General features: G+C 32.3%; 1 protein-coding gene and 1 long non-coding RNA gene across 2 annotated transcripts in view; one reads left to right on the plus strand and one right to left on the minus strand.

Moving 5' to 3' along the window:
* The window catches only part of LOC143242683 (uncharacterized), a 3,456-nt gene extending 1,088 nt beyond the window's left edge, over nucleotides 1-2,368 (plus strand). The window contains exons 2-3 of the long non-coding RNA XR_013023140.1: nucleotides 292-445; nucleotides 1,666-2,368. This is a non-coding gene — a long non-coding RNA (uncharacterized LOC143242683). The remainder of the gene's footprint in view (nucleotides 1-291; nucleotides 446-1,665) is intronic.
* Nucleotides 2,369-41,177: 38,809 nt separating this feature from the next.
* Nucleotides 41,178-60,542, minus strand: LOC143242682 (uncharacterized). The gene is made up of 4 exons (XM_076486155.1): nucleotides 60,474-60,542; nucleotides 60,083-60,150; nucleotides 57,841-57,937; nucleotides 41,178-46,156 (listed from the first exon to the last, which is right to left on the minus strand). The coding sequence occupies exons 1-4, from the start codon at nucleotides 60,522-60,524 to the stop codon at nucleotides 44,924-44,926; spliced, it is 1,449 nt and encodes a 482-aa protein (XP_076342270.1). The 5' UTR covers nucleotides 60,525-60,542; the 3' UTR covers nucleotides 41,178-44,923.
* Nucleotides 60,543-62,462: the final 1,920 nt, after the last annotated feature.

A 62,462-nucleotide genomic window follows, 5' to 3' on the forward strand; every position in this document is an offset into this window, starting at 1 on the left:
TAATCACTGTTTAGCTAATTAATTATTTTCACACAAGCCATTTGTAGCTGGAATAATTGTAAAGAATAATAATTGGAACCATTAATTTTTATTGGTTATGTGTTTTGAACCATTAAAATATTTTAATAATTTTTGTGATAAATTGATTTAAACATAATTTCAGTTAATCAGTTATTTTATGTATGTGGCATTATCATTGAAATTGGTAGTTGTATATTATGATTGATTTAAATGTACAGCTGTACTGTGTTTATTCTATAAACTTAAAACAAAACTGCATTTTTTTTACAGTAAGGACATTTGTGAAGACTACAAGGACACCATTTTATGTCCTCGGTGTGATGTAGATATGGAATATTAGGCCAGGCATGCACTTTTGTCAGAATAACTCATCTTTTTGACAATGGTGCTGCTGTATTTTTTGCTGTTTGTATGTCACTCTGGGGTAAGAATAATATAGATTTACATGTTAAAGTTGAATAAATAATATTCTCTACTTCAGACTCTGTTAGAACTTTCATACACAAAATATCAAATTGTTATTTAGTTTTAATACTTTTTTTAAGTAATGCTTTTCTTGTAACTATTTTCTTTTTGCATGTTGACTATCCAACATGCATAGTAATTTTGATTTTAAGATTAAAATTACTGGTATGCATTAGAAAATGTTCAAATTTCACATACAAAATTTTTATAACCTCCAGATAATTATCAAACATTTTTGTACAGAAAAAAACTTAATATTTTGTCTGTTATTTTTACTAATGAAACTCTATATGGGCTTGATAGATTTGACCACTATAAACAATTACGAAATTAATATAAATAATGCTTTTTTTTAATTCTGAAATAACTACAAACTATAACTCATATAAAATAGCTTAAATTTGATAACATTATACATTTATGTACAAGGGGAGGACAGAAAAGTGCCCCTCCCTTGAAAATATTGTTAATGTATTTGATATCATATTTGAACAGATCTCATGAAGTGCATTTTACACATTTTTCTGGTATCTAATAAAATATATAACAAATTAACAGCATTTTCATGGGGGCCACTTTTCTTGTCCACTCTCTGTTTATATATTTATTATTTTTATTATATTGATCTTTCAACTGTGCCCGGATAACAGTATAGAAGTTACAATGACATGGTGCATGTGTGCTCATGCTACTAAATACAGTAATATAAAACTGACCTTCACAAAGGACCTGAATTTGGGGAAAGTAACTCACTAAGAAAATCCTCATGAAATGTGTAGTAATGGACACCCATAGCAAAAGGGTTACTTCAACATAAAAACGTCCAACATTGTATACTTACACTACTTGAAATGGCCTTAATTTCAAACCAACATAAAACACATCAAATTTGCTTCAGATCCAAGACTTCAAACTTCTATAACTGAAATCTCCCATCAAACACTTCAAAATAATTCCAAAAACATGTTATTACTTTGAGATTTCTTTATCTGTAATTTGGGACTTTTCAAGGAAAAAAGAAAGCACTTTACAAAGTTTTTAATTACTAACACTTTGGTGAACAAAAATAGTTGAATTAATTGTCACAAGTCACATCAGTTTAAAGAGTGATTTATATTCTGTTGCAATTTCTGACTTTACTGATGATAAACCTTTCACTTTGTTTTTATTTACTTTCAGCTGTAATATTTCTTGAATTGTGGAAAAAGTATTTGGAAATAATTACCCACCACTGGGATATGACTAGTTTTGATACTTTAGAGGTAATGTGTACCTTAGTAACTAACTTTATGACAATGGGCTTGTGTATTTAACATCAACTTTTAACCATGGCAGTATACTTACTGTGATTCTGAAGGTACTAGTTGTGTCATCACAAACTTTGACAGTAATCAGAAAAATATTTTAATTATATGTTGTCATAGTGTTGACTGTTCTGATTACAAAGTGATTTTTTATGTTAAAATTAGAAATACTTCATTTAAAAATTTTCAAATTTCACTTATGTAGTTCTTTAAACCTCCTTCATAAATATCAGATGTTTGCTGTCAGTAAAAAATTTATTTTATCTGTTATTTTACAAACTATAACTCTCTAAATGATCAGTCAATTTAAACACCCTCAAAACCATCATAAAAAATTATGAAATAATTATAAATTACATTTTTTATTGCGCTAGAATGACAGCAAATTGTGGCCCTAAACTGTGATAGTTTATCCTAAATAACTTAAAAACTTGTGACATCTGTTTATTCTTAATCTTATAGTTTTATCGACTTTTGAACCACATGTAACTGTTAATACTTCATCACAAGTTTTAAATCACTTGGTGAACATTCAACTTATGTTACCCTATTGAATTACATTAAACAATATGAAGAATAATTAATTGTTATTCTTTATTTTAGCTAATCCAACAACTTTTTGCTTTTTCATTTTAGTTACTTTTATAGTAATAAATAAAGAATACTTATGAAAAACAAAAAAATGTACTTTTACCAGCATCTGTTTTTGTTCTTTTGTGGCACTACCACACTAAATGCCTCCTGTTAGTACAGCAGTAAGTCTATGGATATACAACATCTGAGATAACTATTGGTAGCTTGTAAAAGAGAGGCTGTGATAGGTGTGCATGCTAAATGACTCTAATTTCCTAGTGTATGACATCGTGAACGAATAAGATAGAAAGCCGTAAAATAACTACTTTATAATAACTAATTTACATAAAATTATTCAATTCTTGTAGAGGTGATAAGTAAATTATACACAAAGGAAGAATCTAAGAACTTAAATACTATTAAAATTTGATTCAGTAATTACATTGTGATATAAAGTTTACTTATATACATTGATAATAACTAGCTTAATTAAATTTTGAATTTAACTCTGTAAAAGATTGTGACATATGCAGTTTGACCTACTTGATGTGAAAGTGTTAATGACCTTGTTTTCCTGCCTTGATTGGGTGCTCAGGACAAGTTTGTTTGTTTCCATTATTATATTTACAGCTATTCTCTAGTATTTCCCTTTGAACATCATTTCAAACTTTGATTTATAAAAATAATGTTTGAATGTTCCCTAAAGTTATTCTTTTGAGAAAGTTTCTCAAAAATACATGTTTAAAAATGTAAATTTCTTAACACACAGATATGATGTTTTACCTGAACTCTTGATCATAATGTGGTTTGTTTTTGTATCATCAGGAACATCCAAGGCCAGAATATTTAGCTAAGTTATCAACAGTAAATAAAAGGAAAGTAAACTTTATTACAGGGTAAGAACATCACTATTATCAATTTATAATAAACATCAAAACAAAAATCTGACTTTTGTCCAGTTTTTCCATTTGTTTTGTTTTTATACAAGATCTATCTGTTGATGATGATAGTGTTGTAGTTGATTATCAAATTGTAAGTTTTATGACGACAGTAAAAGTGTCTGGTATTGGTTTTACAACAAAATTGTAACTAAATATACTCTATCAAACAAAATTAACAAGCTGTGTATCTTTTGTATCAATTCTTTTTAAAAGTATTGAAAATTATTAAACTTAAAAAAATGCCTTATTCTTCTTGAAAGATAGTTATTTTGGGTAAATGGTCTTCAAAGGTATAATTTAAAGAGGGTGGTAAAACACTTTTTTTAAGTAATTCAGTATAAATGCACCACATATAGTTTAAAAGATAACAAAGTATAAAAAATTAATGTTAATAATAAAAGTTTAAAGATCTTGATAGAACATTGTTTGAGATTGAAAGTTTAAAATGTCAACTTTTATGCTTGTTTGAAATATTCTCATTTAAAGTTCCCAGTCTGGCTGCCAGGTGATTAAGGCGCTTGACGCATAATTATAATGTGATGGTCAATTCCATTATTTGTTTGTAAAAGAGTGTCCCAAGAGTTGGCAGTGGGTGGTGATGACTAGTTGCCTTACTTTTGGTCTTATACTGCTAAATTAGGGACAACTAGCACAGATAGCCCTCGTGTAGCTTTGTGTGAAATTCAAAACAAAGCAAATCATTTAAAGCTCGTTAAATTTTATCCCTTTTTTTAAACAAAACAAACAAACAAGTTAGATGTTCCAATACCTAAGTTGTAGTTTTATTATCTCCTTCAAAAATAATGTAAATTGAACTTCAGAAGGAATATTACAGCAGTTTTTATCAGTTCTGGTTCTTTTTCTAAGTCCATGTGTTTGAACTTTATTTCTTACAAGTTATGAAAATTCAGTACTTAGTTTTACACTGATGTGTTTTTCTAAATGCTTCTGTGATGTACACTGTAACATGTAAATGAATCATGTGTTTCCTTTTGAAAGAGACAAGTACCACACACCATATTTTCCTGGTCTGTGATGTTACTACTTGAGAGTATTTATTTATGAATTAATTTGAAGTATATAGGTGTGTACACTAAAGTTATGTAAACGTTTAAGATTTCAGATTTAAAGAAGAACCAATTATGAGAACAATGAAGTTTAGAAACAGGTTCAATAGGTAATGAAGACTTTATTTAACACAGTAACAGTGTTTGGTCTTCAGTGGGAATGAGAAACTTATCTATATACAGTAATACGTATGTATGTGTATGTGTACATTATTATAAAAAATTATTAATTTGCGAAGCGATGTAGGGATTGTCAGAAAAGTTGAATCAAAATATAAAAATTGTATTTTCAAGCTGACAACTCGGAACTCTTAAAAAATAAACAAACTATTTTGATAAGTACTGTAGCCATAGAGTTAAAAGAGGGGTTTATAGCTTAAGAAAATAATACAGACATTACTTCCAGCTGTATTTATTTACTTTTTTAGAGTCTTTAGCTGTAGGCTTGACAATACAGTCTCTGTATTTTGATTCATGTTGTGCTTTTTTTTTTTTCTGACAGTCTAGAATGAGTTTTAATTATATTGTTACTTAAGTTGATTTTTATATTCATTTATACAGAATGCATTCTAAACTTCACAAGTGCATGTGAATTCAGTTGAATGTTACATATTTTTTAACAGTTTACTGTTACTTCTGCTTTATGTTCCACTCATCCACCACATATTAAAAATAAATAACAAATGTGTAAGAGAGAATAAACATATTTACTGGTATACACCTGTAACAAACAAACTGTAAAGTTGTTCTCAAAGGACCATTGTGAAGGTAAAGATTGTATGATAACAAATTTAATGAGTAGCTTCCATCAGCTTGTACTATTATATAACAAAAGATGAACAGTAACAAAGGAATCTCATCAGAATGGAATAATGTTTCTTTTAAAAAATTACGACAAAGTTTAGTGCAACATAAACATACACAGTCACATGCTTACTTTGATAGGTTTACATAAGAAATATGTTTGTTCTTCAACAGCCTGCTGTATACAAGTGTTTGTTAGAATAAGGCAACACAAATAATTCATTCAGTGGCACACTTTGCTAAATTGTTAATTATCAATAACATTTACTGACACTACCTATTTAAAACTGCAATAGCTATATGAAAGAGTGATATATGCAGTGGTAATAAATACTGAATATGTACTTGTGACTTCTGCTGAGTACAAAAAACAGTAGAAAGAATCGCCAATAAGATGCTGAATAGTGACATCTGTTATGATAATCATCCAGTGTCAAATATCTGTTGAAATATTACCAAGGAAAAAACTTGAGTAATGATGAATAACAGTGGCTTCAATAATAATATGCAACATCAGAATCCCCTAATTTTGTTGTGGCTGTTTCCAATAAAAACACTGGAAAATGCACAAGCCGTTGTTTCCAACTGATGTACATACTAGTAAAACACTGGATTTTTTGATGGCTAAAAATGAAGAACTTAGAAAATTTCATACTGTGACATAATTAAGGATGGGGAAGTAAGTTTAAAAGTACTGTCAGTTTCTTGCAGAAATCTCAGTGGAGTCCTGTAACACAATAAATATCATTTTAAATAATTTTTTAATTTTATAGTGGAATCAAAATGGTGATTTGTTGCTTGTGTTAACTGTCAGCAATAGATCTACAGTTTTATTTGCTTACATTTTTTTATTTTCTCTATTTGTGGATTTTAAATACGTAGTTTTTAATTATCTCCTATGTTGACATTTTTAATGCACAGCAATGAGAAAATATGCGTTTAGAGTGAGACATGACCCCCACTAGGCACGTATAAAATTATTCCAGTAGGAAAACAGCTCTTTCAAATAAAACAAGTGTTTAAAACATCTCTTTAAATAAAGAGTTGTGTCTTTTGAAGTAATTATTTCTCAAGGTTTTGTGTAAACTTGTTTAACATGAGTCCACTCAGAACAATTTTGCATCTGTTATGTACTTACAACCACATAAAGCATCTTTTACTGAAAAATAATTAATTTTTAAGTAAGTCATGGACATTCACAGTATTCCATATAGCATATCTGTCTATGTTGTGGTTCAAAATGCTCAGTCGATTTTGTTGTAGTTTTGTGTAACAATAACATGAATATAAATAATACAATTAAGTAAGGAAATTTTAATTTTGTCTCAACAATCATGAAATCATGTATTTTGCTTATTATCAATCTTTTGGTGGTCCAATCTATTTACAAAAAGGTTTTCAGTGGTGTTTCAGAAATAAGTCTACTTTTAAAGGTTTTTTTACGCAAATGATTAGAGATCACTAAAAGGCTTAATAGAGATAAATTAGTACCACAGGTGATACTGTTTTAGAGTGAGGCTGCATTCTTAAATTCAGATGATTTTTATAACTTCATGATCATTGATTTTTGGTTCTATGCTTAAAGTAAAATTGTTTTTAAAAGATGCACTTTGCAAGTTTGGGAGGATTTTTTATTATTTTCAGTGAATCCAGTTTCCAATTTTCTGTAGTATAGCATTCGAGACAGTTATTTCTCATAATTATGTCTTCACAGAGAGGTGTACTGTATTTCAAGATGGCTGGTATGAGTATTACAATAAATTAGAGAACAATGTTTCAACCTTCTTAGGTCTCTTAGGCCTTCAGGATAACAAAAAGAGTTTTAATGCCAATACCAGCCATCTTGAGATAGATTTTTACTTCACGTGGGTTCCTCATCATCATGAGAGAGATATAGTTTTTCTGTTGTTTCATCTTCTTCCAAACCCTTTTCAATCGACTGCTATACCTACATATCTTGGCAGATTATCTTGAAACTTGATAGGGTCATACTTTGGTCCAATATGTCCAGTCAGTATTTTCATTTTTTTTATTTAGTCTTTTTTAAGGGGTCAGATGTCAAACAACCCAAAAATATATATTTTGGGCTCTTGTGTGGTTATATTTATAGCAGTCTAGAAGACAACTGGCACACATGTGAATATTCATGAGTTTAATTAATACAATGACAAACAAAAATAGCTAGATTTGCCCATTTAGAATCTTTTTTTTGGGGGGGGCAACAGTAAGAGATTAAAAAAAAGCATAATTTAGAAATATTTGTTGATCATTTACTCAACCATATTTTGACCAATTTACATGGTATCTGGTACAAAGATATTTTTGTACAGGTTCCAAACATTGACAAACAAAAAATTGTGAAATTGCCCATTTTTAGTAATTATAAAATGAGTTAAGATGCCACAAGAAAGCATAACTTTAGAGTTGTTTGATCAGTTGCAGGTTTCATGGGTTTTGTTTTATCATATCCCACAGAAAAATTTGCTGCTTAAAAAATCCAGGTAAAGACTTAGTGAGCCACTCTGTAAAAGTGCAAACAATCTCCAAATGTGTGAAGAAATCTGGACTTTAACTGCCAGACTTCAGTTATAGTTTGCTATAGCAAAATGTTTTTTTTTAACTTCTTTAAAACAATTTTAAATTTACGAATATATTCTCTGTTACAGTAGCTCTTGATGCAGTGATTCTTTATAGACTTAAGAGGATTATATTTTTATTCTTCAGGTTACAGTAGCTCTTTCTTCACAGACCTAACATATGTTTTTATTCAGTGATGTCGAGAAAACCCACTTGTAGAGAAATACATATGCAAAAACGGCTCGTTTGGGTTGAGAAAATATTTTACATAGAAGAGCAAACAACGTTTCAACCTTCTTTGGTCATCGTCGGGTTCACAAAGAAAGAGGTAACTGACCGGAAGCTGACCACATGTAAGGAAGGGGTTGTGTAACTGAGTGTCGGAATGTAGAGGGCGGTGTTAGATGTTTCAATATATAATTTATTTATTTTATTATATTAATATAAGTATAAAGGCGTTCCTTTATATTGGTTTATTTTGGGTTTAAGTTGTTGTACAAGTAAGGCTTCTTTAATTTTGCATTTGTTTATGTTTGTTTCTTTATTTAGTATTTGAGTGTTTTCTACGGTTATGTTGTGTTTATTTGACTTGCAGTGTTCGAAAACGTGTGAAGGTGACTTTTTATGTTCTTTGAATCTGGTTTCCATTTTTCTACTTGTTTCTCCAATATAGAAGTCGTGGCAGTTATAAATAATGTTGGTGTGGTGTTTGTCAATGCAGTTTTTACATAGTATAGACTTCAGTTTTGTGCCTGGTTTTTGAATAAATTTTGGTATTAACTGGAATGTCATATTTTGTTACTAGTTTTTGCCAAATGATGGTTATTTTTCTGCTGATGTCAGGAATATATGGTTTGCAGCAGTATATGGTTTTGTGATTTTTTGATTCGTGAGATGTGTTTACTTTTGTTGGTTGATTTTGCTTTCTGTCTCGGTGTTTGCGTATAATGTTTTCTAAGGTTTGTCAATAACACTATTCGTTGGTAAAACGTAAGCCCATGATTTGGCGGTCGATGGTGATCACTAGTTGCTTTGCACTGCTAAAGTAGGGGCGACGAGCGCATAGCCCTCGAGTAGCTTAGCGAGAAATTCAAAACAAAGAAACTCTTTATTATTACTACATTTTTATCACATTGTTTCAACTTCCTTCGCGCTTTATTACTAATAACTTACAATATGTACATTTACAACTTAAAATTATAATTAAATCTAAGCCTGGTTACAAGAGGCCAACATGTACATGACAAGTTGGTGTGTCACTTCAGTTTTCAGATAGCTAAATTTGGCTCGAAGTCGAATAAGACATCCAATTTCATTCAGTTTGAATTGGATTCTGAGTCATAATCTATCTTTTCTTCAAAGTTTAAGTATCAAATATGTCCGCATGATGAAGATATTCTGGTAATAGCAGATTAATAAGATATTATTGTGGTGATTCATAAAAAAATTAATTAACAAGAATCAAATGGTTAACGCTAATTACAAATTTTAATGACCACACTTACAAATTATATCCTAACTCACGTACGCTGCGTGATCTTCACAACTTTCACCTTTGAATCAGTTTGGCCAATGACAGTCAAGTAGCTTTTGTGACGACTCCACATTGACTACATTTTAAAGAAGCATCAAAAACAAATTAATAAATGTGTTTCTTTTGAATAAACCTATTTGTAAAAACTATGTGATTTGAAAACAATTAATAGTTATAGATTTTATTTTCAAACTGTGATACATGCACGTACACACACAAAATTTAAAGTTTCGTTTGTTTCAGAAGGTTTCACGTAAAGTTATTGTTGTTTTGAATTAAGCACAACGCTATCCGTGCTCTACCTCACCAGAAACCCGGTTTTTGGCGTGGTTGGTCAGTAGACATACCGCTGAGCCACTGTGGGGCAAAATCTACATTCCCCAGTTGAGGTTCGAACTCACAACCCCGGCATACCTCACAAGTACTGTCTTATAAGTACCGTGCGTTAACTGGGGATTTACACACGTACTTCTAATTAAATAAGTTTCTACGCATAGCCGTGATGAGAATTCGAACCTGCGACCTTCACATTACTTCAGTGATGACGAGAAACCCACTTGTTGAGAAATTTATATGCAAAAACGGCTCGTTTGGGCTGAGAAAACACTTTACATAGAAGAGCGAACAACGTTTCGACCTTCTATGTAAAGTGTTTTCTCAGCCCAAACGAGCCGTTTTTGCATATAAACTTCACATTACTTGTCAAGCGCCTTAACCACCTGGCCATATCGAGCCGAGAAACTTTATTTACCACTTAAATGTTCTCAATAACACAAACATGTAATTGTTTCGTGTATCCTGGAGCGTTCCTTAGGTTGTTACGGTGGGGACACACGACTCCTATAGTTAGTTATTGTTTATAAAAGAACTTATTACATAATTATGTGTTGTTTGTCAAGTCCAGATTTATATACATCTCTTGAAAATCGAACCTTGTTTACGTTCATTTATAATAGTGTTGGTTTTCAGTGATTTACAGCTACATTATGGCAGGTTACATGATCTGATTCTGTGTAGAATGGGGCATTTCCTAGTGGTGATAATATTTCTTTCTGTAATATGTTCTCACTATGCACAGAAAGTTGGCATTTTTACATACGTAGATATGCAATATGAAAAAAAATGACAGATTTTATTGTACAAGAACTCTAAAGTTAGAAAGCGTGTGTGAATACAGCTAAGAAGGAATTGAACATAGGTTTCGTTTTCTACATGATAAACTATGTTCATAATTGCTTACTAGACAACAATACTTTTTATGAGAAATGGATTTTGCACCGACTTTCTTCACTTGAAGCGTTTTGAATTTATATTACATCTAAAAATACGAGTTTATTATATTCAAAGTGACTGCACAGTATCTTGTGTGCTGATGAAGTTGTGTAGGCTCATACATGGCCTGGCATGGCCTAGCGCGTTAAGGCGTGCGCATCGTAATTTGAGGGTCGCGGGTTCGCGCTCGAGTCGCGCCAAACATGCTCGCCCTCCCAGCCGTGGGGGCATTATAATGTGACGTTCAATCCCACTATTCGTTGGTAAAAGAGTAGCCCACGAGTTGGCGGTTGGTGGTGATGACTAGCTGCCTTCCCTCTAGTCTTACACTGCTAAATTAGGGACGGCTAGTACAGATAGCCCTCGAGTAGCTTTGTGCGGAATTCAAAAACAAACAAAGGCTCATACATCAGAAAATAATTTTAGTTTTTAGTTTCTCTTTTTAATGTACTCAGCTAAGAAAATTTGTAATTCAATAACGTAACTTTATCTTTACGATATAATATTTATTTTGCATGTAAAGTATATCTATTATAAAGAGCAACACAAGCTACAAAATATATAAAACCGAAACTCATGCTTCAGATAATACAGATCATAATGTTATGAAACCAAATATACATAAAATATTACTGTACATTTCTCTGCAGATCACAAATAAACATGAGGCTCAGGAATCTGACTGTGTTATTTATTAGTAGCAGTTATTTTTATTGTTACTAGTTTGATATTTCCGTGAGTGTTATGATAGGCTTGTTCCCATTCCAAAATATTAGTTCACTTGTTATAAGATACTATATTTGGCTTGTATGCATTCCTAAATATTAGCTTGACCAATTGTTGGAAGAATTAGTTACATGCATGCCACGTGAGATCTTATCAATGCAATAGAGATAGTACTGTACATAGGCTCCACCTGTAAACTGGATTATCCGACTGATCGCAATATAACATATTCATGCTTTAATGTCATCTATTGGTGTGAATTAGTAATAGTTGTCTCTGAAAGAAAACTTTAAGGGAAAATATGAATTTTAGTTTGCTTTATGATTTTAAAGATTCAATTAAGCTATACCTATGGATAATTTCTTTAAAGTTTGTCTTGATTTCATTTCTTATATTGTTATTGTTAGTGTATTTCTATTCGTTATGCTCGTCCAAGTTGTTTTCAGAAGACACCAATGAAAGTGACTTAGGCGTATTGTCAATCATCACCATTCAACTTATAATTCACAATAGAAAATGTAAATAGATTGTATTTTAGAAAGTTGCAGACACCTACAAAACTAGGTTATCAACACTCTCTCTGTCCACTTCAGAATATTTAAAATTATTACCACTAACTTATCATTACAGCAAGAACTACAAAAATATATATTTTAAATCTTAACACAAAAGCTACAAAAATAGAATAATTAATCACATTAGTTAGTTGAATGTTACTATTAAAAACTGTTTCATTCTTTCACATATTATACTTTAAAGCATTCTTCAAAATTAGAACTGTTAGTTTGTTGTTCAGGTCAACTGAGTAGGAATGAGGTCAAAGCAGCTGTCCGATTATAAATACTTGACACTGATGCTCTGACAAATAAATCAGGGTAGTTCTATGACACTTTTGTTAATTCAGAAGGTGGAACAGTAAATAGAGAAAATATATATATTTTTTAAAATTTTATATACATAATATGTAAAGCGATATGATATTTCGGTGAGAATACGAGTTATCATTTCCATATTAAATGATAGACATTTAGAAAGGTAGTTACTGTTTGACAGACTTGTAATAATCATGTGTCAGAAATATGACCTTCAATGTTGTTCAATAGTTTGTGTATTTCAATCCATTTCAATCAGAAATGTCACTTTCCCTCGTTGGGACAGCGGTAAATTTTCGGATTTAGAAAACTAAAATCAAGGTTTCAGTTCTCCTCGGTGGACACAGCAGATAGCCCGAGGTGTTTTTGCTATAAAACACACACAGAGAAATGTTATTTACATTTAATAAGGTTAAAATACTGTTATGCACTATTTTTCTCCTTCAAACCCCCAAAGACCGAATAAAAATGTAGTGTTACAAAATACAATAGATCTAATACTAACGTCTTATAACAAGTGTAATTAATTATAATTGTGCTTTGCCAGCTTGAAAACGAAGTTCACATAATAGCAATTGTTAGTGTAAAGAGTTTTGTTCTTAGTAAGTTAAAACAAGATAAAGTAAACACTAAATAAAGTTTTAAGTATCAACAGGCTGCTTGGTTTAACACATGTTCTTAAACTTGTATGAAAACTAACTTGGCACTTAAATAATATATATATATATATACACACATATATTAAGTTATAATATTGCTACTTCATAATCAAATTTTTGTTAACTGTACATTATTAAAATTGTCCATTTTTACTAACCCTTTTTTTCTCAAAAACAATTTTTATTTACAAAGTTTATATTCATTGTTAAAAAATAAGTTAACTTTGTTCATTAATACAATAAGTTATTATTTTTTGTCACCTTCGGTTTGTGTTTACAACGCATCTTTTAAGAAAGCCGAAATTTTATAGAAGTGAGTCGGACTTAGACCCTTCTGTTCGCGTCGAGAAAGAGACAATAAAGTTGAATCATGGAGCACAGAAGGTATAAAATAATTATAATAACCTAATTTTATAAGGTTACTATTAAAAGTTTCTGTATTAACTTTGTTTAAAAATACGTTTCAAAATATTCATGTGACTTTGTTTATCAATGCTGAAGTTATGTCTATCGAAACAGCATGTGTATTGAGGGATGTTAAACCTAAAATATTTTATATTATCAGTACTTATTTTGTTTATCTATATGCATATGATGTTTTCTATTATAAGTTGCATATCAAATGAAACTATGATCACACCGAAAGTGCCACACGTAAATTAATTCTCTGATTTTTGTTTATAAAATGATAAATTGTTACACCAGATAAAACTTTTAATATAATGTTCAGATCGAAATTACAGATACTTTTAGACCACTATTAATCTTTTAGCTCTAAATATCTGAATATTCACATGTTACTCGTACAGTCGTACTTACTGCTGCATAAGGTGGAGCCGAGAGCGACCTGGAGATCAGCTTGTGCATTGGAAGATCCAAGATTCATGTCACGATATACTACTGATTGCTGAAAACTCCGATTGTGATACGTTTTGATAGAAACATACAATCCCAATATTCGGTTAAGAGTAACTGAATTTTATTATTATTATTATGCCTCTCGATTCCATGAAGGAACATAGGGCCGCAATCTCTTGCAAGTTCATTAACAGGCTGGTTTTTTAAGTGAGTAAATTGCTAGCACACTGCACAACCCCCAACCAGGTAGAGAACCCTTAACCGTCCCTAATTTTGCAGTGTAAGACTAGAGGGAAGGCAGCTAGTCATCACCACCCATGGGCTACTCTTTTACCAACGAATAGTGGGATTGACCGTCACATTATAACGCCCCCACGGCTGAAAGGACGAGCATGTTTAGCGCGACTGGGATGCGAACCCGCGACCCTCGAATTACGAGTCGCACGCCTAACGCGCTCGGCCATGCCGGGCACGTAACTGAATAGAGAGCGGTTACTACTGTCTGGCTATCCTTCATCTAGTAATCATTTACAAGCCAGTGATAGCTATGGCTAAAGTTTTGGGGATCTGTTCTAGTTCTTTCACCCATGTATTGCAAAAGATGTCATCAAAATTGAAAATACCAAATACTTACATAAGTACTTTTATTACCACTTCTTAACTTAACCATAAATTGATGTTTAACTCTACAAAAGTACACATGTATTTACTTATTAATTACATACTAAGACATAACCTTACAACAAAAGTACTTTAATACTTTTCTTTCAAACTTCATATGTGGACTTGATTTTTATATAAACATGATAACGTTCTTTGTAACATATCACATTGAATCATCGTCCCATTTAAATTCTGAAAATTGATTAACCAACTTAATAAGATATGGTTTAATCACACAGTTTCTCGTTGAACAGATGATGGTTGTCTTCTCTACTCCGAATGACAACATGTACAGATATGTACACAGCTTGTTTCAATATTCTGATCATATATGACGCCACAGTCCTTCAGATCAACCTTTACTTTATCAATTTCTTGTTGAACAGTTGATGGTTGTCTTCTTTACTCCGAATGACAACATCTACATGTATGAACACAGCTTGTTTCAATATTCTGATCATGTATGGTTCTACAGTCCTTCAGATCAACCTTTACTTTATCAATTTCTTGTTGAACAGTTGATGGTTGTCTTCTTTACTCCGAATGACAATATCTACATGTATGTACACAGCTTGTTTCAATATTCTGATCAAGTATGGTGCTACAGTCCTTCGGATCAACCTTTACTTTATCAATTTCTTGTTGAACAGTTGATGGTTGTCTTCTTTACTCCGAATGACAACATGTACATATATGTACACAGCTTGTTCCAATATTCTGATCATGTATGGTGCTACAGTCCTTCGGATCAACCTTTACTTTATCAATTTCTTGTTGAACAGTTGATGGTTGTCTTCTTTACTCCGAATGACAACATCTACATGTATGTACACAGCTTGTTTCAATATTCTGATCAAGTATGGTGCTACAGTCCTTCGGATCAACCTTTACTTTATCAATTTCTTGTTGAACAGTTGATGGTTGTCTTCTTTACTCCGAATGACAACATGTACATATATGTACACAGCTTGTTCCAATATTCTGATCATGTATGGTGCTACAGTCCTTCGGATCAACCTTTACTTTATCAATTTCTTGTTGAACAGTTGATGGTTGTCTTCTTTACTCCGAATGACAACATCTACATGTATGTACACAGCTTGTTTCAATATTCTGATCATGTATGGTGCTACAGTCCTTCGGATCAACCTTTACTTTACTGCCTCACGTGTTAACATTTAATTACACCTGTTATTTAGCTGAGTTACAGCAGCCAATAAGGGTTTGTAAATGTGACAATATCTGAAATACATTTGATCTAAATCCAGAGAACTTGCTTCTTTGTTCTATTTACTTGGTTATGTGGTTGAATTCTGTTTTCCTAGTATAGGGGCATTACCAGGATCAGTTAGAACCTGGTAGATTGAGATATGTAGTACAGGATGAACAACAACTAAGGATTAGTTATAACCTGAAAAATTGAGATATGTAGTACAGGATGAACAACAGGTAAGGATCAGTTAGAACCTGGTAGATTGAGATATGTAGTACAGGATAAACAACAGGTAAGGATCAGTTAGAACCTGGTAGATTGAGATATGTAGTACAGGATAAACAACAGGTAAGGATCAGTTAGAACCTGGTAGATTGAGATATGTAGTACAGGATAAACAACAGGTAAGGATCAGTTAGAACCTGGTAGATTGAGATATGTAGTACAGGATGAACAACAGGTAAGGATCAGTTAGAACCTGGTAGATTGAGATATGTAGTACAGGATGAACAACAGGTAAGGATCAGTTAGAACCTGGTAGATTGAGATATGTAGTACAGGATGAACAACAGGTAAGGATCAGTTAGAACCTGGTAGATTGAGATATGTAGTACAGGATGAACAACAGGTAAGGATCAGTTAGAACCTGGTAGATTGAGATATGTAGTACAGGATGAACAACAACTAAGGATTAGTTATAATCTGAAAAATTGAGATATGTAGTACAGGATGAACAGCAAGTAAGGATCAGTTAGAACTTGGTAGATTGAGATGTGTAGTACAGGATGAACAACAGCTAAAGAGCAGTTAGAACCTGACACATTGAGATGTGTAGTACAGGATGAACAACAGCTAAAGAGCAGTTAGAACCTGACACATTGAGATGTGTAGTACAGGATGAACAACAGCTAAAGAGCAGTTAGAACCTGACACATTGAGATGTGTAGTACAGGATGAACAACAGCTAAAGAGCAGTTAGAACCTGACACATTGAGATATGTAGTTCAGAATGAACAACAAGTAAGGATCACTATGATCCTGACACAATGAGATATGACCTTCAGAATGAACAACAACTGATCTGTCGTACATTATTTCCGTAGTCATTATTACGTGCGATGGTAACCAGAAAACAATACTAAACTGTTCAAACTATTGAATTCAGATTGTATATAAAGTACAGGATGAACAACAACTGATCTGTCGTACATTATTTCCGTAGTCATTATTACGTGCGATGGTAACCAGAAAACATTACTAAACTGTTCAAACTACTGAATCCAGATTATACATAAAGTATTACGAGTGCCTTAACCATTTGGCCATGCTGAGCTGTCATAGAAGGGAAACTGCTTCACCTGAAGAATATTGTTATATTCTATTTGTCAGACAGTGAAGATGGAGTAAACATTTTTTCAAATAATAAAATAATTTTCCATATCTTCAACCAAGTCTCCTCATAGTATTCGTTTTTCTATTCTGACTGTTTTGACACTAATACCATAACAGCGCATTTTCAGCGACAATGGTCAATATACAGTTTCTTTTTTTACCATTTTCTACTCCCTAACTTCGCTCTCAATTCTTCTTTTACTTCTCAGTATTTTCCCTTTTTCATTTTATCTGTCTTACAAGTTTTCCAAATTTCTAAAGTATAAAAATTATTTCCATACCTTTTGCACACTTATTAGGAAGAATACTGCTCACTGATTGTGAACCTAAAGGATTTTGTTACATATTGTAAATTGTCTTTATTCTCTGTGCCTTTGTGGTGTTAATACATTTCTAGTTCAGTATGTAATTTACCTATTTTGTATTCATGTGAATTAAAACGTTTCAAGTCAACCATTGACACAGCAGTATGCCTGCAGAATTAATACTCAAGAAACCTGGTTTCGAAGCGTATAGTGGGCATTTACAGCTAGATGGGTAGTTATGTGCTTAACAACAAACAAACAAAAGTTTGAGTTTTGTTGCCATGTTGTTCGTGCGTAAGCCAAGAGTAGTGTTAACCTATCTTTCCTTACTTCTAATCCATCTATACTTACTCTATTTTTTAACGCTTTGAGAAGCCCTTAATGGATTAAACAGTGCCACTTTTTCCTTCCCCCAAAGCATTCCATGGTTTACTTTCAACGTTTAATGCTTTCTTCTAGGTGTAAATTATGGTATTATTTTAAACACTCACTACACTTTCCTTACACCTTTGATTGATTAAGGTTGTTTTGGTAATGATAAAGACTGACACTTTTTAAGGTATTTTGTTGTTCTTGTTTCCTTCAAATTTTGAACTTTTTTCTATTGAATATTATCTTCATTCACATAGAAAACTCACCCAAACTTGTGAATTCTATATTTCATCACGTAAAATTGGTAAGATAATACTGTGGTCCAATACGCCCAGACACTTTTTTCAATATTTGTTAGGCCTTTTAAGGATTTTAAGGAATTACATAGTTTACACATTTATTTAGGGTGACAGTATGAGGTTTACTAAGTTGAAAGTTCACAAATTGGTTTATATTATTCTTTACAGTTTCTGGACCTTTTTTTTTTTTACTGACAGCAAAGATTTTCTAGCCCTCTGCCTAGCCTCCAATTGATAGTTAAGCCTTTATAGTTGGCGCTTTTTTTTGTATTGACGAAAGTTGTAATCTTCAGAGGCAGTTAAACCTGTATGTTTACTGCGAGGATTCAGTTCATTTATAGTTTGTTTTAAACATTGTATTTGGGGTTTTTCTATGATATATTTGATTTTTTGATTGGGCTGAAGGTTTACCTTTAATTTTAAGAAGGATGGTGTCATTGTTTCTCATTTGCAAGTTTTTTAGAAACATTATACTTTATATAATATTTTTATATTCCACGACCATTAACTTTCCATTCAATTCCCTCTGTCTTCAATGTCTGTATACTTTTCCCTCTCATTCTACACTATTTATCTTCATTACTTAATCGTCTGTGTGCTATATTCTAGACATCAAGAAATTTCACGCGACAATCGATAATCTCAACATCAGTGAAATACGAACACAACGTACGACTATTATAGAGCTACGTAATTAAACTTGTTATAACATTTACTTTAAATTAATTGCTTGCAAATATCATGTTACGAACAAAACTAAACAAACATAAGATATTGACTTTCGAAATAAATTAACAACATATGCATTTATTTTGGGCTTGAGTTGTTTTTTTAGTAAGGCTTCTTTAATTTTGCGTTTGTTTATGCTTGTTTCTTTATTTAGTATTTAAGTGTTTTTTATGGTTATGATGTGTTTATTTGACTTGCAGTGTTCGAAAACGTGTGAAGGTGACTTTTTATGTTTTTTGAATCTGGTTTCCATTTTTCTACTTGTTTCTCCAATATAGAAGTCGTGACAGTTGTCTAATTGTATTTTATAAATAATGTTGGTGTGGTGTTTGTCAATGTCGTTTTTACATAGTGTAGACCTTAGTTTTGTGCCTGGTTTTTGAATAAATTTGTTATTAACTGTAATGTCATATTTTGTTACCAGTTTTTGCCAAATGTTGGTTATTTTTCTGCTGATGTCGGGAATATATGGTGTGCAGCAGTATATGGTTTCGTGATTATTTAATTCGTGGGATATATTTAATTTTGTTAGTTGATTTTACTTTTTCTCTATGTGTGTACGTATAATGTTTTATATGGTTTGTGGAGGAAACTTATTAATGTTGATGAAGTATTGTTTTGTCTAATTCGTCGTTAATTTTATCTGGTGAACATAGTTTTATGGCTGTGTTTATTTGGTTTCTTAGTATGTTGAGTTTTTGTTTTGTTTCAATAATTTAACTGATCTCCATTTATAAGAACTCTCTGATTAATTCCATTTTGTCTACTGAAAAGACCACATGTCTACAGCTTTTCTTTTGTCAGTACTTGTGATCCAATGGTTGTTTCGTCCTTTTGGTGTAGTGTTCTCTTCCAAGTTCACTGAGATTGGTTACTTCGTAGTAATGTGTATCTTATAAGAACAATTAAACCTTACATTTATCAAAAGTTACGACAAGATATTTACTCCGCTATTGAATCTATGTAAAGAATATAGCCTAAGTAACTTAAGATGTCTTTTGTACATCAACTACTTCTGTTGTTAACAGTGTCAGTTTTACTTACATCATAAGTGTCAACCATACGACCCTATTGGATCATAAAAGACTGGACTAGCCTATCACATTGAATAACCTTCAATGACCACAACTTTGATTTTTTGCACGTTTGGTATTTGTCTTTTCTCTTCTGGGAGCCACACTACTGCTGGAAATAGTAAGCAGACAAATAACCAACATTTGGCAAAATCTAGTAACAAAATATGACATTCCAGTTAATACCAAATTTATTCAAAAACCAGGCACAAAACTGAGGTCTATACTATGCAAAAACTACACTGAAAAACACCACACCAACATTATTTATAAAATACAATGTGATAACTGCCACGACTTCTATATTGGAGAAACAAGTAGAAAAATGGAAACCAGATTCAAAAAACATAAAAAAGTCACCTTCACACGTTTTCGAACACTGCAAGTCAAATAAACACAACACAACCATAAAAAACACTCAAATACTAAATAAAGAAACAAACGCAAAATTGAAGAAGCCTTACTTATACACCAACTTAAACCCAAAATAAACCAATATAAAGGAACGCCTTCATACCTATATTAATAAAATACATAAAATTATATATTCAAACATCTAACACCGCCCTCTACATTCCTACACTCAGTTACACAACCCCTTTCAAACATGTGGTCAGCTTCCGGTCACTTACCTCTTTCTTTGTGAACCTGACGATGACCGAAGAAGGTCGAAACGTTGTTCGCTCTTCTATGTAAAATATTTTCTCAACCCAAACGAGCCGTTTTTGCATATTATATATATATTTCTCAACAAGTGGATTTTTTCGACATCACTGATGTTTCAAAAATGGGTTTCGAGCCAATGATTTTTAGATTACGAAACAAGCACCTTAATCCCTAGGTCATGTCAGGCATCGCTAACAACAAAACATTTCCAGTAGAAAACATGGAGTTCGAATACAAGAAATCCGTTTAGCTGAGCATTTTATGTCTTGAAATTTGATTGATAAATAAAGGGAGACAAACAGAGACTAGTATAAATACATTAGATATTACACTTTATTACAATCAAACCATACAATTAGACTGATTAGTCAGAGAAACAAGTACAATGTAACGTATTTCGATTAATTTATCACTGTGTTCAAATGTTTAGAAACGTATTATTATTTATTAGCCAGATCTAGAACTTCTGAAAAGAAATATGGTAAACAATCATCTCAACTGGTATATAAATCTGTCAGTTTATAACCAAATAAACATGTTTACAGTTCTTCCTCTTTGTTATAAAATTATCAAATCACTTTATCTTGTTAACAGCGATGACCAACTCAGAGTTAACTGTACGTCTTGGATTCTCGCGTCTTTTATCTAGAATCCTATTATGAAAAAAGACTTGATGTTATTTTGTGTTATCTGTCTTTAACATGTCTAAAGCATCTAGAAGAAGGTGTATTCATGTCAGTCTCATGTTGATTGTTTACTAATGTGAATGTTTTCACATACCATATCAAGCTGTGTTTACGGACAACCTTACTATTTCCATATATGCAAAAAACGGCTCGTTTGGGTTGAGAAAATATTTTACATAGAAGAGCGAACAACGTTTCGACCTTCTTCGGTCATCGCCAGGTTCACAAAGAAAGAGGTAACTGACCGGAGCCGTTTTTGTATTTACATTTTGAAACATGTTTACCATTTCTACTGTGAAGGCGTTAAAAATGTGACGGCCAACCCACTTTAGTCTGTCGCTTCAAGAATTAGGGACGACGCAAGGAGGCATCTGTGGAAGAAAATCAGTAAACAAACCACCTGTTAATAACCCATGATGTATTCATGGTAGAAAATTTGAAAGTTCCTAGTTACACTTTGCTTTGTTTGATGGATTTAAAGCAAAACAAAAACAAATGTTCAAAAATGATTCATTGGTAAAAGGTTGTTTCGGAATCAATAAGCATGTGTTTAATATTATTTTTAACGTAACCACTTCGAGATTAATAAAACTATAACAGCAGCTCCATCTGCTGTTTAGTGTTTAAATTAGAGCCGATGTGACTGTTGTGACACCACGATGAGCATCAGTGCAACTAGGGTTGATTACATTATTTATGTCAGTATAACTGGTGTGAGACGATTTAGGTGTCAGAATGACATTTGAGAAACGATTATAGGAGTCAGTGTGACTAACACTGTTATATTCCTCAGTGTTATTGATTTGACTATTTTTATGGGTGACAGTGGCTTGTGTGAGACCGTTATGAATGTCAACATTACTGAGACTGTTATAGATGTCACTGTGACTGGCTTGAGTCTATATGTAGGTGTCAGAATAACGTGTATGAGATCATTATAAAGGTTATGCACGTGACTTCATGCACCTGGTCGGCTTTGTTTATTCCGCTATATTGGACCTAATAACAAAATAATAAAAAAACAGAAACCCTATTTTCAGTTAAATACTTAGAAATGAATCGTGTAATAATACTAGTTGGTTGAAAAAATACAGAGTTGACCTTTGGTTATCTTTGTTGGTGTCTCCATGCAGAATAATGTGGCTGCTGCGTGTGGCACGTGCTGCACGTGAGTAACACCATCATATTCCTGTTATGCACGTGCTACTTACAGTCAAGTCCTGACCCTCTAGTTGAACTACAACCCATACAAACGACTGTAGGGCAGTGGTTGTGACTGACGTAGTTACAAACATATTCGTAACGTATTAAAATGTTTTCTTTCGGAGAATGAAATTATCATGAATATTGGGCTATCTCCTGCGTCTACCGAGAGAATCGAACCACTGATTTTAGAGATGTACATCTGAATAAGCACCACTGTTTTATCGGAGTACATCACGAATATTAATATTATAATCACAAATGCTTCAAAAACAGACATTTTGTGATACAGACCCAACCAAGCCCAACTAAAACAATACTCTATCCCAACCATAAGTTATGATTACATATATAGGGTAGCATGTGAAATACACCCTTAATATATAAACTTTTGTTCATATGTGAACTACTGCTAAGTTAATCACCGTGTTGGTCCTAATGTTTTTACTATTTTATTGTCAAACAGGATTAGCAGTTCACCAACATGAAGATAGAACTTTTGAGTCATTTTAACAAATTACTTACACATATATCATGAACACATTATATTATCTCAGAAACTGTAAGTATATTTAGCAGCCTGAAGGTGGTGCTTGTTTTACGCGAAATGTGAATATTTGGATCAAATCACACATTAAAAACTTTACTAGTATATGGTCTGTAAATTAAAAATGTACATGTAGCGTATCGTTACAATACAAGCGTTGTGTAGATAAACAATTAGATCTAGATTCCAGGTCTAACGTCCCGGTATAGCCAGGTGGTTAGGGTACTCGACTTGTAATCTGAAGAAAACGGCTCGAATCCCTGTCACAACAAGCATGCTCGCGTTTTCAATCGAGGTGGCGTTATAAAATGATTCAATCCCAGTACAAGTTGATAAAATAGTAGCCCAAGAGTTGGCGGTAGGTGATGATGACCAGCTGCCTTCCTCGTTTCTTAAACTACAAAATTAGGGACGGCTAGCTCAGATAGTCTTTGTGTAGCTTTGCGAGAAATTTCAAAAGCAAACAATATAGGTCTAACACAAAAAAATGTGGTAAACGTTATCGAACAAGCTGATTCTCTTTAGGAAAAGAAAGATATCACCCATCACCACACATGAAATACTGCTAAGTAAGTACAGGTGATTATATAGAACACATCTGGGTCCAGTTTAACAATTTTTATACCACTTCTTTACTTTCGACTACATTACCAAAATGAACGAGTCTGATGCTGCACACCCAGCCTATTACAAGACATCTAAACTTTTTATACCTTCAATATGAGGCAATGAACCCTAAGTAACTGAAAACATCTAGGTATTCTGTGTCTGGAATGTCCATAACTGTGTCTCTGTGAACGGCAGCTAAGTCTGTGGTTATTGTTTTAAGGTTGAAATAGGAGTTCGTCATAGACATTCCAAATTACTAACATTTTACCTTATGTAAATCATCAGTCAAAACTGTAAACAGAAGGTTTTCCTGTATGTAATAAACGTTACAGAAACTCGTCATATTTGCACACAAAATGTCAGATAGTAAAACTAGCTCCGCTTTCAGTTACCTCTACAAGTGTCACTGTGACTTCTGAGACATCAACATGGGTGTCACTGTGACTGAAGCGAAGCTGTTATTGGTGTTAATATCGTAAAAATGGTATTAATAAAGTAGCTTATATTAAACACCCACTTCAACGAAACTATATCAAAATAAAAGTCGAATATATCCCTTACATAATAAAATATACCAGTCATATTGTGTTAATTGGTTTGGTGTAGCTTGAACTTTGTTTAAAGTCACATGAGAGTTATATCCGCTAGCCGTTCCTAATTTAGCAGTGAAAGGCCGCCAACTCTTCACCTGGTCTTTTAGTCATGAAGACTGAGATTGATCGTCACTTGGTTGAAAGGACAAGCATGTTTGGTGGGACAGGGATTCGAACCCGTCACCCTCACATTGGGACTACTCATCTGGTCATACAGGACTAATATAGTGTTAATGAAGATATACCAATAATATAGTGTTAGTGAAAGTTGTTGAAATGTTGATGTATGTTGCCTTGTTTCTTAATTCAAGTTTAAGGATTATCTCCATCTTGAAAAGTCCTTCATCTGAACACATCTTCACAATCCATATACATTATTATTTTTCATGATAATCACATACATTCCCAAACGTGACAAAGTATTAGTGACATCCAACTACATACTAAATTACAAATAATGTTGTTACTGTACCACTGGAACCTTATATTCAAGATGTTGATTTGGTTATTCAACATTATTTTAATATAACATTCTGAACCCTGTGCATCCTACTAAAAATATAAAATGTATTAAATCATCATACATGAACAATTTTAATATTTCAGTAAATATAGAAATGTTTTCTTGATCAGTTTCTGTTAAATAATAATTTAGTATTGAATGAATCAGGTAGGATCGGACATGTTATGAAGATTTAAAAACTTGTTTGTTAGAATCTTTTAAACAAGCCTATCTAATAATAGTAGAACTATACAAAGATTCGATAAAATGTAAATTAGTTTGTACTTTGTATTTTCAGTACGTAGTTGTATTGAAATTAACAAATGTAAAGAAATTCCTCATATTGGTTAAGAACCATTGTAATGAAAATATATCAGACAAACTGTCTGTTCACTGTTTAAATAATTCAGTCTTTAATTGTTGTTTTTTTATAATTATATTTATAGAGCACACCCACAGTTTTGATCAAATCTTATTGCAAAACATATACATGATTTCAATTATTCGTATCAATAAATAATCTGAACATGTGGATATAGTCTCTTTGAATCTCTTCTCAATAACATGTTTCAACAATATCCTTACCATAATTGATGTTTTGGACTACATTGAATCAGATATTACTGTTATTTCATTTAAATGTGTCATTACATCTGCGATCTGCCTTTACAGGTTAAACGGATTTCTTGTATTCGAACTCCATGTTTTGTACTGGAAATGTTTGGTTGTTAGCGATGCCTGACATGACCTAGGGATTAAGATGCTTGTTTCGTAATTTAAAATCACTGGATCGAAACCCATTTTGAAACATGTTTACCATTTCTACTTTGAAGACGTTAAAAATGTGACAGCCAATCCCACTTTAGTCTGTCGCTTCAAGAATTAGGGACGACTAAAGGAGGCATCTGTGGAAGAAAATCAGTAAACAAACCACCTGTTAATAACCCATGATGTATTCATGGTAGAAAATTTGAAAGTTCCTAGTTACACTTTGCTTTGTTTGATGGATTTAAAGCAAAACAAAAAACAAATGTTCAAAAATGATTCATTGGTAAAAGATTATTTCGGAATTAATAAGCGTGTGTTTAATATTATTTTTAGCGTAACCACTTCGAGATTAATAAAACTATAACAGCAGCTCCATCTGCTGTTTAGTGTTTAAATTAGAGCCGATGTGACTGTTGTGACACCACGATGAGCATCAGTGCAACTAGGGTTGATTACATTATTTATGTCAGTATAACTGGTGTGAGACGATTTAGGTGTCAGAATGACATTTGAGAAACGATTATAGGAGTCAGTGTGACTAACACCGTTATATTCTTCAGTGTTATTGATTTGACTATTTTTATAGGTGACAGTGGCTTGTGTGAGACCGTTATGAATGTCAACATTACTGAAACTGTTATAGATGTCACTGTGACTGGCTTGAGTCTATATGTAGGTGTCAGAGTAACGTGTACGAGACTGTTATAAAGGTTATACATGTGACTTCATGCACCTGGTCGGCTTTGTTTATTCCGCTATATTGGACCTAATAACAAAATAATAAAAAAATATAAACCCTATTTTCAGTTAAATTCTTAGAATTGAATCGTGTAATAATTCTAGTTGGTTGTGATGCTGTTGCTTGAACAAAATACAGGGTTGACCTTTGGTTATCTTTGTTGGTGTCTCCATGTAGAATAATGTTGCTTCTGCACGCGAGTAACACCATCATATTCCTGTTATGCACGTGCTACGTATAGTCAAGTCCTAACCCTCTAGTTGAACTACAACCCACACAAACAACTGTAGGACAGCGGTTGTGACTGACGTAGTTACAAACATATTCCTTTAAAGTGTTTTCTTTCGGAGAATGAAATTATCATGAATATTGGGCTATATGTTGTTTCTACCGAGAGGAATCGAACCACTGATTTTAGAGATGTACATATGAAGATGCACCACTGTTTTATAAACTTTTGTTAATATGTGAACTACTGCTAAGTTAATCACCGTGTTGGTCCTAATGTTTTTACTATTTTATTGTCAAACAGGATTAGTAGTTCACCAATATGAAGATATAACATTTGTTATAACTTGTAAGTGTTGAGACATTTTAACAAATTAATTACACATATATCATCAACACATTATATTATCTCAGAAACTGTAAGTATATATAGCAGTCTGTAGGTGGTGCTTCTTTCAGGCGAAATGTGAATATTTGAATCGAATCACACATTAAAAACATTACTAGTGTATGGTCTGTAAATTAAAAATGTACATGTAGCGTATCGTTAGAATACAAGCGTTGTGTAGATAAACAATTAGATCTAGATTCCAGGTCTAACGTCCCGGCATAGCCAGGTGGTTAGGGTATTATTAAAGTAGCTTATTGTAAACACCCACCGAAACTATATCAAAATAAATGTCGAATGTATTCCTTACAGAATAAAATATACCAGTGATATTGTGTTAATTGGTTTGGCTTGAACTTTGCTTAAAGTTACACGAGAGTTATCTCCGCTCGCCGTTCCTAATTTAGCAGTGAAAGGCCGCCAACTCTTCACCTGGTCTTTTAGTCATGAAGACTGAGATTGATCGTCACTTGGCTCAAAGAGCAAGCATGTTTGGTGGGACAGGGATTCGAACCCGTCACCCTCAAATTGAGAGTAAAGCGACTACTCATCTGGCCATACAGGACTAATATAGTGTTAATGAAGGTATACCAATAATATGGTGTTAGTGAAAGTTGTTGAAAATGTTGATGTATGTTGCCTTGTTTCTTAATTCAAGTTTAAGGATTATCTCCATCTTGAAAAGTCCTTCATTTGAACACATCTTCACAATCCATGTACATGATTATTTTTCATGACCATCACATAATTTCTTAAATGTGACAACCAACTACATACTAAATTACAAATAATCTTGCTACTGTACCACTGGAACCTTATATTCAAGATGTTGATTTGGTTATTATAACATTCTGAACGCTGTGCATACTACTAAAAATATAAAATGTGATCGTGTTAAATCATCATACATGAACAATTTTAATATTTCAGTAAATATAGAAATCATTTCTTGATCAGTTTCTATTAAATAATAATTTAGTATTGAATGAATCAGGTAGGATCGAACATGTTATGAAGATTTAAAAACTTGTTTGTTAGAATCTTTTAAACAAGCCTATCTAATAATAGTAGAACTATACAAAGATACTATAAAATGTAAATTAGTTAGTACTTTGTATTTTCAATACCTACTTGTATTGAAATTAACAAATGTAAAGACATTCCTCATGTTGGTCAAGAACCAATGTAATAAAAATATATCAAACTGTCTGTTCACTGTTTAAAGAATTCAGACTTTAGTTGTTGTTTTATGATTTTTTTATACAGCATACCTATAGTTTTGATAAAATCTTGTTGCAAAACATATACATGATTTCATTTATTCGTATCAATAAAAAATCTGAACATGTGAATATAATATCTTTGAATCTCTTCTGAGTAAAATGTTTCAACAATATCCTTTCCACATTATGGAAAGGATGTTTTGGACTACATGGAATCAGATATTACTGTTATATCATTTAAATGTGTCATTATATCTGTGATCTGCCTTTACAGGTTAAACATACTGATAAGTTATGACGGTAAGTATTTTGCATGAAGAAAACCAAATAATTCTACTTTTGAACTTACAAAGTGAAGGACCAATAAATACGTTTATTTATAGTTATTTATATATACACTAGAATACGCACATAAAATTTGAATACAGTTTTGGTAATGTCGATTTTCAGCTTTGCTTTACATCTGTAGTGTCTATATTTTTTAAAGAAAAAGTTATTGTACGTTGATTGTGAATTTATGAAAACTTAATATTTCTCATACACCGTAAATTTCCGATAGATACCACTTCTCATAAGATGGCTTTACTGTTCAGTTTCTGTCGACACTAGTTCCACCTACCCAAGGTTTCAACAGGAACGTGGCTACTTCTACTGTCGCAGCCGCTTCCAAGAAAAGAAGTACCAGAAGTGTGAGTCGATATCACGACATCTTACCTAAACCCACACTGACTTGGTTGAGGAAACAGTGATGAGCACCCTTCGGAAAGTGTCCAAATGCATCTCTATTGGAGTGCAACATCTCAACCTAGAGGAAAACACATGTGGGACAACGCTCATAACCAGATACAGTCTTCGCCCATCTTGACAGTACGTTTCACTAAACTGGGTGTCAAAGAGGATGACATCCTTAATTGTAAATATGATGGTTGGTCCACCTTTCCTATGGTAATGTGTGATATCCTAGCCAACACAGTGCATCTAGACTAGTCTATCTCCTTTCTATACCAGACCACCTGGGAATCAACCTTTTGAAAAAGACATGACAGGGGTTTCTTAACCAACTAATACTATTTGGTTGGTCCAGTACTTTTCTAAAACCAGTTTTACCACAAACTAACCAGCAGGAGATTGTACAGTTATAACATTCTCTAGTGTAGTATAGTATAGGAAAAATGATATATAGAAATGAAAAGTAAGTAAGCTACATGTACAGTTAATCCAAAAGCCACGTTTGATGTTTGAAGAGTTTTGATAGTAGGATGATAATTCGACACCGAGTCTGATGAATAAGTGATATTTAAGGGGAAGTACTAATAAGGGGTATTTTATGAAGAAGGAAGTTACTTAATAACTGTAGAAAATAAAAAGTCATAAACAGCATGAAAAACGTTAAAGTAAAAGCAGGAAGGAAAAATTTTAACACATCATAAAACTATTGTATCAAATGTAAAGGTGAAGATTGGAACCCCCATTTTATTATCTCCTACTGGTTAGTTCAGAAGACATCTGGTTTTGGAAGAAGTTAACATTTCCTTACATGAAAATGTGTTTCCATTAGATACTCATCAGTTCACACAATGATTATATCTTCTGTGATCATCTGCCTTGAGTATCTGTATGACTCTAGTTTTTAGGCAACTTCAACCTAAACTCACGTGATTCTTATTATACTATCGTGAACTGATAGTAAGGGAGAAAAGAACTGGAGAGAAAGCTCATGTGTAAAAATGGTTGTAATCCATCCGTTTTTTGACATGTTGGACCGGAGGAGGAAAACTTGTATAAAACAAGTCACAGCAGAAAATGGGATGGAACAAGAATCATTCCAAAGAAAGCAGCATCTCTGTGAAGTACTTCTGACATGAAATGAAGACGTAAAGTGCGAAGAGGCAAACAAAGAAGGTTCAGGAAAAGGCAGGGTAATTGTGTACTGGATAGGTGAACTGAACTAAATGGGTCAGCAGCCCAAAATTCAAAATTTATACCACAGTTTGTGAATCTAGATAGTACATGTAAAAATACCCATAATTCTTAATGTAAGAATCAGTAAGACTACGAGGACCAGACATGTGGTCCTTAAAATGTAGTTGGTCTAAAAAAGAAATCAGTATGTATTAAAATGTAAGTAAATGATGAAAAACAAGTAATACATCAGGATTAGATTAATACAAACGGGATTGTGAAAGAGGGAAAAAGACCTGGAATGGAATATACATGAGAAATTAAGCCCACATAAGGAGAAGATGGTCCAATACTGTCCTCAGTTGGAAGTTCACAAAGCTTTAGAAGTAGATGAACGTAAACAAACAAGCTGACCTCCTGCTAAATTTCATATTGAAATCGAAGGGATGAAAGAGAGTCAAATAGATGTGAATGAACTTGCAGGCTACATAGTGGTATTCACTAATATATGAAAAGTGGCTGTCATGTCAAATAGATGTGAATAAAGTTGCAGGTTACATAATGGTATTCACTAATATATGAAAAGTGGCTGTCACGTCAAATAGATGTGAAGTTACAGACAACATAATGGTGTTCACTAATATATGAAAAGTGGCTGTCACGTCAAATAGATGTGAATGAAGTTACAGACTACATGATGGTGCTCACTATTATATGAAAAGTGGCTGTCATGTCATCAACACGTAACTTTCCTTTCCTGTTGAAATTTCACTTATGTGAAGAAATTCTTCTCTCACAAGGAATAGAGAAATAGTAATATGGTCTTCTAAGTTACCAAATGAAAAAAAAAATGTAATTAGAAAAACAAAGCAAATCTCTGTTATTAAAAGCTAGTAAATTCACAAAACAATTTTTTAAATACAATAGAGAGAACTAGAAAATAGGAAGTTGGTGTTTCTAAGATTGTTGGAAGACATATGCTGAATTATGAGAAATCTCATGACCAAAACTCTAAGGCAAACGAACAGAAAAGATATCTTAACTGTGTTAAAAGGTTTATCTTGTTTCAGAAGGAGTTGTAACAGGCAAAGAACATACCAGTCGGCTGAGAAACTCCTTTCATACCATCTCCTGCAGGCTGGTTCTTTGGAGATCTGGTATGGAAAGGAGGTGGACCAGATTAGATGTACTGTGTTGGCTAGGATGCCCCCACCCGATCATGGGAAAGAGGGTGGACCACTTTAGATGTAATGTTTTAGCTCGGATGCTCCCCACCCAATCATGGGAAAGAGAGTGGGCCCGTTTAGATGTATTGTATTGGGAAGGATGCTCCCCACCCTATCCTGGGAAAGTATGTGGGCCCTTGTAGATGTATTGTGTTGGGAATTATGCTCCTCACCCTATCATAGGAAAGAAGGTGGACAACTTTATATGTACTGTGTTTACTAAGATGTCCCTCCTCCCAACATGGGAAAGAAGGTGAACCAGCCAGGATATCTACAGTTAAAATTACATTTTACACCCAACGTAGTGACCCGTACTTTCAAGATGGGAAAAAGAGTGTACCTAGTTATTTACACGTTATCCCACAAGTGCGTTCCTCCAAGAAAAGAAGTCACACTCCAGGGGCATCTTGTGGACACTTTCCAAGGACTGCTCATCTAGGTTCCTCCACCAAGTCAATATGAGCTTCTCAATGTGATTCCTGTTATTTTTAGGTAAGATATCGTGTCAAAGTTGATGTTTTCTTACACTGAATATATATTTCCCATTGATACTTTACTCTCCTCACACTTCTGGTACTTCTTTTCTGTCAACTTTGAAGACTGTGTTTTACAGTAAATAGGAAGCCAGCTTCCAGCTTTGATAGTAGAGTATGTTTCAGTGAAGCGTTGTGCTTGTTTATTTACATGCTACAACGCAGATGAACCAAGTTGAAACGTGCGGTAGATGAGAATTTCAAGGCTAGTGGAACCAAAAATGGAAGGCTGCACTGAACAATAATAGCTGTTATGTGAGAACAAAAAGATATTCTATCGAAAATAGTATGAAACTAGATAATTTAGACTATGTACAATAATCTGGTATAATCTTCTATGAGTATATAGTTTTAAATATTTTTCAAAACGATACCTAACAAATCATTTTGCGAATCTTATTACATTGTCCTTCCAAAATAAAGTTTGTGTCTGCCAATCAAACATTTCTAATACTCTGAATTCAACCAATTAATGTGGCAGACAAACAGAAATATCTTTTCTCCTTAGTTTCTTCTTATAGTTTCCATCAACACTTGAACCACTAATTTCAAGTTATCTCAGATAATTATGCTGCAGTATATTTGATAGAATTCTGTAAATCAAAACAAATCATTAACCATGAATATAACTGTAAACAAAACTCAACAACTGACATGACAAATAATAATGTAATAATATCTAAAATCAATATTTAAATAAAATCAGGACTAGTAACTTTATATCAAGTACAAAATATCTGAATTAAAATATTAACAAATAATTTGTTGAAAAATATATTGTGAAATAAACATTTTTCCAAGTATAACATCAAATAAAATTAAATTATATTATGTGTGTGTTATTTCTGTAGTGAAGCCATATCTGGCTATCTGTTAACTGAGAATAATTTTAACCTTGATTTTAATGTTGTAACTCTGTACAATAAGTGCTGTACCATATGGGGAATGAATTATATTAAAATATATAAATAGTGTTACTTGTTATATGACGGTAACCAAATGCTAGGATTAAATATGTTCAAATTATTTGTATGTAACTGGAACCTAAAGTTGGTAAACATCCCAGATAGAATACCAAACAGAATTTTTCAAACAATCCCTTTTAGAGTTCTCTTTATCTCTTTGCTTATGAATTTCGCACAAAGCTACTCGAGGGCTATCTGTGCTAGCCGTCCCTAATTTAACAGTGTAAGACTAGAAGGAAGGCAGCTAGTCATCACCACCCACCGCCAACTCTTGGGCTACTCTTTTACCAACAAAAAGTGGGATTGACCGTCAAATTATAACGCCCCCACGGGTGAATGGGCGTGCAAGTTTGGCGCGACAGGGATGCGAACCCGCGACCCTCGGATTATGAGTCGCACGCCTTAACGCGCTTGGCCATATCGGACCCTTATCTCTTTGTGTGTAGTGTTTCAACAAATGACTTTAATGTTCTTAAACATAAAATTAATTGTTCATTAGAGAAAATTCTATATTAATTTGAATGATTGGTATATTTTGGTGTTATTAATTAAACGTTCTGAACCTATATTCCTTGAACAACTACGAGAAGTAATGATTGAGTATTTCAGTCATGTTAAGAACCACTCAACAATAACATACCGTTACGTCACATGTTGATGTGTAAATGACAGTGTTATTAATTCATAACAAGTTAGTGTAGAATATCCTGTTTGTTGTCAACATTATTCATACCTGTTCTACTGTTAAGTAAATAGTTAATGTTGAACTTTACCTTCATTCGTAGCTTTTCACTCTCAACCCAGGAAGTGGCCGTCATAAACATGAGACAGATGAACTGATGGACAGACACCACGGTTGACAGTATGTATAAAACAATTAGAAGGATCATGTTCTCTGTCCAACCTGGATTGGATTTCCTTTTTTCTTTGTGACTTAGCACTGAATGGATGTCACAAAATTAGGGAGAAAGGAGAGAGTGAAAGGAGGAGGAAATACATTTTGAGTACAGGAAAAACCATACCAGAGGGTTCCACATTACTTCTGGAACATCTATTCTCTTTGCTCTGGCTATATGAAATCTAATTTATGAGAGGTAAAGGCCGACTAGCCACAGATACAAAATTATAAAATCTTTAGAGGAACATGAATTCTTCCAGGTCATAACCAGGCAGACAAAGTCCCACATCTCATTATTGGAATTATAGGGGCTGTGAACCCAAACACAAATCTAAGATATAGTGGTTAGAGCATGAGGACTGCTTTGCTTTTGGTCTTGTTTGGTAATGTGGAATTACTAGAACCAAACCTGAAAGTTAGAGAACCTGTCACACCCTAAAAAACACAGATTACCTGATTTGTGATTACAAACCAAAATCCTAGCCCCCCAACTTGAGAGGCAAGGAAACATCCTCTGTCCCTAGAATTATGAGGATATGGAACAAATTAAGTTATTCCAATAGCACTGGAAGTGACTCGTTGCATGGTGAATTATGAGGACTCATGGATCTTCTTCCATGTTCTATGAAATAAAGAAAATTGTCAAAAAGTAGGGCCATACACAGCTCAAGAACTATGAAGCTTAGACTGGTCTTGCTCCTATCATATATGTCAAAAAGTAGGGCCATACACAGCTCAAGAACTATGAAGCTTAGACTGGTCTTGCTCCTATCATACATGTGGGAAAATCATCCAGGGTTATTGGTAGGAGGGCACCCAGCTTTGCCTTATTCTTCTTGAATGGAATGAGTATAAGCTCACTTGGGATGAATAAGTTTTATTAGTTACTTGTTTCTATATCCCAAAATATAACACAATAATTTTCTTTGTTCACTTCAATTTCAATTACATAGGTTCAACTCACACCGTTTTAATTGAAAATACTGTCTAAAACATGGATCCTATGGAAACAACAAAATTAATTCATACATATTGCTACTTCCAGGCTCATGATATACCTATTTATGTGAACAAAACTTTACAACTGAAACCTATATTATTATCACTTATAACATAACTTTCTTTTAATTGCTATTTCATTTGTATATGTTCCATTCAACCAGAGCAATAATTATTATTCATGAAAATTACTCTGGAAGCAGAACTTGCATGTTTTAAAATGTTAAATGTGGCAGTTACTCTGCTTCTTGGAATTCATTTGAAAAAATTATATCATATTGAAAAGAAAGAGAACAAAAATAATGGTGGACACTGTAATTAATATTATTAATAGAAGGAAAACAAGCAAAATAAAATAAGAACCAAAAGTGTTAGAAGAACTTAACAGCAACTTATATATGTAAAAACAGCTGGTATGGGTAAAGAAAGCTCTATATTGAGGAGCGAATAACGTTTTAACCTTCTTCGGTCATCATTAGGCTCACAAAAAAAGAAAGAGGTAACTGATTGATACCTTACCACATTTAAAAACAGTTGTGTAATTGAGTGTAGGAATGTAGAGGGCGTGCTTAGATGTTTGATTATATTTATTAATGTAGGTATAAAGATGTTCCTTTGTATTGATTTATTTTGAGCTTGAGTTGTTGTATAAGTAAGGCTTCTTCAATTTTGCATTTGGGTGTTTTCTATGGTTATGTTGTGTTTGAAAACGTGTGAAGGTGACTTTTTGTGTTCTTTGAATCTGGTTTCCATTATCTGTCAGTTACCTCTTTCTTTCTTTGTGAACCTGACGATGACCGAAGAAGGTCGAAACGTTGTTCGCTCCTCTACATAGAGCTTTCTCTACCCATACCAGATGTTTTTACATATTTTTTCTCTGTGAGTGGGTTTTCTTGTCATCACAGATTAACAGCAACTTCTTCATAAAAAAAGACAATCCTACATTAGTTTGTGTCATGTGAATTTTTGTTTGTTTTTCCATGAGCTTTTCCCACAGTCTTAGAGCCTGCAGGACCAAACCTGGTGTGGAGGATTTGGGTTGACTTGGGAGGGTTCTTTATTTACATAGGGTAACCCTCCTCATTTGTGAAAAGGTTAAAACATGCCTTGCTTAGAAGATCACTCAGGCATGACAGGAGTCTAGAAGGAGGTTCTTATCGTCACTTAGTCTGATTCTGGCATCTGATTTTCAAAATTCACATTGTTTGGGCAAAGACATGGAATTGTATGTGTACTAAAAATGTCTACATAGAAGTCATCTGAATATACTATACATTCAATCTAGTGAAAGTATGAGGCATATTCTGCCCCACAACCTAAAGAAAATTATCCAAAGGTCCCAGGTTGCTGCAGCAAGAAATACAGAAGGTGAGAAACATCTGCAGCTATTAATAAACAGAAAGAAAGAAGCCACTGCCTATTTGTATAACACTAACTCAGGCATGAACTGAAGAAGATAAGATAAGCAAGATAACAATTCATTGTACAAACAACAGAACAATTTTCATCTTAAAGTTAACTTGAAAACAGAAACTACCTTTCTCTTCCATACAAACTAAGTTTTAAAAAAATATCTTAATATAAAAATAAAAATTGCTGTAAGTACAGGGTGTGATAATGGTCAGTATAAAGCCTACAGTCATCCACAGTTAAACAAATGCCAAAAAGCTGTCTGAGAAAGAAACTTAAAATCATAGAAGTCCAAAGGTTAGAATAGGAACCAACATTAAGTGAAGAATAACAAGTACAATATCAACATCCCAATCCATCAGATATGTGATTCAAACAATGAAACACAAAATAGAATAATTCATGTAAAGTCAAGAATTTTTTAGCACATGCAAAATTAAAGAAAAAAGGGTATATACCGCTAAAAGAAATTTGATACATCTGTTTCAACTAAAAGAACTACTAATTTCACCCTTCCATAACTATATCATCAAATATTTCTTTATTAATTAACTGTCAGACAATTTTCTATATTGTTCATCACATCCTGGTGGACCAGATGTAAGGACCATCAACACTAATCATCAACTTTAAGTAAAGGTTATAATGGCTACTCCACAGCAGATTGTACTAGCTTGGTCCTGTTTCTTTCTCTCAGGGTGGGATGAAGCTCATTTTAAAGGACAGAGACTTGTCCAAGTCAGTAATGAGTTGGGGTTCTCACCTTTGGCTATGATCATTTGGAATCATATTTGACATAAATAATATGCTGATTGTAGAACTTTACACTAGTACAGTAAATCATTATTCTTGATTTAGTACAAACCTTATACTGTGTAAATATGTTTGAAAATCTAACTATTTAAGGCAATCTGTCTGACTTGTAAGAAATACAGAGACCACCCAGTCTTGGACACATTATTCTCACAAAATATAGTGTTTTGGGTTATTAACTTTTCCAACTTGTTTTTCCTTTCCTGTTTCTTATTATTATACTCTGCATAACACTTCTGGAGTCTGCACATCGTGAGTACTTGATTTTGTCTGTCAGATATCAAGTCTGCCTGGATACAACAAGCTAGTTATCAAATCATATTTTTTTGTTAACTGGAACAGGTTCATGCTAATGATTAGAATACTGTTTTCTAAAAACTTTACTCAAATGATGATGAGGACCAGATTGGTATTAAATGCCCATTGTTGGTTTAATTTCTGTTACTAGCATAAGGTGTTTGCTATAACAGAGATAACGGTGAAAGAACTCACATAAACTCTTTATTTAATATTTTTGGTATTTTTCAGAATTACAAGTGTGTGTAATAACAGTACTTCAACTACACAAAGTTTGCCATATTATTGTCAACGATCTACTTTACTCAATCTAGAATTCACTACATGATGTCAATAACTAGATTTTTATGTCAAGTCAGCCATAATATGGTACATAACTGGATTTTTATGTCAAGTCAGCCACAATACGGTACATAACTAGATTTTTATGTCAAGTCAGCCACAATACGGTACATAACTAGATTTTTATGTCAAGTCAGCCACAATAAGGTACATAACTAGATTTTTATGTCAAGTCAGCCACAATAAGGTACATAACTAGATTTTTATGTCAAGTCAGCCACAATACGGTACATAACTAGATTCTGAGTTATGCTCTTGCTGTTCATTTAATTCTTTGAAGTACATCTCTCAACCTATGTGATATTTCTTACAAACTTAATAATCACCTGGAATAAATAAAACACAACATCAACAATTGATATGGCAAACAGTGTGGTTCAAATACTGTTATTATACACTTACCTAATTTTCAAAATCCCTAAAAGACTAGATAAAAAAATGTAATCCAATATACAGTAAAACCTGTCTAAGCCTGAGACTGCAGAGAGGTGAAACCTATACAAACTGGAAATATCCACATTTTGCAGCATTATCTTAAGATTTCTCTTATAGAAGGTCCTCTATATGGAAGAACCTGTGTAGTGCAGATGGAAAACTATCTTTCACCTATCTCATTTATCAACAAGTATGATTATAACCTGAGTAAGGTGAAAGAATGTTTTTGATTAAATATTAATAAATTCTCAGACATTTTGTTACAGTAAGTATTGGTTAAATATATTCTGTTCTTTTTTCTGCCATCATTATTCTGGAGATCTCTATTTGAAAGAACAATTGACTGTACGTTTGGTCCCATTTGCTGATGGAAAACTGGAGAAACCATGGGTAATAGGTAAAAGTGAAAATCCGCACTGTTTCAAAAATTTAAGGAAGTATCAACTTCCTGTGGAATGGAAAGCGAATAATAAAGCGTGGATGACAAGTGCTATATTCGAGGAATTTTTGAACAAATTAAATAAAGAATGGAACAAGAAAATAGGAATATCTGCTATTTCTAGATAATGCAACTTGCCACCCAAACGTTCAACTTTCAAATGTTTGTTTAGTCTTTCAACCTCCATGTACAATGTCAGTTCTACAGCCACTAGATAATGGAATTATACAGCGTATAAAACTGAAATACAGAAAAATTGATGCTTCAGCATATTATTGCAAACATGAATGACTGTAAGAGAGCATCTGAAATGACCATGAAAATTTTAAGTCATTCAGCCAAATGCTCAAAAGATGAATGCATAATAAAATGTTTTCGAAACTGGAATTATTCTTGATAATGACTGAGATTGTGCAGAAGTTGTTTGTTATGATGATTATAGTGAAATACAAACTCTGATTGAGAAGAATGATGCAGATGATTCTGTGAAGGTAGAAAGTTTTGTGAATGTTGACAAGAATGTTTTAACAGAAACTGATGAAATTGATTTAAAATATATAATAGAATCTCAAGATGGTAACAGTGTGAGAGATTCAGAAGATGAACAAAATGGAAAAGATAAGTGAGGAAATACAAATTCCTACTTCATTGCAAGTGTTAAGTTATGCTTATGCTATCAAATTGTATGGAAAAATGAAGTGGAAAAATGAATTTCGTGAAAAAGGTCGTACAATTGGCATTCTCTTTTAACCACATGAGAAAGCTCATTAAAAAAAGGAAACAATTGATATTGAACACTTTCTTCAAATAAATTTAAAATTTTGTGTACTTGTGTATATTTTGAATGTCTATTTTTGTTCTTATTGTAATAACTATAGCATAAACAGTATAATAGCTTTATTCACAAATGTCTTATTTCCCTCAAGTGAAGCAAGCATAACATTCTGCTTAAAATATATATATAATTAAGGAAATGCATGTTCACTGTCTTAAGCCAGAAAGTTTAACTGATCCCATGCTATTCCACCTTAGACAGGTTTCACTGTATAATGACACATGCAATCAATTATAATTAAGCTTTGTCCCCTTTGGAAAATGCAATCACACCATAATAACAGACTAAGTCTTTGCTTGTACCATCTTCTTTCTGTGAATATTCATGAGTGTTAGGTAAGCTAAATTCAAAGGGTAAGACAGATACTCTTTCAAGTTAGAATGAATTTTGAGGTTCTCTCCTTTAAATATATTTATTTAGAGTACTTGTTGGCATGGTGAGATAATACGCTAGAATCTTTATCAAACTCAAAGAGTAGGTTAGTTCCATGGTTTTAGGTCTCTTCTCCTTTGATCCTGTCTTTGGTCAATCTAGACAATTTTACTCTGTTTTCTAACCACAGCAGCCAGTAGCAGTATTACAGTGGAATTTATAAGTTGGTCATTTTGTTTCAAGATTTTTAAAAATAAAAACTTATTTTATGTCTTTATTTGCTCTTTGTGCTCATTTTAAAACTCTGATGATAGTGCATTAAAAAAAGCAACCAATAAATACATAAGTATGTTCTTTAAAAACACTGACTAAAGTACAAATCTTCTAAAAGTCATAAATTTATATGAATTAAGCTAAGTTTTATGTTAAATACAATTACTACCCTTAAATAAAATTGTGATCATCACAGAAAGTAGGTTTAAAAAATTCCACCCAAGTAGTTTTCTACTGATTTCAGTTCACTCTATTATTCAAAACTGATGACAATATGCTTATGTTGCAATTTTTCATTTGATCTTTAATTAACAATTTATATGATAGCAAAATAGCTAAAATATTTGTTTGTCTCCCAATGGGATGTGCTCAGTATGAAACTAATAATAAGCAAAATGTCCGATAGTTAAAAATTTACTACAATGTTTCTACCATGTGTTTTTCTCTGCAAAATATTATAGAAAGTAAATTAATATCTACTTTACACAATGATGGAGACCTCACTACAACTGTCCACAAAATTATTACAAGTAGCATTTGTCTATTAATGTTCCAGCTGTCTACTATCTCAATTAAAAATAGGTTTAAAATTGCTATGATGCTGTAATATCAGATTAACACATTTTTGTTTGAACCAACAATGACGTGTGCTTAACAAATGCAACACCTTATATATATGCAGTGACAACTGAGTTAGAAACTAACCACACAAAAGCTATTAACACATTAGTAAATAATGAAAGTCAAAAACATATTGTTAGCAGTAGGGACTCATGGATTATGCATAATGATAATCAAGTGTACAATACATTGCTTTTTGGATCAATGGTGACACATTTTGAGAATAGTTAGAACTGATGCAAGACCACTAATAATTAAGGCACCAAAAAGTATATAAAGAACCAAAATTTATCTCATCATAAAATGGAAGTAGGGTTACAATAGGTGTTGTTTCACTAGATTGTAAACAAAATAATAATAATGACTCAAGTGCATAAGTTAGCTGCACATTCAAGTGAGTCAGACCCAAACAAATAAAATAACAGACTCAACAAACTGTGTGACTGATTACATTACAAAATATAAGAGCCTAAGGCAGTGGAATTTAAAAATTAGTGATATGAAGTACAAAAGAATTAAATTCATTTCATCACATGGGAATACAAAATCTAACAGTTTCTGTTTCCTTGTTAACACACAAGGCAAAACAGTCCCACAATAAAATAACATTAATAGCATCGTCTGACATCAGGGATGGTAAAGTGTTCATATGTTGCAAAAGACAGCAGCAAAGTACGTTATCTGAGACAAGCCTCCAGAAAGTACAGTGTAAATACACCACTTTAGTGTACATAATAGTGATTCCTTAAATGGTCCTATTTACATCATTCAAAATATGTACAGAACTTTTCAGAATTTGCTTTACAGTTCTAGGTTATAAGAATACTCAACGACTTGCATTTGTTTCAAAATTAAACTACAAGTTAGTATAAATATAAGTCTTATGTAATGCAAAAGTTATTACTAAACTCTTCAATAATAAGTATAAAACAAAAGCAATGTATGGTTTAAGTCTAGTTCTACAAATAAAAACTAAATACCAATTGTTAAACTTTACAATCATACTTACTATTTTTCTTTGCATTATGAATATAGTCTGGTTCTACTGTAGCCTTCATTTTACTCAGTTTATCATTTCCTTGAAACTGAACCGATGTTAAACAATCAAAACAATTTTATTTTGAGCATGAAGTAAATTAGATGCTGATTGGTTGATGAGTTCAATCCTGAAAAAACAACAACCAACAAAACACACACACTACTCAAATTTTGCTAAGGATCACACCATAATTTTGTAATATTTCATGGAATATACACTCATTATGTCAGGAAAACATGTAGTTTCAAGAACTCTCGATACAAAGTGACAAAATCCTATAACCCAAGCCAGTTTGCCACTGAAGAAGAAAGACCCCCTTTCGTCAGCACTCAGGTTAAGGGTTTTTATCCCTTTGTATCAAGGAATATTCAAATATAAACAAAACCTTATGTAGCAATTTACAAGATTTTAATTGACATAACAAAATTAATGTCCAAAATCTGGATTAATATTGAAAATGTCAGAGTATCCACATAGTCATCAAACAGGATTTTGTTCTCACTTTAACACCAGGTAAGTCCTCCTGTCACATTAATAATAGTCTGATGATATCTTCCCAATTCCTAGATCAGTCTGTTGGGGTATATTATTTCATTCTTGGGCTAAGATGATTCCAAGATCCAACAGGATGAGCTGATACAGCTGCCTTGCAATATGTCCCAAGCATGCTCACTAGAATTTTGATCAAATAAACAAGCTGGCCAGTCCATTATCTCAATATTCTCATTATGGTACTAGTTCATCAGCCTGGTACTGTGTGATCTTGCAATATCATCCATTAAAATGAAATCTGGAACTATAACTCCTGTGTATGGACTCACAAAGATATCCAAAATTCAATCCCTGTACCTTTTTCTATTTAAAACACTATTTTAGATGATGTACAAGTCTATATGACCCATAAGATTGATGCTACCCAAAACCATCTTTAACCCAATCAGTGATGAGAAAACCCACTTGTAGAGAAAATTATATATTTAGAAAAGCAAAATCAACTAATAAAAGTAAACATACCCCATGATTTAAAAAATCAAGAAACCATATACGGCTGCATACTATAAATTCCAGACATCAGCAGAAAAATAACCAACATTTGGCAAAAACTAGCAACAAAATATGACATTCCAGTTAATACCAAATTTATTCAAAAACCAGGCACAAAACTAAGGTCTACACTATGTAAAAACTACACTGACAAACACAACACCATTATTTATATAATACAATGTGATAACTGCCACAACTTCTATGTTGGAAAAACAAGTAGAAAAATGGAAACCAGATTCAAAGAACACAAAGTCACCTTCAAATGTTTTTGAACACTGCAAATCAAATAAACACAACATAACCATAGAAAACACCCAAATACTAAATAAAGAAACAAACATAAACAAATACAAAATTAAAGAAGTCTTACTCATACAACAACTCAAGCCCAAATTAAACCAATAGAAAGGAACACCTTAGTACCTATATATATAAAATATATCCAACATCTAAGGACGCCTTCTACATTCCTACACTGAATTACACAACTGCCTTCAAACATGTGGTCAGCTACCGGTCAGTAACCCTTTCTTTGTGAACCCGACAATGACTGAAGAAGGTCAAAACGTTGTTTGCTCCTCTACTAGTGCTTTCTCTACCCATACCAGCTGTGTTTAAATATAAAATTATCTTTCACCCACCTTTGTATCAGTCATGTCCTATTATAAACATAACTCTCATTAAGTCATTCTACACTCAAGTGCATCCATCATGATAGCCCAGGAAGTAGCTGGACTCATCTGTGAAGAGAACATCTGATCAATACCTGTGATCAGTCCAGATATTCATTACTGATGTCTGGATCTTATTGTTGGTGTTCTTGCTCTTAGTCTGGCTGTTTTTAATATTTATGAGGTTTTTCTAAAGACATTCAACTGGCTGAATAAATAGTTTAGAAAAACATTTCAAAACTGAGGGAACCAATAGTCATGGATCCACAAGCAATTTGGTACATAAATAGTTTAGAAAAACATTTCAAAACTGAGGGAACCAATAGTCATGGATCCACAAGCAATTTGGTACATAAATAGTTTAGAAAGACATTTCAAAACTGAGGGAACCAATAGTCTTTAGATCTTGTGAATAATTTTAGGTTTTAAAGATACGGTATGTTCTCTGTAGCAGATGGCAGAAACAGAAAAGAATCCATAAACAGACAAAATTTTGTTCACATATTTAAAAAAACAGCTGGATTACCACAGATTAGAATTTTGTTTAACTGTTCACATCTATTATTACACAGAATACTAAGTATATGTAATATATACATATTACATAGTATATATATGTAATATATACATATACTCTCAATATATCGTGTGCATATTTCAACTTCAGGAGGTTTTTCTTATTTACCCCCAAATGGTAGTACCTTAATATTATTTTATTTTTCTTTACTTTCGAGATCAGTCACCTTCCCACAACTGTCTAGAAGCAGTAAAGAGTGATACAGATGTGGGACGTTGGGAGTTTGAGCACCCACATCTCGCTCTCTTCATTTCTATTTCTTTTGATTATTCATGAATTTTATTAATGTAAGAATGGAGGTTAACACTGATAGATGATGTATCCCCACCATAATGTGGGTCCTACTTTCACAGTCACATCCAAAATCTATGGTACATTTTATATCCCACATTATAGCCTGTACTATGGAAATCCTTTTGATTGGTGCAGAGTTTTTAATTTTTGTTTGGGCTTATTTTTGTTTATTGCAAATTATTATTAGTCATAAGTTGGGATCTGATGTTTGTAATGCAGTCCTTCACATTAATTTTGTTTTACTTTACTTGATTGTCGACTATCAATATTCTGTACACACATGCTTTTTGCATTATTGTAATTTCTTCCAATGAGTCTGAACTTGCACTATTCTCAGAGTGTGTTTGGTACTATCCTACCAAGATTTTCTCAAACCATTTACAAGTCACAATATATTAGTATTTATGTTGAGCCGTGGGGTGCTATTTGACTATCTGGTGGCATGTAAAGGGACAATCACTGCAGCACAATTCTCAAAAGTCTTCCTACCTACCCATGTCAGTGACCAACTTGCCAGATAAGATAGTATTTTCATCCAAGATGGAGATTTTGCTCATTCAGTTCAAGTCAGAAAACAACAACTTGAATGTTAGGGCATTAACCAATCTTCCATGGCCAAACTTATTGCCAGTAATGAACCTATTGAGAAGAGTTGTCTATTCTTGATATCTCCATGCTAAAGCACCCCAAACAAACAACCACCTTCTTGGAACACTCTCATCTGTGTTCTGTATGAGGACTAGGATTCAATCTCACAAGGCTAGATTTCAAATCTTGTAAATAATCATGATTTTGCTTTAGATACCACACAGAATAGGCAGATTCACTAAATATTGAAGTTAGTTTCTCTTTTCTTAATGGTAAGCTGTGTTATATATAAATATACACACACATAACAACATCATGGTGTTAGTAAAAATGAAAAAGTAACAATGGAAACATCCCACCCTCTTTTGTTCATTTATTTTTGAGGCCAAAAATGGTTATGCTTTCAGTTTTACTTCAACTAAATACCTAATAGTATTGCATAATTCTAATACAATCTAATTTCAAGTGACTGAATTTTAGAAATTGATCTTGTAAAAAATATATGCCACAGCTAACAAACTATTATTCATTACATATGATTTTTGTATACACACACACACATCCATACAACAAAATACTATTTCAATATTTTTATACAATACAAATACATAACCATGACAATGGTTATGAAATATGTAAACCTTTTGTGTTGGAGTATAAGGACCTGGTGTTGTCATCATTAAACGTTTCTCATGCTTCAAATTTGGCCATGTGGTATCAAAACTGAACTTCTCACTTCTACCCACAGGACTTAATACAAAATCTGTCTCTGGAGAGTTGTTTAGTGGGATAATGTCTGGAGAACCTAGATCAGAGTTTCTCCATTTAAAAGGCCTGCTCCTCAGCTGTTCTGGTGAAACAAGCTCCTGCAATAGTGTCCGGAATTTTTTATGAAGCTCTTCACCAAATGATTGTTTAAAGGAGGCAAAACTGACCAGTTCATCAGAACTGGATGATACGTCAGGATATCTTATAGGAGATGCATGGTGTCTCACACTGCAGTTCTTCTCTAACATACTATGTTGTTTTTCTTCTTGAATACAGGTTGTATTAAGTTTTTGTTCACTTTTGTTTTCAGTGCAATCTGTTCTACTCTTGGTATCAATGTTTAAAGATTCTGTATTTTTGCTTACTAAAATTTCAGATTCTGGCACAGTTCCAAACCTTGCTTTCTGTATTATGTTGTCAGACTTATCTTCCATACCTAATCCACAAAGACCTTTACAACTGTATTCTTTCTGAGTAATACCTGTCTTGTTTCCACTACTTACACTTTTGATTTTTTCCAACGAGTCAGATAAAACAATTGAATCCTTTTGTGCACTCAATTCCTCAGTACTGGATACCATATTTACTGAATGAATAACTGATGCATCAATACCAGAATTATCATGAGAAGCTTCATGCACTAACTGTGTTAGTTCTTTCTGCGTATCTTTACTTTTATTATCAGACCTTGAAAGTCTCATTCTTGTCTTAGAAACAGATGAGGGTTCTACTGTTAGTTCAAATTTTTCAATATCAGACCAGTCAGTTCCAGAAGATTTTCTCCTGGTTATATTTTTAGACTTATTCTTTTTTTTATTTACTGAATATTTTCTTTGCTTTTTTTGTGAAAGCCAGATTACTTCTGGATCTTGTGGTTCATCTTCTGAGCTTGTAAAGCTGTACAGTCCTGATATTTTCAGAGGTGGATACGTTCTTCCTCTCTACCAATAACAAGAAACAATAGTTAGTCTGGATTTCTGAGGACAAAATAACTTTTAAATTTCACTACTTTTCAAGAATGAAATTGAAACCGAGTTAGAAAACAATGTATTTTAACTGATTCTACACTAAGACACATAGTTACAGTTCATGTCTGGTAAGACAGAGACTACACCAACTGACCCTAACCACTGTTAATATTTTACTTTCAGTAATAAATACATATTCATAAAACACACAGTTTATAATAAAAATTATGTTTTAATACATCATTTTTATCATCAAAAAGTTGAATAGAAATTAGATTAACTATCAGATATATGTAAACCAAGCTACATAGCTAAGTGATAACTGTCTTGGTAATTAAATAGAAGCAATTAATATGGTAATAGCATTATTAACCAGTACCTGCTGGATTTGGGCAGTGCCACATAGGTGAAAATTCTGGTAACGAAAACAATTCCCTTACAGTATTTTACAGAAAGAAATTGACACCTGTTAATGTTTTAAAATAAAGTATTTCTACATCATCTATAAGAAACACCTAAAACTGTATAAAAACATTTATATTACATATGAGTTAATTTTTTAAATTGTTAAAATAATATATCCAATATATATTTTAGTGAGTCACATGGTATATTGAATGCAGTACTGTTTAAAATTAGATGTGTGTGATGTTAAAATGCTGACTATAGGGACCCAAGTAATTATTATTATAAAGCTAGAATATAAAATAAGAACTCCACATCTTTTTTTGTTCTTTTGAGACATGGTTTATGTACTGAATCAAACACATTGGTCCCATTCACCATTTCTGAAAACAGTTCCTTATATGCACTTACTTCAATAGATAACATGTGAATAACCAATTAACAGCTTAGAATGTCCCTAGAATGGTTTTACCTGCTATTTTAATCTTTGAAAAGTCTACCTTGTTCTATCAAACCAAAATTTCAAGAAGTTAGGTTGTGTCTTTAGTCTGCTCAAAGTTTCATATTTTTAAACCGAAATACAGCTTAGATTCTGAGCTTAAAAAAATTAAATTATATGATATCAGGAGCTATTTAAGATTTTTGGTTATTCAACTGTATATACAAAACCTAACATGAAATTTTGTTTAATATTTTCCAAGTGTGAAATTTTAAAAGGTTTAGCAACCTATGTTCATCAGCAACTGAGTTCAAAGGTTCGAGTTAGAAAATATAATTGTTTGCTCTATATTTTAAGAAAACTAAGTTTGTAACTTATTTCTAAATAGTTACCTATATACATATAAAATACAATAACTAAAATGTGACTGAATATTATAAAATACCAGTCTACTAAAATACAGTTAATACAGGAAAACTATAGGGCACTTTTATACTGTTGGCGACAGTAACACAAGTACACATCAATTCAAGTTATGTAATGTTAGCTAGGCATGACTGAAAGGTCATTATAATAAATATATAACATTAAGACTTACACTACTTCAAGAAACATTTGTACTTTCATGTTGTTACATGTAGTAACTTTAGCACAAAAAAAGCATAATTTATATTTATTTCCCAATTTTTGTATAATGGTTACAAGGTGGGTCAATTGACAGATCCCACATACTTATGGTGTAGAAAATAACATAAAATATAAAGTCTTACTCAAACCAAAACTTTGAAATGTATTTTAGGTCTTAGAGATACAAATAATATTTGAGATTTTTGGGATGAAGAATAATTTTCTAATCATAACATGAAATTACTTCATGCTCGGACTAGTAAAGAAACAGACTCAGTATTTTAACAAACAAATCTTTAGTAAAAATATTTCATTAAAAATATGATTTTGTGCACAAAAAACTTGTAACATTTACTAATGGTATACCAAATTTTTTGTGAAGATACACATATTGTATCATAAGTTATAGTGTAAATAGTGTGTATGAGCTTGTGTATATTACACTGAGCCCATTACAAAAGGGTTAAGGTATACATAAAAATTTATACAAAAAGAGAGCAAACATACTTTTATCCACAAATTAAAAAAGAAGTTAATTCAACTTATATAACTGAAAATAAGCTATGTTATAAGAATGATAAATGCTAAACATGTTAATTTGGTTATGAAGTGGTAATTGGGTTTTTCCTTGGTAAACATGGCTGCCTCCACTTATCAGCCCATCCTGCTATCTGTGACTTTTCTTTAAGGCATATGATGAAGGCAAATATACTCTACTGGAAATACCATCTTCTCTTTGTCAAAAATCTTTTCAACCATCTTCCACTCCTATTTATATACTTGGTTCAAAATCATGTGACTCTGTGGGCCTACTATTGTTTCTGTGTTCACTGCCTTGTTGTATGCCATTTCTCTTGCCCTGGATCATGTAGAAGCTATGCAGTACACTAATTCTACTAACCCTGTAATCACTTCACATTATTACTCACACTGTTCTTGTAAATATTCAAAAAAATTATTTTACTTTATCTTCTGTTTCAATCTGGATACCTGGCCATTTATGGGAATAAGCTTGCTGAGTCTGTCTGCTCTGATGCTGTTAGTCCTATATCTACTTCATATGTGGCTACAGTCCTCTACTGAAGGCTCTGCTTCATGCCAGTGCCAACTTAAGACTTAAGAGTGAAAATATCATAAGTTTTTCCAGATCAAACCATCTGTTGTTTTCTTTGGTCAAGAGGAAGTTATCCTAACTTGGCTATCACTGGTCAGTTCAACCCATCATTTTCTTTAATCTGGAAATGATCCACCAATGTGTGGTCTTTGTAACACTTTAGTCCCAAAGGCTCATATTTTACTCTTGTGCTCTTATTATAACTCTGAGTGATGGCACCATATTTGACATGTGTTTTTTAAGAGTTTGGCCCTGACATTGGATGGTGTCATTGGCAACAACGATACCATCCAACTTGATTGTATTTTTAAAGTTTTAGAAACTATTGACCTTTTAAATTCTGTTTTAGTCTTCTGTCTGACCTTAGGACATTGTTTAGTTTTATGTTATAACAGTTTTACTTTTATGGTTTTACTGGTGTTTGACACATATAGCCAAGTTGTTTTGCATTAATAAATGCCAAACAGCCAAACCAAACCTGAAATACTTTATATAATTTTTTTTTGCTTGTACATAGAGAATTTGTGTTTCTTTTTCAAGTAAAAGCTAATTAGAAAATTAATGAACGACTTAACATTTCACAAGGCTAAAAAATGAGTGGAAATCCTCCAAGTCTGATGATAGTGTATATTCACATTAGGTTGTATTTAACCATACCTATAAATTCCCATGTTATTAAACAAAATTAGATTTTTTTTTTTATTCATAATGCTTCACCAGGTTTATCTGGCATCATCAGGTAGGATTCTAGAACTGAGGCTAACCAAATTTAACTAAAAACAGTAATTACATGGAAATCTGTAACAATATTCACTTTCAAACATATGACTGAGCAATTGCAAATAATAAAGTAATTTATCAATGAGTGTTAAAAGTAGGTATAATAAACAAAACATTTAAGCCTGAGTCTTAGGTATTGAAATTCATTCTATATACAAAAGAGAAGCGAATGTACGATGTAGAAACAAGAAAAATGTGTGAATTTTAAAAACGTAATTCTTTTTCATATCAAATTAAGTCCATTCTTCTATTTCTTTCTGTCTTGGCACAAAAATTAGTGAAACTTTTAAAATCTCTTTTTAGTTTCCTCAAACATTAACCAAAAAGGGAATACTGGTAATTGAATCAGATTAGATCTGATGCTTTTGCTTAGTTTCAGAAAAAGAAAATTGAATCAAAAACAAAAGTGTAATAGGTATAAAAAACATTATAATGTACTCTTTGAAGATGATGCATTTCTTTATAAAACCATAGAAAAACATATACAGTCATATGAAAAAGTTAGGACACCCTATGAAAGCCTGTGTATTTGTGTAACATTTTTGGATATATAGATATTTAATCTCAATTTCAACAATACTGAGAGATTATAGGAATATAACTAAACAATTAAAACTGAAGAAAAGACTTTTCAAGATCTTCTGTAAATGTTATTCCACAAAAATGCATATTCTAACTGAGGAAAAAGTTAGGACACCCTACCCCCTAATAGCTAGTGTTATCCCATTTGACTGAAATAACTGCAGTGAGACACTTCTTGTAGCCATCTACCAGTCTCTGACATCAGTCTGAAGAAAGTTTGCCCCACTCGTCAATGCAGAAGTCTTTCAGCTGTGAGATGTTTGAGAGGTTTCTTGCATGTACAGCCCATTTCAAGTCACCTCACAGCATCTCAATGGGATTAAGATCTGGGCTTTGACTCAGCCATTCCAGGACTCTCCATTTCTTAGTTTTCAGCCAGTCCTTGGTGGATTTACTGGTAAGATTTGGGTCATTGTCGTGTTGCAGGGTCCAGTTCCACTTCAGCTTTAATTTTCTTACAGATGGTCTCACATGATACTCAAGCACCCTCTGATACACAGTAGAATTCATGGTGGATTCTGTGATTGTGAGCTGTCCAGGTCCTGCTGCAGCAAAGTAGCCCCAAACCATGACACTTCCACCTCCATGCTCCACAGTTGGTATGAGGTTCTTTTCCTAGAATGCTGAATTTGGTTTATGCCAAACATGTCCTCTGTTCTGGTGTCCAAGTAATTCAATTTTGGACTCATCTGTCTAAAGAACATTATTCCAGAAGTCCTGGTCTTTGTCTACATTCTCTCTGGCAAACTTCAGTCTGGCCTTGATGGTTCTCTTAGAGAGAAAAGGTTTCCTCCTAGCACACCTCCCATGCAAGTTAAACTTGTGCAGTCTCTTTCTGATTGTAGAGGCATGCACTTTCACATCAACAGTAGCCAGAGCCTGCTGAAGCTCCCGTGATGACATGTTTGGGTATTTGGAGACCTCTTTTATCATCTTGCAGTCTGCTCTTGGAGTGAACTTGCTTGGGTCATCAGACCTGTGCATGTTGGCAGTTGTTTTGAAAGCCCTGTACTTGTTGACTGTTTTCCGGACAGTGGAATGGCTGATTTCAAAATCTTTTGGGATCTTTTTTAAATCCCTTACCAGATCCATAAGCTGCTACAATTTTCTTTCTGAAGGCCTCAGACAGCTCTTTTGCTCTCACCATGGTGCTCACTCTCACTTCAACAGTCAGGAGCACACCAAACTAAATGTCTGAGGTATAAATAGGGCAAGCCTCATTCAAAATGCTGAGTAACGATCTTCTAATCATGTGCACCTGGTGTGATACACCTGTGTGTGAGTTGAGCCATTTTAAGTGAGAATAAATGTGGGGGTGTCCTAACTTTTTCCTCAGTTAGAATATGCATTTTTGTAGAATTACATTTACAGAAGATCTTGAAAAGTCTTTTCTTCCATTTTAATTGTTTAGTTACATTCCTATAATCTTTCAGTATTGTTAAAATTGAGATTAAGTATCTATATATCCAAAAATGTTACAAAAGTACACAGGCTTTCATAGGATGAACTGACTTTTTCACATGACTGTAGATTAGGAAGCTCCATCTCTTAGTTTAAAGTGTACTTTAAAATATGCCAAATATTTGAATCAAGTTCCCCAAACTAATAATATGTTTCTTAACAGTATCCAAGTATCATAAATACTAATTATAGAGCACCACATTTACATCAAAACTACACTGCAATACTGACTGCTTGTTTGTTGAATTTCATGCAAAGCTGCATGAAGGCTATCTGCGTTTTGACTGCTTGAGTTCATAACATGTTTATTTTGTTTTTAGTGAAATTTTTTTTTCCTGGTTATTAATGTATACTCCTAAGTTTATCATTATATATGACAGCTATTTGTATCTCAATAATTTTATTGTTGTTAAAGTACAAAATGGAACTGTAACTACATTAGTACATTTTGTGTCTCAATAATTTATAAGATAAATTATCTCACATCAATGGTTAAAATACAGAAAAACTGGATGTCAAACTATGCAGCTGTCTGAATGAATATATTTGAACAGTTCACAGGTAGAATTACTTGACAAAACAAACTTTCCAGTGTCAGTATTTATAAATGATGGTCATTTGATATCAATATTAGAGAATATATTTGAACAGTTAACAGGTAGAATTACTTGACAAAACAAACTTTCCAGTGTCAGTATTTATAACTAATGGTCATTTGATATTAGTATTAGATAATATATTTGAACAGTTAACAGGTAGAATTACTTGACAAAACAAACTTTCCAGTGTCAGTATTTATAACTAATGGTCATTTGATATCAGTATTAGAGAATATATTTGAACAGTTAACAGGTAGAATTACTTGACAAAACAAACTTTCCAGTGTCAGTATTTATAAGTAATGGTCATTTGATATCAGTATTAGAGAATATATTTGAACAGTTAACAGGTAGAATTACTTGACAAAACAAACTTTCCAGTGTCAGTATTTATAAGTAATGGTCATTTGATATCAGTATTAGAGAATATATTTAAACAGTTAACAGGTAGAATTACTTGACAAAACAAACTTTCCAGTGTCAGTATTTATAAGTAATGGTCATTTGATATCAGTATTAGAGAATATATTTGAACAGTTAACAGGTAGAATTACTTGACAAAACAAACTTTCCAGTGTCAGTATTTATAAGTGATGGTCATTTGATATTAGTATTAGAGAATATATTTGAACAGTTAACAGGTAGAATTACTTGACAAAACAAACTTTCCAGTGTCAGTATTTATAAGTAATGGTCATTTGATATCAGTATTAGAGAATATATTTGAACAGTTAACAGGTAGAATTACTTGACAAAACAAACTTTCCAGTGTCAGTATTTATAAGTAATGGTCATTTGATATCAGTATTAGAGAATATATTTGAACAGTTAACAGGTAGAATTAGTTGACAAAACAAACTTTCCAGTGTCAGTATTTATAAGTAATGGTCATTTGATATCAGTATTAGAGAATATATTTAAACAGTTAACAGGTAGAATTACTTGACAAAACAAACTTTCCAGTGTCAGTATTTATAAGTAATGGTCATTTGATATCAGTATTAGAGAATATATTTAAACAGTTAACAGGTAGAATTACTTGACAAAACAAACTTTCCAGTGTCAGTATTTATAAGTGATGGTCATTTGATATTAGTATTAGAGAATATATTTAAACAGTTAACAGGTAGAATTAGTTGACAAAACAAACTTTCCAGTGTCAGTATTTATAAGTGATGGTCATTTGATATTAGTATTAGAGAATATATTTAAACAGTTAACAGGTAGAATTACTTGACAAAACAAACTTTCCAGTGTCAGTATTTATAAGTGATGGTCATTTGATATTAGTATTAGAGAATATATTTAAACAGTTAACAGGTAGAATTACTTGACAAAACAAACTTTCCAGTGTCAGTATTTATAAGTAATGGTCATTTGATATCAGTATTAGAGAATATATTTAAACAGTTAACAGGTAGAATTACTTGACAAAACAAACTTTCCAGTGTCAGTATTTATAAGTAATGGTCATTTGATATCAGTATTAGAGAATATATTTGAACAGTTAACAGGTAGAATTAGTTGACAAAACAAACTTTCCAGTGTCAGTATTTATAAGTAATGGTCATTTGATATCAGTATTAGAGAATATATTTAAACAGTTAACAGGTAGAATTACTTGACAAAACAAACTTTCCAGTGTCAGTATTTATAAGTGATGGTCATTTGATATCAGTATTAGAGAATATATTTAAACAGTTAACAGGTAGAATTACTTGACAAAACAAACTTTCCAGTGTCAGTATTTATAAGTGATGGTCATTTGATATCAGTATTAGAGAATATATTTAAACAGTTAACAGGTAGAATTACTTGACAAAACAAACTTTCCAGTGTCAGTATTTATAAGTAATGGTCATTTGATATCAGAATTAGAGAATATATTTAAACAGTTAACAGGTAGAATTACTTGACAAAACAAACTTTCCAGTGTCAGTATTTATAAGTGATGGTCATTTGATATCAGTATTAGAGAATATATTTAAACAGTTAACAGGTAGAATTAGTTGACAAAACAAACTTTCCAGTGTCAGTATTTATAAGTAATGGTCATTTGATATCAGTATTAGAGAATATATTTGAACAGTTAACAGGTAGAATTACTTGACAAAACAAACTTTCCAGTGTCAGTATTTATAAGTAATGGTCATTTGATATCAGTATTAGAGAATATATTTAAACAGTTAACAGGTAGAATTACTTGACAAAACAAACTTTCCAGTGTCAGTATTTATAAGTGATGGTCATTTGATATCAGTATTAGAGAATATATTTAAACAGTTAACAGGTAGAATTACTTGACAAAACAAACTTTCCAGTGTCAGTATTTATAAGTGATGGTCATTTGATATCAGTATTAGAGAATATATTTAAACAGTTAACAGGTAGAATTACTTGACAAAACAAACTTTCCAGTGTCAGTATTTATAAGTAATGGTCATTTGATATTAGTATTAGAGAATATATTTGAACAGTTAACAGGTAGAATTAGTTGACAAAACAAACTTTCCAGTGTCAGTATTTATAAGTAATGGTCATTTGATATCAGTATTAGAGAATATATTTGAACAGTTAACAGGTAGAATTACTTGACAAAACAAACTTTCCAGTGTCAGTATTTATAAGTAATGGTCATTTGATATCAGTATTAGAGAATATATTTGAACAGTTAACAGGTAGAATTACTTGACAAAACAAACTTTCCAGTGTCAGTATTTATAAGTGGTCATGGTCATTTGATATTTCCAGTGTCAGTTAGAGAATATATTTAGAACAGTTAACAGGTAGAATTACTTGACAAAACAAACTTTCCAGTGTCAGTATTTATAAATGATGGTCATTTGATATCAGTATTAGAGAATATATTTAAACAGTTAACAGGTAGAATTACTTGACAAAACAAACTTTCCAGTGTCAGTATTTATAAGTAATGGTCATTTGATATCAGTATTAGAGAATATATTTAAACAGTTAACAGGTAGAATTACTTGACAAAACAAACTTTCCAGTGTCAGTATTTATAAGTGATGGTCATTTGATATTAGTATTAGAATATATTTAAACAGTTAACAGGTAGAATTACTTGACAAAACAAACTTTCCAGTGTCAGTATTTATAAGTAATGGTCATTTGATATCAGTATTAGAGAATATATTTGATATCAAAGAGAATAGTTAACAGGTAGAATTACTTGACAAAACAAACTTTCCAGTGTCAGTATTTATAAGTAATGGTCATTTGATATCAGTATTAGAGAATATATTTAAACAGTTAACAGGTAGAATTACTTGACAAAACAAACTTTCCAGTGTCAGTATTTATAAGTAATGGTCATTTGATATCAGTATTAGAGAATATATTTAAACAGTTAACAGGTAGAATTACTTGACAAAACAAACTTTCCAGTGTCAGTATTTATAAGTGATGGTCATTTGATATTGACAGTATTAGAGAATATATTTATATTTAAACAGTTAACAGGCAGAATTACTTGACAAAACAAACTTTCCAGTGTCAGTATTTATAAGTAATGGTCATTTGATATCAGTATTAGAGAATATATTTAAACAGTTAACAGGTAGAATTACTTGACAAAACAAACTTTCCAGTGTCAGTATTTATAAGTAATGGTCATTTGATATCAGTATTAGAGAATATATTTAAACAGTTAACAGGTAAATTACTTGACAAAACAAACTTTCCAGTGTCAGATTTATAAGTAATGGTCATTTGATATCAGTATTAGAGAATATATTTAAACAAAACAAACTTTCCAGTGTCAGTATTTATAGTAATGGTCATTTGATATTAGTATTAGAGAATATATTTAAACAGTTAACAGGTAGAATTACTTGACAAAACAAACTTTCCAGTGTCAGTATTTATAAGTAATGGTCATTTGATATCAGTATTAGAGAATATATTTAAACAGTTAACAGGTAGAATTACTTGACAAAACAAACTTTCCAGTGTCAGTATTTTAGTAATGGTCATTTGATATTAGTATTAGAGAATATATTTAAACAGTTAACAGGTAGAATTACTTGACAAAACAAACTTTCCAGTGTCAGTATTTATAAGTAATGGTCATTTGATATTAGTATTAGAGAATATATTTGAACAGTTAACAGGTAGAATTACTTGAGAAAACAAACTTTCCAGTGTCAGTATTTTATAAGTAATGGTCATAAGTGATGGTCATTTGATATGTCAGTATTTATAAGTGATGGTCATTTGATATTAGTATTAGAGAATATATTTGAACAGTTAACAGGTAGAATTACTTGACAAAACAAACTTTCAAGTGTCAGTATTTATAAGTAATGGTCATTTGATATCAGTATTAGCAGATATATTTTGCCCTCATTTCAAAAACCATTCCTGAAAAGGACTATCTATTTTAAATTAAAATTTACTCATTGTTTAACAGCATTTCTTGCATATGTATAATGTCAATTTAAATTCACCATATACATGTGTTTCTTGCATATGCAGCTCACAGTGCTAAAAAGCATAAAATATATATGAGGTCCGTTAAAAAAATACGCGGACTGTTTGAATTGCGAGGCTCTAGTTGGTTCCAGGGGAATCTGCTTGATGTCGCTAGGTTCGCACAGATCAGCTGATTACGATGCCATTTCCCGATTGCATATATCTTCATTTGTGTATTAGCTATGCGGTTTTAAGTGAAGTGCGATTTTTTCGTTTGGCAGATTTCAGAATGAATGACCTGAAGGAGCAATGAACTTGCTGTGAAATTGTGTGTTAAATTTGGAAAATCTGCGACTGAAACTTTTGCTATGCTTAACATGGCTTACGGTGATGTTGCTATGAAGCATACGGCATGTTTCAAGTTGCATGAACGTTTTAAGGATGGTCGACAGTCCATTGAAGATGATGAGCGTCCTGGGCGTCCTTCCATGTCAACTGATGACCCACACGTCGACAAAATCAACACCCTGGTGCGGGCAAATCGACATCTGACTGTCAGGAGCTTGCTGAAGAGTGTGGGATATCAGTTGGATCTTGTTACGAGATTTTGACCGAAAAATTGAAGATGCACCATGTTGTTGCGAAATTTGTGCCTCAGAACTCGTGAGTTTTTGGCCAAACACTCGATCACTGTTCTTCCCCACCCCCCCTACTCACCTGACCTCTTGCTCCTTGTGATTTTTTCTTGTTCCCCAAACTCAAAAGACCCTTGAAAGGAAGAAGATTTGAGATGTTTCCTGAGATTAAGGCAAATGCGACAAAGGAGCTAGAGGACATTACAAAAGAAGCGTACCAAGACTGTTTCAACAAGTGGAAATACCATTGGGATAAGTGTGTGCGTTGGGGAGGAGAGTACTTTGAAGGGGTCCCAGACCTGTAACTTCTAAATAAAGTACATTTTGTTTTATGACGTCAGTCTGCATATTTTGAACAGCCCTCATTATTGTATATGCTTACAGTTAGTAGTAATGTTTTACTTATCTAAAATAATAAATAATTACCAATTATAATATCACATTTGCATGCTTGAATTCCCTCTATTTCCCAATTAAATTTTTCTTTCAAAGTGTTGGCAAAAACTGCATATATTTAAACATAGAAATTTTAACTAATTTTATTTTTACAATAAGTTGTTTATAAAGGATACAAAGCTTACCATACTGAAGCGTGATTTTCCTTTGATTTCTTCACTTTGAGCATTTTCAGAACAGATGCTTGTATATGCCTCCATTGTCTTTTTTGATTTCAAGTTTCTGAAATGGGAGTTTGAAAGTTTTAACATTTCAGAATCTCATCACAATTAATAGGTACTTTTTCAGTATTACGACCTAATTTAAAATCTACCTCTGGAAATTTATTACTTATAGAGTTACATTGAAATGTTTGTCAGTTTCAGAACCTACTCACCTGCATGTTGACCAAAACACCTTTATTTTTAGAAATTGTATAGACCATAATTTCTCATCCTTTTCAATACTAGTGACCCACTTACAACCTTTTCAAATTGTCACAGACAACTAAAATGCAAACAGAATGAAAATCCATTGATTCACATATTTATTTGTTTTCGTAAAATCCCAGACTGAGTAAGTGGTTGTCAGACATGTTGTTGAGAAACACTCATAAAACCTTACTTGTTCTACTTTTATTTATCAATAGTCTTGTAACTAATTCATCTTTATCATAACCCTATTATTTACTAATTATGTCACAATATCAAAACATATTTTGCAGTTTTCATAAGCTATCAACCAAATGTAGATAACTATTTTTCTAATAGTCTAAAATGACAATGGTTTAATGATAATGCACTAGATGATACTACTAGTTTTCCACCCTGTAATAAAAGATTAAATAAATTTTAAAAAAAATCAAATTAGAATTCTGAAGCATGTTCAAAAATGCTGTTGTGTTGAAATTTCACGTTTGTGTATATTATGAAATTCCATCCACAAAACTGTCTTTAGTACAATTGTTATTTTAGCTTGTGAGTAATTGTCATTGTATTAAATACTTTAGAGACGATACGTCAAGTGAACAGTGGAAAACAAGAACTGCTCAAGCCTTGCTACTTTAACCTGGTAAGTATTGAAAGTAGAAAAGATATCACATCATGTTTTTTATCTTGTAAACTAACCTTATTCACTACACTTTTTGAGAAAAAATTTACTGGACACATAAAATTATATTTAAGATCTGCAAGTTAAACAGCATTAGTACTTTTAAGCCTTCCTATAATTTCACTTGAACAGCTCAGAGTAGCTCACAGGTAATGTCATTCCATAGCATATTATAACCTCTATGTTACCCAAGTGACTTACAACTTATAATAGTACGAATAGTAATTAAACACAGTTTAAAGGCAAGCAAACAATAAACTTTAATTACAAATAGATAGATATTGTTAAAAGCTACTTATTTTAAACAAATGTAGTCTTATATTACAATTTTAAGAAAAAAAAGTTATTTAGATTTATTTCAATTTGTTTTTGGTGGTTACAATATTGATTAAATTGACCAATCCGGTTTTGATTTAGAGTAGAGAAAATAACAGGCAAAGTATAAAGTTTTAATGGAAAGAAACTAAAAGCATTTCAAATGTATCAGATATTTAGAAGGTTTTATGGATTACACAAATAATGAAATTCGAGATTTTTGAAATGAGGAAAAGTATTTTTTGATTTTAATGTGAAAAATTACTTTGCATTTGGACTATTTAAAACAAGTACTCAATATATTTGTTGGCAAACCTTTATCTTAGTTTATTAAAAATATGATTTTTTTTGTATGTGAAAGACTGACAAATTTTGTGAAGGTATACACACTATATTAAAAGTTAGAAGTATTAACTCTATAAAAACTTTAAATGAGTAGAAAGACGTCATGTGGCCAGTAAAATCAACCAAACCTTCTCAAAAAAACATGAGCAAAATTTTTCGTAAATATGCTCTCAACAATGCTGAAATAAGATGACTGTGACTTGTTTTTTTAAGTAACAAATCTACATCAGGACATCTGCTATATCCATCATGGGATATTGAACCCTGATTTTAACATTGTAAATCTTTAGACTTATCACTAAATAACGAAGCAAAAATTGTATTCTTCAGTAAAGAGGGAATAAGCTGTGTCAGGAGAGTGTGTCAAACTCCTATGGGTGGAAGACTATTACATGCTACATTACAGCTTTATCACATGTAAACACATGGGATAGGTGAAAGTGTCAGGCTAGTGATGTGTGAAAAAATTGCACATATAGAAGGCAGCAACAAATGAGAAAAGCTATTATGTAAGGGATATAAGGTCTAACAGTGTAAATCAAAATGGCTTCATAGAACAACTTCCAAAAGAAAAACAGGACTACAATAATTACTTCATCTGTACAACAAATATCTTACTTGGAAGATCTGCCACTTCTCTTCTCCACCTTCTTTATAGGTGGAACCTTATTTTTATTCTTGTATTTCTAGACAAAAAAAATAGAAATTCAAAAGTTTTATTTAAGACATCATTCTGAAAATCAACACCAGAAGTAAGAAAATATATGAAAGTAATTAACATTAATATGTTTATGTAAATTAGTTTAAAAGCTTTGAATTTTGATTATTATCACTTACTACTATGAACAACCTTTAGTATTCTACATTTATAAGAAAAAAAGAATTTTAGGTTAAATCAACTGTGAAGTTAGAGAATACAACATTCAATTTAAGTTGGACTTGTAGCACAAAAAACAATCACAATTTTATTATTTTAAGATTTACCCTTTCCTTACAAAACAAATCTTACCAACATCTCATGTTTTCTTACAGAGTGACTACAGAACTTAATGTCTTGCATCAATTATACAATTTTCTTTTTATGTAAACTGCAACAAAACATTTACTTAGTTTTAATTTTATGATCTTATTAACCTTTAACAGAGGTTCTCTCCATAATTAATACCTGAAACAAGCAGAACAATGATACAGAAAATTGATTTTGAAATTGAATATAAGTGAGAAATTTTTACATAGCAAAAACGTAATAAGAATTTGAGCTGGAAGTTGTAGAGGGAGCTTAAAGTGAAAAAAACTACTAGGTACTTTAAAATACAAACTATTAGATAGTTTTGAATATTATGTTATATTTATGTGCATCTACTTACATGGGTTTTAAAGTAAGACAACATATAAAATAGACATGATATAGAGAAAAAACTGAAGCAAAATTTCTGTTTTTATTAGGTTGTCCAGAAATAAATGTCAGAATTCTCACAATGACATTTAGAAGCTGAATATTGAGTAACTTTAATTAGTTGGTTAGTTTAATCCAATGTTTGTCACTTACAAGGTGTTTTAATTGTCTGCTGTTTCAACTGTACTCAGAGAAAGTTTTGCAACCCCCAAGGCAGCATAGACAAGAAGGACCTTCACCTGATTTCCTTCAAACTTGGATGAAAAGCTAACAAAACTACAAGGAACATCAACCAGCCATTTGGCCATGGATCTGTTACTAAACATACAGTTCAGTGTTGGTTAAAAAGGTTTGGACATGGAGATGAAAGTCTTGAAGACCACAAAGGTTGTGGAAGGAGGCCATCCCTAAATGAAAACACAATAAGGGAAGCAGTTGAGATAGACCCTCGTACAACAGTATGTTATCTCGCACAGAAAGCTAGAGACAAGCAAATCAAGCATAGCCAACCATATGACTGTGACTAAAAAGGTGAAGAAATCTGGCTTTGCATGAGCTGACTGACAATAAACAAACTGGCATTAATGAGAACTGTCAAGGATGACACTCCAAACGAATTGGGAATCGAGGGATCTGCCTCATCCACCTTATTCCAAAACCTTTCCCTTACAACTTTATGAACAATAAAATGCTTTCAAAACCAAGCATTTACAGAAGAAGCTTTCAGACAGTCTAATTGACCACACAAAAGTCTGATTTCTACAGCAGGGGCACAAACAGCATCATTACAAGTTTGTAAAAGGGTATTGAAACAAATGGTGCTTACTTTGATTAAAGCATGTTTTACAACACTGGTTTATACTTTTCCAAACTTCACAGTTCAAAAACGACATTTATTTCTGGACAACCTAATATTTTATCATTTTAGGTCTAACATTTTCATCACATGATTTTTTTAGAAACTGAGTACCAGACATTTTGCACCCAAAACTGTTAACCATTCCCAAAGTTAGCTTATATTATACCTAACTTATGAAAATAAAAAAGTAGCTTATTTGTTCTAACAGTGACAGTCAAGTTACAATTATAATGACACAAGAATAAATAGAGTGCAACATACACATTTGAGTAGAGATATTGTCCTATGTTATTGCATACATATGTTAAGAATGCTGACATTTTACAGACAAAAATAAGTAACAGCTGGTCTCAAATTAAGTTGTAGTAGAAGAGGTTCCAAAACAAAATATTAAAATAATAATTAAATTTATTTTTTAAATGTTATAAGTCAACATTTAAATTAATAGCTCTTGAAACTTTTAAACCATTGTACTATATGGTGATCACCAGACAAACTGTTTAAACAGAACTACAGTTAGTGTATGCTGACATGTTTTCACCTGATGTCAAAATATATCCTTGTGGGTCTATTACAAAAATATTAGGTAAACTTTTCATATGAGTAGCATAAGTCATTAATTGAGTTGTTTAATTCACAAAAGAAATATATATTTCTCTTGACTACTAAAAAAGATTTCACATTTTCAGATACAAGACTGTCCATTACAAACAGTTTTTCAAATATTTTTGTTAGTAAAAAAT

This window comes from Tachypleus tridentatus, unplaced genomic scaffold (genome assembly GCF_004210375.1).
Source record: "Tachypleus tridentatus isolate NWPU-2018 unplaced genomic scaffold, ASM421037v1 Hic_cluster_2, whole genome shotgun sequence".
NCBI lineage: Eukaryota > Metazoa > Arthropoda > Merostomata > Xiphosura > Limulidae > Tachypleus > Tachypleus tridentatus.

Excerpts from the sequence above, each read along its gene's own strand:
- LOC143242682 (XM_076486155.1), bottom strand. The coding sequence starts at position 60,524 with ATGCAAGACATTAAGTTCTGTAGTCACTCTGTAAGAAAACATGAGATG. Across the intron at positions 60,151-60,473 it reads TAAGAAAACATGAGATGTTG|AAATACAAGAATAAAAATAA; the intron begins GTAAGATTTGTT and ends TTTTTTGTCTAG. Across the intron at positions 57,938-60,082 it reads AGAAGTGGCAGATCTTCCAA|AAACTTGAAATCAAAAAAGA; the intron begins GTAAGATATTTG and ends CTCCCATTTCAG.